The sequence below is a fragment of the Lactuca sativa genome, chromosome 3, assembly GCF_002870075.4.
Source record: "Lactuca sativa cultivar Salinas chromosome 3, Lsat_Salinas_v11, whole genome shotgun sequence".
Lineage (NCBI taxonomy): Eukaryota > Viridiplantae > Streptophyta > Magnoliopsida > Asterales > Asteraceae > Lactuca > Lactuca sativa.
Genome location: NC_056625.2, coordinates 314,483,834 through 314,555,922, shown reverse-complemented (window position 1 = coordinate 314,555,922; position 72,089 = coordinate 314,483,834). Strand labels below are relative to the sequence as shown.

Below are 72,089 nucleotides of genomic sequence, written 5' to 3'. Positions count from 1 at the left end.
GAATGCAAGCCGTTACGCTGGGCATAACCATAAACTACGCTGGGCGTAATTCGTGTTAAAGCATTACACTAAGCGTACTTAGCAATTACGTTGGGCGTAATTGGCTACTTCAACATTTTTTCTTTCTTTTAGCTTCTAAGCCCTAATTCCGCTCCAGTCTTTTCTTTTGCGCTCTATTGACAACTAATAGCTGCAAATCATAATTCAAAGTATTATAAGTACTTTTTAGTTCTAAAAGAGAATAATAAAGGCTAAAATATTAAGATATAATGTATATATATATATATATATATACACATATCAATGCACAAGCCCCAAATTAGGGTTTACACCTGGGCTCGCTACGCCCAGCGTACCCAGGCGAGTCTGCGTCCAAATTAAGCGCACGAGTACGCGCAGTGTACTCCTCAGTACGCCCAACGTACTCACAAGCCTAACATTTACTGAAGGGACTTAACTAGACTTAGTGTCAACCTTTCAAGGTTTATTTCAACAACTTTTATCTCTAATTATGAAGAGCATGGATACAAGGATGCATGTTAAACACCCCCAAAAACTTGGGAGGCTCCTTTTGTAAATTGTATTACTCATATAATGATTAAAATATTATTTATTTGCATGGGTTCTATGAGACCTCACGTTCACAGAGAGTTATATATACAAAAATGATAATATTTCAGCACACATATTAAACACACGTACACATGCAATCATTCAAGAATTCAGAACAAGAGGTGACTTGTACTCTCCCCCAAAATCAATAAAAACTAAGGAAAGAGGTGGGGTATGAAGCTCACCTTGGTTTAGTTTGATGGATATTTGAAGAGATGATGAGGAGCTTCCAAGTTTCCCAACACTTGAAAGGTTCTTGGGACTTCAGAATGATTCTAAGAATAAATTTTATGTGTAAGTATAGTGAAATCTTAGGAATGGTGAGGAAAAATCATTATTCAAGGAGAATGAACACTTACCAAAGATTCTGGAAATTTTTCTGGAAGATATGAGACTTGGAGCTTGAAGGAGTTGAGAGTGTTTCTTGAGAGTTTTCTGGAAGAGGAAGTGAGAAGTGGGATAAGGGAGGAAAAGAGATTCACGTATCTAAAGGGGAGGATAAGGGAGTGACTTGACACTTGCATAGAAAACCGGTGGGTAAAGCTTCTTTTCTTATGGATAATGTGTGTTTATTTGGGATTTGCATGGGAAATGGGGAATTAGCATCACATCATGAAGTCAAATCCCTTTATCTTCTTAGGATCCCCTTAAAATCTTGGGTTTTTTATTTTATATAAATATATTTACAATATTTAATTTTGGCATAAAATAGGAGTTTCAGGGGTTTAGGACATGAAAAATACGAGTTTGGTGTGATTTCCGGCGTCAAAATGCCTTAAAATGGTGAAAAACTCCGAAAATGATGAAAATCCGGAGTTTAGTGTTGTTCCTGCGAGGGTCCAAAGGGCTGAGGGAAGTTCCAGAGGCTCTCTTCAAGGTTTCGGAGTCAGGTTCACAATTCCAGAGCATATCCTCGGATGCAAAGTCAGGAGTGTCGCCAGTAGGTCCGGACCGAGGATTCCGAAGCAGGTATAGATGTTTCCGGAGCAGCCCTATGCGAGATTTTCCAGAGTCATGCGAGAAGGTCCGAAGCACACCTTAAGCCATCCGGAGCATGCGAGATCCGAGACTAGGGGAGATCCCAAACTTGCGAGTCCTCTTGGTTCCTTAGAAGGCATTCAGGACCAAGAGGGTTCCGGACTAAGAGGTTCAGGACCAAGAGGTTTCCGGGCCAAGAGGAGTCTGAACCAAGGGGGTCCTTTTGGGTTCTCTCCTCTGGTTTTTGGGTTGTTTTTGACTGAGGAAGGTACGTAGGGAGATTTGGGAGAGATTTCTCGTACTTGGAGAGATTTTGGAGAGATTTCACATACTTGGAGAGATTTCACATACTGGGAGAGATTTGGGAGAGATTTCACATACTGGGAGAGATTTCACATACTTGTAGAGGTTTGGGAGAGATTTCACATACTGGGAGAGATTTGGGAGAGATTCCATATTCTTGGAGAGATTTGGGAGAGATTTTATATTCTTGGAGAGAGTTGAGAAAAGACTTCATTTTCTTGGAGAGATTTAGGAGACAGAGAGATACAGTGGGAGAGATTGGGAGAGAGACTTTGTCGGAAGCCTTTATTAATGTTTTTCTTCGTAGTGCAAGGTCCTTAGACTTAGATACATTCTATTTTGAGTGTTATACACCCCTGAAAGGTACTCAATAGTGCTTTATAGAGCTGTTACTTCCCTAAATCAAATTAGGGTTTTAAATTTTGAACTTTTGAGACTTTCTAGTGTTACTTTTCATTAGGAATTATAGTTGAACATTAGGAAACATAAAGAATTTCCTAACATATAAGCACTAGTTGAGTTGACCAAATGGTCCGTTGGCCTTGACTTGACTTTGACTTTGACCAGAAGTTTGTCGGTTGTCACATTTTACCCCTTGGTCCAATTTTCCAAATTGGGCCCAACCATTCAAATGGGCCTTTTCATAATTTCTACTAAGTCTTTAGCCCAAAAAAATAATCCAAAATGGCCCAATATGGCCCAAGGGCCCAATGCTTCTAATTCCAGATTCCCAGGTCCAAAATTAAATTTATAGTGGGCTATGAGGCCCAAAAAACTAGGCCCAACCCTCTAAGGCCCAAAAGCCCAAAGGAATCCACTCTGTATGCGTACGTGCAACGTACCTGGCACGTACGCCTGGCGTACGCTGGCCTTGACCACTTACGAGAAGTTGACCCAGTACGCGCGGCATACCAGGGAATACACCCAGCGTACTGGCCAACTTCCTTTGGACTTTATCCATGACTCAATCCATTTAGCCTTTACGTCCAAAATGTAGATCCAGGTCCTTTGAGACCTCCTAAACCATAAAGTCATGAACTTTATGTGTTTTGATGCATGGTTTGGGGGTCAAACATGGTTTTGGGTCCTTTAACAAGCTTTAATACCCACTAACACTTGCATGGTTGTGGCTTAACCACCAAGTTCCGATTTTTATGACTCGTAGTGCCTCTAAGAGTCCAAAAGGACAGCTATTGCGGTCTGAAATCATTAAGATGCAAAAAGCCTCAACAATGGAGTCCAAAAGTAACCTTAGACACCCTAAAATCAAATCTAAGCATGCAATGATCAAGTTTGAAGCTTCATACCTCAAATAAGTCAGAAATGGTGCTAGTCTCCTGGATCTACAAGTTCCCCTTTGAATCCTTGCTCCTTCTTCAACCTCTTTTTCTTCTAAAACACCAAAATCACACAAGGAAGCTCTCAAATGGCAAAGATACACAAAAGTGGGGTAGGTTTTTCGAGATGGCTGCTTAAGGGTGTTAGGGAGGCTGGTCCAAGGCCATAATGTCCTTTATATTAGGATAAAACCCTAAAAGTTAGGATTTTTAGACCCTGCGTGCGTATGCTGCGTGTACCCTTTCGTACGCTGGGCGTACGTGCTTGGCTTTCGCGTTCTAGTTCCTAGAGTATGTTGGGCGTACATGGGAACGTACGCCCCGCGTATGTACCTCATCAACCCAAACACAAAGGCCCAAAGGCCCATGTCTAAACCTTATAAAGCTATCATCCTTAAATAAATACAAGATTAGTACCTTATAAATTTCGGGCGTTACAAATCACCCCCACTTGAATTAGACTTCTTCCTCGAAGTATGTTGCTATTGTTGGAAATAACTCGGAGTAGTGCTCCCTCATCTCGTCTTCTGGCTCCCACGTCCATTCTGAACCCTTGCGGTGCTGCCACTGCACCTTCACTAGAACTACTTCCTTGTTCCTCAACGCCTGTGTCTTCCTATCTAAAATGGTTATCGGTCGCTCGATGTAGTTCAGCCTGTCATCCACCTGAATATCCTCTAAAGGCACCACTACCGAGTCATCCACCAGGCATTTCTACAGCAGGGGGACGTGAAACATACTGTGAATCTGATTGAATTCGGCTGGCAGGTCCAACCTATATGCCACCTTGCCCACCCGGGCGACAACCCTGAAAGGTACAATGTACCTGGGCCCCAACTTTCCCCGCTTCCTGAATCGGATGATGCCTTTCCAAGGCGACACCTTCAAGAGGACTATATCGCCGACCTGGAACTCCAGGTCCGAGCAGCACTTGTCGGCATAACTTTTCTATCGACTCTGATCAGTCTGAAGCCTACTCCTAACTTGTTGAATCCTCTATGTCGTCTTGAGCACCACTTTGGTACTCCCATGACCCTTTGTCCGACTTCACCCCAACATATCGGGTCCTGCACTTCCTCCCATACAACATCTCAAAGGGAGGACGATTGATACTCGTGTGATAGCTGTTATTGTAGGAGAACTCAGCTAAATGGAAGATAGGTATCCCAACTGCCACTGAAGTCTGGGACACATGCCCGCAACATATCCTCCAAAGATTGGATGGTCCTCTCTCTCTGACCATCCGTCTGTGGGTGAAAGGCGGTGCTAATGTGTAGACGAGTACCCAACTCGTCATGGAATTTCCTCAAAAATCTGGAAGTGAACCGTACATCTCTGTTTGAAATCACGGAGACTGACACTCCGTTTCGAGCTACTACCTCTCGGATGTAGATATCGGCCAGCTTCTCGGCCGATATGCTCTCCTGGATCGGTATGAAATGGGCACTCTTGGTTAACCGATCTATAATGACCCAAATCGAGTCCACTCCCAGTGCGGTCTTGGGAAGCTTCATGATGAAATCCATAGTAATATCTTCCCATTTCCACATAGGTATATCCAACGGTTACGTCTTGCCGTGGGGCCTCTGGTGCTTGGCCTTGACCTTCCTGCAGGTCAGGCATCTCTCGACATACCAGGCTACGACCCGCTTCATGCAGGGCCACCAATAATCAGGACGAAGATCTCTGTACGTCTTTATTGCCCTAGGATGAATGGAAAATCCGGATTTGTGCGCCTCCTCCATCAGAACCTGGCGCACACCCCCGCTGTATGGAACCAACACTATGCGGTGTAGTGTCAATAACCCTCAGTTGTCGTAGTCGAAGGAGGAAACCTGGCCCATAATACGCTCGCTCTTTCGATGTTCCTCATCCATAGCCTCCTGCTGGGCCTCTCAGATCTGCCCCAACAGTGGACTCACTACTGTCATCCGCATACAGATGTCTTTGATTGGCAATGCCTTGCGGCTAAGCGCATCGGCCACAACATTGGCCTTCCCCGGGTGGTAAAGGATCTCACAATCATAATCCTTCACCACGTCTAACCACCGATGCTGCGTCATGTTCAGATTCGGCTGATCCATGAGGTGCCTCAAACTCTTGTGGTCTATGTAAATGGTATATCAGACCCTGTAGAGGTAGTGTCGCCAAATCTTGAGGGTAAAGACGACCGCCCCAACTCCAAATCATGCGTCAGGTAGTTCGCCTCGTGAGGCTTCAGCTGCCTCGAGGCGTAGGCGATGACATGCCCTCTCTGCATCAATACTGCGCCCAAAACCAAAATGAACGCATCACAATATACCACAAAATCCTCGACGCCCTTCGGCAGGGTGAGGATCAGCGCCTCACATAATATTTTTCTCAGTGTCGCAAATGTTGCCTGCTGCTCAGGCCCCCAGCAAAAGACAACGAGCTTCTTTGCCAGCCGGGTCAAGGGTACGACTATCTTGGAGAAGTCGTGAATGTACCTCCGATAATAGCCTGCTAACCCTAGGAAACTCCGAATTTCAAATGGAGACTTCGGACCCTCCCATCTCATCATGGCCTCCACTTTGTCCGGGTCGACCAGAATACCGTTCTGGTTGACAAGGTGCCCAAGAAACTGCACCTCGTGCAAGCATAACTCACACTTTGAGAACTTGGCGTACAAGCTCTCCCTCCTCAGAGTATCCAAAACCTCTCGTAGATACTCCTCATGCTGCTCCTGCGTCTTGGAGTGGACCAAGATATCATCAATGAAAACTATCACAGACCGATCCAACATCGGCCTGCACACGCGGTTCATTAGATCCATGAATGCGGCAGAAGCAATGATGAGCCCGAAGGGCATCACCACGAACTCGTAGTGGCCATAGTGAGTCCAGAAAGCAGTCTTCTGTATATCCTTATCCCTGACCCTCATCTAATGGTAGCCTGACCGCAAGTCTATCTTGGAAAACCAAGATGCTCCCTGAAGTTGGTCGAACAAGTCATCTTTCCTCGGGAGTGGGTAATAGTTCTTCACCGTTACCTTGTTTAACTCACGATAATCGATGCACATGCGATGTGACCCGTCCTTCTTCTTGAAAACAAGATCGAGGCTCTCCAAGGCGAACTAATCGGCCTAATAAATCCCTTGTCTAGCAGCTCCTGCAACTATGTAGAAAACTCATGCATCTCGGGAGGAGCCAATCGATATGGTGCCTTGGCTATCGGAGCCACACCAGGGACTAAGTCGATCCTGAACTCCACCTGTCGCTCCAGAGGTATCCCAAGCATCTCCTCTGGGAATACATCTGCATACTCTCACACCACTGGAACATCGCTCACCATCGCCTTACCCACCTCCCAGGTATCCATAACATAGGCAACATACCCAATGCAACCCTGCTGTAGGTAGCTCCTAGCCCTCGCTGCTGAGCATAAGGTTGGTCCATGGTGTGGCCTCTCGCCCTGAATCACCAGCTCTCCTCCACTCGGGGTCCTGATCCGAACCAGCTGCTGTGCGTAGTCGATCACTGTTCCATTGGGGCTTAACCAATCATGCCTATAATCACCTTGTTCCCACACAACGGAATGGGAACCAAGTCTACCAGGTAGTGCTCCTCGAATAGCCTCATAACACAATCTCTGAAAACCGCTGACGCTCACACTGATCGGTCATTGGTAATCTCTACCTCTAGAGGGCAATCCAACATGCCCGAAGGCTCAGGGAACCTCTTGCTAAGTGTAAGAGAAACAAATGATCGAGTGGCACCTGAATCGAACAACACCTGTACTGGGATACCGTTTACATGGAATGATCCTAAACAAACATACAACATGACATATCAATATCATAGACAACATATAATAAAAGATATGGAGAAGAAATCATACATGTCACCACATCAGGTGCGGCGCATGCCTCCTCGGTAGTCAACTGGAAGGCTCGGTTCCTCACCACTGGAGCCTCCGCCTTGCCCTTCCGACCATCAGTAATCTGCAGGGTTGCTAGAGCTGGCGTCACCACTGGCGCTGTTGCTGCTGTCAACTGAGGGCAATTGGCCTTTTTATGGGCTCGCTGGTTGCAGTGGAGACACAACAACTCCGATGTCTGAAAAGTGGGCGCAGGGTGGTACAATCCTTGCTAAAGTGCCCCGTCTTGCCGTACTTGTAGCAGCCCGATGATCCTATCCTACAAACCCCCTCATGAGTCTTGTCGCACTTTCCGCAACAACCCCAACCCTGCTGGCCCCTCGACCTAGAGTTGGATCCATTGGGCTTCTTTCCTGAAGCCCCAGACACATGCCCCTCCTCCGCCTTCCTCTTCTTGATGTGCTCTAAGTCAATCTCCCTCTCCCTCGCCCTGGAAATCATGGAATCCAGGGTCAGTCATGCTGAGAAACTGACATGCTCCTGGATGTCATCTCTCAACATGTCATAGTAGCGGGTCCTCCGTATCTCCTCTTCCCCCGCATACTGAGGCACCAACAATTCCCTCTCCCAAAATTTGGCGGTGATCTCCACCACCAACTCAGTCGTCTGCCTCATGTAGAGAAACTCCCTGGCCAGCTGCTGAAGCTCCACAGCCGGTGCAAACTCCGCCCTAAACCTGGTCACAAAGTCAGACCAGGTCATAGCCTCAATGGTTGTGGCTCCTAAGGAATCACAAACAGACTCCCACCAGTTTCTAGCTCTGTCCCTTAAACATCCCGCAGCATAACGAACCTTCGACCCCTCAGGGCTGAATCTCGTCAGCTGTGCAGACTCCATGTCTGCAATCCATCATCTGGCAGCAATGGGGTCCTTCGCCCCATGGAAATCCAGTGCACCACTGTCCCTGAAGTCCTTGAAGGACAGTGTGCGTGATCCTGACTGGCTGAGTGCCATGTCGCTCCTGAATGACCTGAGGCGATCCTCCACCAGCTCTATGATCCCTTCCTTGATCGACCTGAAAATCACCGGGGGTAACTCAAGGATGCCTCTCGTAATCTCGGACGCGATGAACTCGTGTAGTCCCTCATCCACATGCTCGGAACCTGCACCCGAACCTGATCCTGAACCAGATCCTGAACCTGAACCTCTCCCTCCATGACGTGTGATCATCATCATTCTGAAACAGAACACATAATCTTCAGAATCATACATAAATCTCGGGAAGTCTCATACACTTTACAGTTTCCTGATTCCATCTTAGCCCTCCTTGACTCAAGTACAGATCCTCTGCTTTTAGTAGTACGGGCCCATACTACCTTCCACATCTATCTATACTTTCGTCAAGGATTGCTTCGACTTCACCAAGTCCCTTTTACTACTGATGCACTCCTTGCTAATCTAGGCTTACCCTAGGGTAACTCTCCAACCCACCCTCCGCCATCAGTTGCACAAGAAGTCCCTGCTACCTTTACCTAACTAACTTGCAAATACCATCACATATAGCTAAGACCAGATAATTCTTCGAATGAGAGGTTCTTCCCTACAACGGTTGGACTCAAACAAGAGTTGCGAAATAGGGCTAAACCTAACCTTCTGAAACTATTTAATTCTCACAATATGTAATGTAATGTATTCATTTATTAGTTAGGTAAAGATAACTAGAACTCCTATTAGCACAAAGCAAGCAGCATTCGGGAGTTAAGTAATCCAATCAAACATACTCTATCCAAGCTATCATATATCTGGATAATCAGTATTATCTTGCAACTCAATAAACACATATAGTAGGCATACCAGACATCTTCCTAGATCCTTATCCCTAATCTAGCATATAGTCCTTATAATCATATCATATCATAACATAACATGTATGGGTATCTTGGGGAAAACTAACTTGAGCTCAGTCGGTCGCACACATCACACATCTTGTTCTTTTTCAAAGTTCTTTTCTCTTTTTAAGTTCCTTTTTATAAAAATGATTTTTCTTTTGAATTTTTTTACCAAGTCCTCAGTTTGAGTTCAGACATGCCCGAGAGTCTATCCGAATCCCTCAAACTAAGGCTCTGATACCAAATTGTAATATCCCAAAATTCAGGACCAAAAATTTCATTTTTGATATAAAAATTTGGAAAACATTTATAAGAAAACATCATTAAGTCCCATCATTTCATAAAACCATAATCTCATGTCTTAAGGTCATATTATAAAATAGTAGCAATGTCAGAGTACAATCCCAAGAAATCTCATAGTGCGGAATCCTACGTGTGTGTACAATCCCAACAAATCTCATATATGGGTGCTGACCTACCCCTTTGGTCCTCTCGACCGGTCTCGGGGGATTATCTCACCCCTTACTACTACCACATATTATCATATAATCATCATCCGTCTAGCATGGTTGGGTACTAAACTACCCCCTTCGGCCCTATCGGCCGGTAACTTGGGGACTATCTCCCTCTGCTGCTAGAATCACATAACATCATAACATGCTAACATATAAACATATCAAGTAACAACAAACACATACAATTATCACAAAGACAATTGTCTAACATACACTCCTACTAGTGTGCCGACATTGTGGCCATAGACCCACTGCTACTGAAAGGTAACTCACCTCGTGATATTGCGTGTCTAATCTCGTGGAAAGTAGTCTCTAACAGTTGCTCTAAAGATTCCCGACTATCATGGTCATATTAACACTAAATCAAAATCTATAACATTACTTGGGGTAAAATGACCATTTTACCCCTTGGTCCAATTTGAAAACATTCATAAGACCCCACTCTAGCGCATTAAATCCAACGCACCCATGACCCATCAAGACTCCCTAAAGGTCCACTAATGGCCCAATTTTCAAAATTGGGCCCAACCATTCAGTTGGGCCTTTTCACAATTTCTACTAAGTCTTTAGCCCAAAAAAATAATCCCAAATGGCCCAATATGGCCCAAGGGCCCAATGCTTCTAATTCCAGATTCCCAGGTCCAAAATTATGCTTTACAGTGGGCTATGAGGCCTAAAAGTCCAGGCCCAACCCTTTAAGGCCCAAAAGCCCAAATGAATCCACTCTGCATGCGTATGCGTGGCGTACCTGGCACGTACGCCCGACGGACGCTGGCCTTGACCACATACGAGAAGTTGACCCAGTACGCGCGGCATACCAGGGAGTACACCCAGCGTACTGGCCAACTTCCTTTGGACTTTATCCATGACTCAATCCATTAATCCTTTACGTCCAAAATATAGATCCAGGTCCTTTGAGACCTCCTAAACCATAAAGTCACGAACTTTATGTGTTTGGATGCATGGTTGGGGGGTCAAACATGGTTTTGGGTCCTTTAACAAGCTTTAATACCCACTAACACTTTCATGGTTGTGGCTTAACCACCAAGATCCGATTTTTATGACTCTTAGTGCCTCTAAGAGTCCAAAAGGATAGCTATTGCGGTTTGAAATCATTAAGATGAAAGAAGCCTCAACAATGGAGTCCAAAAGTAACCTTAAACACCCTGAAATCAAATCTAAGCATGCAATGATCAAGTTTGAAGCTTGATACCTCAAATGAGTCAGAAATGGTGCTAGTCTCCTGGATTTACAAGTTCCCCTTTGAATCCTTGCTCCTTCTTCAACCTTTTTTTTTTCTAAAACACCAAAATCACACAAGGAAGCTCTTAAATGGCAAAGATACACAAAAGTGGGCTTGGGTTTTCGAGATGGTTGCTTAAGGATGTTAGGGAGGCTAGTCCAAGGCCATAATGTCCTTTATATAGGGATAAACCCCTAAAAGTAAGGGTTTTTAGACCCTACGTGCGTACGATGCGCGTACCCTTTGGTACGCTGGGCGTACTTGCTTGGCTTCCGCGTTCTAGTTCCTTGAGCACGCTGGGCGTACATGGGAAGGTACCCCCCGTGTATGTACCTCATCAACCCAAACACCAAGGCCCAAGTCCAAACCGTATAAAGCTATCATCCTTAAATAAATATAAGATTAGTAACTTATAAATCTCGGGCGTTACATAGTATGTGATTCAAAAGGAAATTTTTGCTAAACGATGGCTAAACTCGACATTTGAAACCTTATAGGTACCAAAAATGTAAATATTTTTTATAAATAGGACTTATTGGGCTTCTCACTGTTTTGGGCCCAAAAATGGTAATTTTTGGTCTTTTGTGGGTTAAACTGTCATTTTCAAGAAAGTTGTGTCAAGAATGTAAATTTTTGATAAAAAGGGGCCAAGTTGCGAAATTATGAACATTTGGGCCAAAATATATGAAATTTTCTATAAATGGGCCGAAAATGTAAATTTTCACAAAATTGAATACAAAAATGATATTTTTGACAAAGATGAGTTAAAAATGTTATTTTTACAAAAACTAGCCTTAAAATACAAGTTTTGTCCAAAATGGGGCCAAAAATGTATTTTTACTAAAATTGGGCCTTAGTTGTAAAATTTTAGCTTAATAGGCCAAGAATGTCAATTTTAAAAAAAGTGGGCTTTTTATGTCATTTTGGAAAACACTCGAGCTAAAACAAACAATGTAACAACAAACGAACTAAATGCATCGATTACATGTTTATTGGGTCTAATACTTACATTTCATGTTTATTGGGCCTTAGTGGCCCATTTACATGCTTGATAGGTCTTGAATACTATTTATATGAGTATTGGGCCTCACTGACCCATTAACATACGCGACAGACCTTGGATACTATTTGCATACTAATTTGGGCCTATAAATACCTTACATGTGAAATGGGCCTTAGTTGTCATTTTTCATATTTTTTGGGCCCATGTTATATAATCCCGTTCCTTTTGGGCCAGAAAATGACTTACGTGTTCAGCGAGCCTTAGTGGCCGCTTACATGCTTCACTGAGCCCTGAATAAGTTTTATATGCTTCTCTTCGTGTAAAATTCGATTAAGGATCTAGTGAGACGTGTCGGTTGATACCTATTGTGTGTGCGATTGTAGCATGTAGTTATAACCAGAGTCTCTTGGAAGGAGAGCGAGGGTTTATGTATAGATCTATACGGGGATGACTCCCCACACCTGAGTTGTTTGCTACAGTTAGACTACATCAGTCTAGGGTGACCAAAATCCTTATTCTATTTTTCGTCGGTGTTCAACAACGCCAAGACATGCGAATTTGTCATTAATTAGCATGGTTATAACGACTCACTTAGAGGAATTAATGTTATGAAATTTATGGGAGACCATTCTCTTTTCTCTTGGATTACTCGGGAACATAATCACACTGGTACTCAACCTCGGGGGTTGGTACGACAACATTTTCTTTTATAGGCAACATAGGGTTGTCTGGGGCATTCTTTTTTACATTCTCTTGGGATACTGCTAAACAAAAACACACATGTATTAATACATGATCAGACACAAGCCCACTAAACTATTTTAAGAAAATACAGGATTTTCTTGTGATTACAAAATTGTACAAATCATTTTCTCAAAACATGCTTATGAATTCACCAACATTTTTATGTTGACCTTTTTAAATTAACTTGTATTCTCAGGAAACTGTTGAACCAAGTTGAGCTGAACAGTTAAATGGATATTTTGCTATATTTTGTTCTTCATACTCTAATTATTTTGCCATGTAATATTTAAAGACAATACTCGATGTAAACAATGCATGTTGTTATATTACATGTGTGATGATGATGATGTTATGTTTCAATTATATACTATGTGATGATACCATAAGGATGAAGTCATGCACAAGCCCCCGAACGTTTCTGCCACCTGGTTCGGGGGTGTGACAATTCAACAATTTATTTGATCATGTTATGTGTATTGCATGCATAAGACAACCTGTTATGATTGATTTGAGTTATGGTTTGATGGGAACGGAACAAATCTTAGGAAAGCCTAGGATTTGAATTATGTGGTAGTTTGTGAGATATGTTTTGTTCTGGGACGAATTAGAGTTATCAGGTAGAGCCTTGGGGAAGGTACAGGTAGGTGTGGAATGTAGTATTGGGCCCGTACTACTGAAAGCACATGACATGTACCCAAACTAAAGTTAGATTTGGGAGCTCTAAGGAGACCAGTGTGGAAGGATCCCCTTTTTAAATATCTTAATCATTATGTCTTATGGTATTTCAGATCAGAGTGGTGGTAACGTGTCATGGAGCAGGGGGATCAGGATCCGGATCTGGGTCGGGCTACGCTACGGAGCCCATTGACGAGAGGTTGTGCGAGCTTATCGCAGTCGAGGTTACGAGGGGGATTCTTGATGCTACCCTAGTGATTTTTAGGACCGTCAAGGAGGGGATGTTGAAGATCATGTAGGAGTGGCTTAGGTCTTTCCGAGCCTAGATTGATGTGCGCCAGGTCGGGACCCGAACTCCCTCATTCCTGGAGTTCAAGTCGTGTGGGGCACCTTAGTTCTTTGGGGTCAAGGACCATAGTTAGTCCATGTTGGGTGGCAGACATGGAGAATGCCCAGCGCACGAGCTCTCACTCCAAGGCGGCAAAAGTGGGGTTTTCTTCGTGTATGCTGAAGGATCGAGCCTGGGACTGGTGGGAGGAGGTGACCCACTAGGTGGGATCGGCCGGAGTGGATGAGATGTCATGGTAAGAGTTTTTCAGGTGCTTTGACTTGGAGTTTGCAGCATCCATTGAGGTGCAACGTTTAGTGAGGGAGTTTCGGGAGCTACAGCAGATCACCGAGACTGTGGCAGAGATGTCACACCCTAAAACCGGAACGGTGGAAACGCTATGGGGTGGAGGACGTCATGTTTAGTATCACAAGACATGTATCATAGTAAGCAAGTAATGAACAACCATTTCATTAGAAAGAAAGCGTTTACAAGGATGTCTTCACAAAACATAGAGTACATAAACAAATAACAAAACAAGACTTGAAGCTATACTGCTTCATCTTCTGAATTCGCAGCGCGAGTACCTGTCTACTAGTTTCCTGAGAATACAAGATATTTGAAAGAGTTTATCAGCAATTAAGCTGGTGAGTTCATAAGATTTTGGTGATGTAAGTAAGTTGTAGAAAGTTGTTGAAAAATGTAGTTAAAAGGTAGTAAGTTATACGTTCTGTTTTTAGAAAAGTTCGCATGTTCCTCTAGAAAATCCTATATTTCCTAATTTGATGAAAGATACATGAAAATGATTCTACAATCCTTTCTATGAGTACTAAATGGATACAAGTTATATAAAATCTCAGAGTAAACAAACAATTGATTGTGCACATCTGCCCTAAGTCCACAACCAAACAAGGAACAAGAGGTAAGGCGGATAGCACACATCCCATTGTTTGTTAGGTCCTCATTGTATATAACCTTGGTGTATTCACTTGTTACTCATGGAGTTAATTGTAATAGTTCCTTTATATTTAATGAAAAGATCCATTAAGAAAACCCTTATTTCTTATAATAAAATCATGACCACAGTGACTACTTCTATAATCACTTAGTTTATACTGGCTATATATAATCCAATATCGAATAGATAGTTAATTGGGTGAATCTGCCCTAAGCCCACAACCAAACAAGGAACAGGAAATAAGGCGGAAAGCACACATCCAACTACCTGTTGGGTATTAATGATATATAACCATGATGTATAAACTAAGGTATTATAGAGTCAATCACCTAAAGTCCTTTAAGTCTACACTGGTTTAATAAAATGGATTAAACCCTTTACTGGTGAGTTTCTAGCTTTGTGTACTAAAAGTTCTGTTTGAAAAGTATGTTTTGTACTATAAAACTATGCATTGAATTAGTGTCCTATGACTTGACCCATACCTGGTACCCCTTATGATGAATTAATGTATACGGAACATATATATAACTAAAATCGAATAGATAATAGGTTGGGTGAATCTGCTCTCCATAACCAAACAAGGAACAGGAAATGAAGCGGAAAGCACACATCTTATTACATGTTGGATCCTATATTTATATATATATATATATATATATATATATATATATATATATATATATATCTTGATGTATACATTAAGGAATCATAAGGTTAGCATTATGGCCCTTTTATACTGAATGTACTAGACCCGACTGTTCTGGTTGTTGTTTGAAAAATGTAAGTACTGTAGTATTGTATATAGTAACTACTGTTGTACTAATTGCCTTAAATAGATTATTAAGGTATAATGTGATGGCTAGATCCCAGACTAAACGCTCTCCCTGTCAAAAGATTCTGGGAACCAAACGCGACCTCTACAGACAATTGCAAGTCGTGAACATCCACATTAAAATTATATGATCATGTATACCCAATATAACTATCAACTTTTGTTTAAAATAATGTGTTAGTGATTCATTGGTATAGTTAGATCCTGTAAGTGTTCCATGCTATAGCATCTTAGTATGTTCGTTCTTTTTTAGTATCTTAGTATCTTCTCTCGTTATAGTATCTTAGTACTTTCTCTTGTTATAGTATCTTAGTATGTTCTTTCTATTATCGTGTATTGTATCTAGTATGAACTGAACCTCTAAACTATACCTATTGTAGTTTACTAGTATTCTACTTGAACTGTTATTGAAATGACTCATTTTACTACTAAGTTATGCTTGTACTTTAAAAACGGAGTTTTGTTAAACTATAAAGCAACATAACTATAAAATAGCTTTTGAAATGTTTTGACCACCTATAGAAGACATAAGCAACATTTTGAAAGATGTTTATAACAAATAATTACGCAATTATCATTGTGTTCAACTTGTATTCCCCCCCCCCCCCCCTAAAAGCATTTAAAACAGTTTAAAAGATTCGTTACGGGGTATGAACTCACCTGATGTGGGTGATTTAACCGGGTATGCGTGTAAGGATGAGAAGTTCCACGAATGAAGTCCCGAGACACAATAGGTCCTAAATGACATATAATGACACATTTTGGCATGAATATAGTGTTTATAAACAACTATATGAAAGGAAACACCTTCCGAGGCTAGGAAACACTTTGACCAAGTGTTGGAATCACATGTGATTCAACAAAGGAAGGTAGAATGGCACTCACATGAGTTTACTACCATGGGTTTACTGTTGGATTAGTATCTAAGTCCATAACTATTTTGATATGTACTTGACCCGATGATGCATGGTCCTTTTGGGTTGCCTTCACCAAAGCAACTTGATAGGATGAATTATGGAGAGAAAGGATTAATTATGATTTATTAATATATTATGAGAATAATATATTAAAGGAGAAATCATATTGTTTAATTAATATTAGTCAAGAATTAAGTTTGTGGCTAAAAGACATTAATTAAACTTAATGGACTAGAACTGTCAATTGTGTGATCGTTGAATATTGAGCTAATGGACTCCATATTAAGGGGGTGGACTAATTCTATCGGGAAACCCATTAGAAATCGTCCTAGGCCTTTAAGGAAGGAGTCCATGGGTTGCTTAGGGCCTAAGCATCCAAATTAGGGTTTCCTTGTTAGATAACCCTAATAGTCTCACTATTTAAAGAACCCTTAAGCCCCAAAAACGTGGTGAACTTGTTCTCTAGGGTTTCCACACATTTTGGGCAGCCTCCTCTCTCCTTATTCTTCATCCTCTTGCTCTTGGTGTTTGCGAGCCATTAGAGGAGTGACATTTGTGACTCTAAGCTTTCTAAAGTCATTACAAGGAGGATTTGAGATTGTTATTGCTACATAACAATCAAGGTAATATCTTAAACCCATTATTATGTTAATATTGATTATTATATGCTAGATTTAGGGTTTAAAGTCTTGGATGAATTGCATGTACAATAGAGAAACCTAGATCCAAGCATTAGGGTTTGTATGAGCACATAGGATGTTCTTATGTCTAAAACCCATCATTTACGTCCCAAGGGATTTTACGGCCGTAAACTCATGGTCACTCATGTATAATTGCAAGTTTGAAGGCTAGGGAAGCTTTAGGGGCTTTTGTTCTACACTAGTATGAGAAAGACCACCTCCATTAAGGCTTTTGATGAGTTTACAGCCAAAAGGAGTTTATGGCTGTAAACTCATGGTCATTGTGCACTTAAGAGTAGTTTATGGTCCTAATCTCATCCATGAAGGGTCCTAGGTCACTAGCTTTGCATCTAGGAGGGTTTATGGCCAAAATGGCAACCTTAAAGGGGTTTACGGCCTTGGGAGATGGCTTGGATGTAAACCCATTTTGTCCTTGTGTTCTTAATGTTTTCAAGTCTCTAAGCATGGATACTAACTAAATAAGAAGCATAGGGAAGAGTACTTACGATCTAAAAGCTTGAAATGGTTGATATTGGCCAAGAACACTAGTGTGTGTTCTTGGTGTAACTTGAAGATCTAAACAAACATGATTTCCATGGATGAAATCAATGTATGTAGCTAGCTAATAAGATGTATCAACTAATCAAGGGATAGAACACTTACTCTTTTGAAGATCTAAGGTGAAAGTTGGATGATAGTTGAGAGAGAATGAAGAAAACCAGCCAAGGAATGAGATAAATGGCTAGAAATGACCAAATGCCTTATATATGCACTTGAGTTTACGGCCACATGAGTTTGTGGCCGTAAACTCATGGCCTTGTGGCTGTGAACTCATTTAGATGGGGTTAAGGTTCGATTTGCTACACTATGGTTCTAGCAGGTACTTTCTAACACTTATTCCTTAAGTGTATTAGGCTCAAAACTCCTTAGAATGACCTTTAACCGGGCTAGAACTCCGTACTAATGAATTTAAAACTCAGTTGAGTTGATTGACTGTGTCTTCAAAGAAAAAAAAATTCGGGTTGTCACAAGAGATCACCGCCAAGTTTCGGGAATGAGCACTATTGATCTCGCAGTATGCTGCGGATGAGGATATGAGGAGGACGAGGTATCATTCCATGCTGAAGGATGATATCTGTGAGTTTGTGAGCTTTTCAGGGTGCAAAACCCTGAATGAGATGGTGGAGAAAGCCTGGGAGCGGGAGATGGAGTTGGAGTTCCGCACCAAGTGGAAAACAGAGCAGGCTCAGACAACTGTAGGTCAGGCTAAAAAGCCTAAGACCTCAGATTCTTTTGGTCGGGGCCAGCAGGGCCGTGGCTGGTGTGCCAAATGTGGGAGGTCGCACAGTGGAGTTTGCTGGGTGACGGGCCAGGTATGTTACACCTATGGTCAGCCAGGCCACGTGAGCAGGGACTGCCCCAAGAAGCGCTTGATTTGTTTCCACTGCAACTAAACCATTCATAAAAAGGCCGATTATCCGAGGTTGCAGGGAGGGGGAGGAGCGGTGGCAGCGCCTGCGCCCGCCACAATGAGGATCACTGATGGCCGCCCTGCTAAGGCGGATGCTCCTGCGGTGAAGAGCCACATATTTGAGTTGACCACAGAGGAGGCTCGAGTAGCACCAGACGTCGTGGCTGGTATGCAATCTATTTTTCCTGTTGATATTTATTTTTTATGCTTATATATATATATATATATATATATATATATATATATCTATATATATATATATATATATATATATATATATATATATATATATATATAGGGAAGAGTTATATGGAAAATGAATGATTAGGGCAACACATATTTGAACCAATGAAAACATGACAACACATCACTTCCACAATAACTTCCACAATACATTACTTGTGAAGAAAGAAATGGACACGTGTCATTTGATTATTAGTTCCGGTAGATGTTGCCCTAGTTATTTGTTTTCCATAGAACTCATTCCTATATATATATATATATATATATATATATATATATATATATATATATATATATATATATATATATATATATATATATATAGGGACCTTTCTAGTCAATGGTATGTCGACTCATGTTCTTTTCGACTCGGGAGCTACCCAATCGTTCGTATCTCTTGCGCTTAGCAAGAAGTTCCAAGATGCTCTGGGGACTTTGGATTCCCCATTGGAGGTCGAGATTATGGATGATCACATCCTGAGTGCTGGAGGGTATATCGGGACTGTGTCCTGAATGTGTTTGGGGAGAGGTTCCGTGTTGATTTGGTTTCGATACCATTGAGAAGGTTGAAGGTGATCGTCGAGATGGACTGGTTAGGGGCCAATGGGGCCATGATAGACTGTGAGCACCAGATGGTGAGAGTTTGAACCCCAAGTGGGGGAGAACTGGTTATTCATGGGGATAGGGCCACGTAAGGGCCAACCCTCTATTCAGCTGCGAGGGCTAAGAGACTTCTCCATTGGGGTTGTTCAGGATTTTTGGCATACATTTCGAATACGAGGGTTGAGACCACGACATATTTGGACAATGTACCGGTTGTACGGGATTTTCGGGATGACTTTCCTGAGGAGTTGCCCAGGGTGCCTCCGGAGAGGCAATTAGAGTTTCACATTGATTTGGTGTCGGGTGCTGCTCCGATAGCCACTACACCGTACCGGCTAGCTCCGCCAGAGATGCAGGAGCTGTCTACACAGCTTCATGAGCCGCTAGACTGAGGGTTTATTTGTCCTAGCAGTTCTCCGTGGGAAGCAACGATCCTGTTGTGAAGAAGAATGTGAGGCAAAAGATATTAGAGGAGGCACACAAATCCAAGTTCTCTATTCATCCGGGGGCCACAAAGATGTATAGGGATCTGAGGTTGAGTTACTGGTGGCCTTACATGAAGCGGGAGATCGCATGGTTCGTGGAGCGGTGCTGACCTACAGAAAGGTCAAGGCCGAACATCAAAGGCCTCACGACAAGGTTCAGACGATACCCATTCCCATGTAGAAATGGGAAGATATCACCGTGGACTTCATCATGAAGTTACCTAGGACAGTGACGGTTGTGGGTTCCATTTGGGTCATTGTGGACAGGTTGACGAAGAGTGCCCATTTTATTCTGATCCTTGAGAGTATTTCTGCTGAGAAATTAGTAGATATCTATGTGCGAGAGGCGGTGGTCAGGCACAAAGTGCCAGTATCGATGGTCTCGAACCGTGATGTTCGATTCACCTCCAGATTCTGGAGGAAGTTCCACGAGAAGTTGGGCACACAGTTGCACTTTAGCACTGCGTACCACCCCCAGACGGACAGCCAACGCGAGCAGACAATCCCGACGCTCGAGGATATGCTACGTGCATGTGTATTGGATTTCGGAGGGAGTTGGGATACATACCTCCCACTAACAAAGTTTTCATATAACAATAGTTATCATGCTAGTATCGACCGACCCCCGTTTGAGATGTTGTATGGTCGGAGGTGCAGGACTCCCGTATCTTGGGGGAGGTTGGGCAACGAGTCATGGGAAGCACCGAGGTGGTGCTCAGTACCACCGAATTGATTCAGCAGGTGTGCGACAGGTTGCGGGTCGCGCAGAGCTAACAAAAAAGCTATGCTGATCGGCGTCGCTCGGATCTCGAGTTTCAGGTAGGAGATTTTGTTTTGCTAAGAGTGTCACCATGGAAGGTTGTCATCAGATTTCGGAAGAGGGGCAAGCTAGGGCCCCAGTTTATTGGCCCATTTAGTATTTTTTCCCCGGGTGGGCAAGGTAGCCTATTGATTGGACCTACCAGATGAGCTGATTCAGATTCATAACACCTTCCATGTGTCCTAGCTTCGGAAGTGTGTCACTGACGTGGCTGCAGTTATCTCTTTGGACAACATTCAGGTAGATGAGAGCCTGAGCTACATTGAGAAACCCGTTGCGGTTTTGGATAGGAAGACTAAGGTTCTTCGTAACAAGGAGGTGAAGCTAGTGAAGGTGCATTGGCAGCACCGAAAAAGGCTCCGAATGGACATGGGAACCGAAGGAAGAGATGCAGGAGCATTACCCGAATCTGTTTGCGTCTACGGACTTCGAGGACGGGGTCTAATCCAAGTGGGGGAGAGTTGTAACACTCCAAATCAGGTAAACTGTTCTAACGCCTTGAAATGATTTAATTTGGCAAAAATGGTCCCTTTGGTACACTGGGCGTACCTAAGTGTACGCTTAGTGTACTATGGAGGAAGGATCACGAAGGAACATTGAGTATACGGGGCGTACATGTAGGTACGCGGGGTGTACGCGACAGAGGACCAAAATCCTAAAACCCAGACTTGAGACTTATTTATTCATCCTTAAGCCACTTTGACCAAACCCTAATCAACCTCTAGAGTCAGATCTATCCTATAAAGGTAGTCCAACACAAGCAATCGATACTACGCCTTCGACCTTGCCTCATGCGTATAAAATAACTAAGCAACTACTTTTAAGAATTAGCTGCGGATGCAGGTGCGTTCATCCCTTTACCTCAGTTTTCCTGTAAGAGTGTGATTTTGGAGCATAGAAGGGTGTTGGTGGCCATTTTGGAGCTTATTTAAGAAGAAGAAGTTGGTGAGCAAGCTTGGTGTGGCATTGGGCTTCAAGAACCTGCATCTAGTTCACCTTGAGGAGCTTCTGGAGGTATAAAGTCTTAATCTTGCCATCTTATTCATTACTTTGGGTTAGGGTTTTCTATATTGTCCCTTTTGTTGGTTCTTAGATATTCTCTTGAGAGTTGAGCAACTCCAAAGACTAAGATGGTTATATCTGAGCCTTGTGAGCATGCTAGATGCATAAAGGTGCTAGCTTGAGGGTTATCTAGACTCCATGCATGAGTTTGAAGCTTTATATGAAGTCCTAATGTGAAGAATGAAGTTTTGAAGTCCCTTATAGCATGAAAGGGCATAAAGTTGCCAAACTTATGCCCTGGGACGTCTTAATGAGCTCATATATGATATTGGACGTTAGAATATCAAGTATTAGGCACTTAATGGAAGTGATGCTTAATCTGCTTGTACGTTGGGCGTAATATAGCATACGCATTGCGTACAACCAAGGACTCAGTACGCTAAGCGTACTGAAGCTGTACGCTTGGCGTACACACCCCAGTTGGTTTTAGGCTTCATGTGGGCTTGTAAACTCTTTGGACCTTAATCAGTTTTGGGCTTACATACTTTGAGTTAGTGGTCCGATTAATCTGTTTTGGGCCATGGTTTTCTTGGTTGGGCCTTACTAGGCCATGTGGCCCATTAATAGTTTGGATATGAACTTTGGGCCCATTAGCAAGGGAAGACTCTTGGGCCATTACGAAAGGACTTGGACTTGGGTAATTGGGTTCTTTAATTAGATTATATTCAATCCTAATTTTTAGGTTAATGGTATTATCGTTCATCGCGGGTGGTTTTGGACTGTCAGGCGAGCAACTTTCGGGTTCAACAGACTAAGGTGAGTCTCCTCACCATACCAATGGGTCCTATTATGTGTTATGTGGAATGCTAGTTGATTACGTGATATGTGATATGCTAGTTGTCCTTGTGATACCCGCATAGAAGACCCCGGGGGGTTCCCGTGGCAGTGGACTAAGACCATGCGGGGGTTCCCATGGCATTCGGTGAAAGACCTTGGAGGGTTTCCATGGCATCCTAGTATGTATTCATGTTTAGTTTGTATGACATTTCTGTGGTTAGCTAGACCATGTAGGGGTCCCATTGCAGTTAGGGAAGACCATGTGGGGGTTCCCATGACAGGTAGTTAAGACCATGTGGCGGTTCCCATGGAAGTGGGTTAAGACCACGTGGGGGTTCCAGTAGCAGCCGGAGTAAGACCTTGGAGGGTTTCCATGACATCCTTATATGTTTATATGCATGACTTATGTAGTTTATATGGTTGATATGGTTTATGAGATTATGTGGATTGTGTGTGGTATGTTAGGGGAACTCGCTAAGCGTTAGCTTATAGATTATTGGTTGTTTCAGGTACTTCAAGATCTAAGGGCAAGAGCCCGACGTGATGGTGCGTCATGCACTCTCCAACAGTTTATTTGGGGACATTCTGATATTATGAATAAATTGTTTGATGTCATGGATTTTGAAAACAAATGTGATTGTAGTTTTATATTGTATGGAAATGATTTTGTTAGTTAAAAATGAAATTTTTTATTACAAATTTGGGTTGTTACACGGAGTATTAGTAGGTTCAAGAGGGGTTGTCCCCCCCCCCCCCCCCCCCCCCCCCCCCGCGCGCGCGCGCGGAAATTTGGGTTAGGACCAGCAAAAATTACTTCAAAATTGTAATTATAGGCCTGTTAGTTTCACAATTGGGTTGTGGCCCCTCCCGATTTCTCCATAGTCCAATTTCCAAACCAAAGATTAAAGCGACAAGAAGTGAAATCGACCTAGTTCCCGAGTTCCATCCAACCGTCCCCATCGACCATCGTCACTCGTGCCTCGTTGGAGTTTGGATGCTTGCTGTCTCGCCACTCGCTGTCTCCAACTCTTCGGTCCCGCCAATCGTCATTTACTGATTCACCGCAACAACCAACACTTACTGGAAATTAGGTATTCGTTCTTTCTTCTCCAGTTCTCTTGTTGTGATTTCTGATTTGGGAATCAAATATTGGGTTGGAATGCCCCCGGCCTATTGGCTTACTCACCGGAAATAAAGACTAGCATTAGGTAGGGACCATGAGCATGGTTATAAAAAGCTCATCATAGTGTGTCATGGCTCCAAGGCTTGTACTTTGACGCAACACTTTGAAAAAATGTCGCCTTAAGTCGTATATGTATATAAAAATGAATAATAGTAGAATATATATATATATATATATATATATATATATATACACACACACACACACACACAAAATTGTCGCCTTAATAAACGTCACGACTTGCCGCAACTCATAAAGTTTGAGGGTTGACATTGCCGCCCTGACACACCTCACGTTATATAGAAACTTGACGATGAGTATCACAAAACTTTGGAAACAAAACAATCTTGTTAACTAGACTTGCAAGATTTAAGGGAACCATAAGGCCATTTTTTTGATTTGCTCAAAAATCAATGTAAAAATAATATGAGAAATTATAAACATGTGAAAAACAATTATGTAGCCAAACACAACTGAGTAAATAATGTGTTAGAGCAATATTACTAACATGTTTTAAAATTATGCACATTCAAATAATAATATAATTTTTTAGAGAAACCATTTAGGATTATGCATTTATTTAAATATATTTTAGCTAACTTTCAACTTATGTTTATTTGGTATGTTTATCAATATTAATTTATATAATACAATCTAAATTTACTGTTTGTTGGAATATGTGGTGAACGAAGTGTATTGTTCTATAATCACATAATTGATCTTGGATTTCAAGTAAGATAGTATAAATCGCTTTCCAAATTTGACATTTCACCCTTATGCCTAGGTAATCACAAAATTCAAATTATGGTGATGATACCATAACTAACAACTTTGTAAACTAGGCACATAATCAAAGTCACGAGAACTAGATGATGATAAAAGAGAATTAAAATTCTTAAGCTCCACCAAATGTATCACTTATACTTACTACATCCATGATTTGAATATATAGAAGTTATATATCCAAGATTGACTTATTGGTGTTGTCAATACATGGTTAGAACCTTGTTAAGGTTGGACCCAACTAGGGGCGCTATCCCTAGTATCCTGCAAGGGTGCCCCGACATTTTGGTCGTATTAAAAATAAATTCGTCTTAGACAAATGTATTCATACTTCCCAACCTCTATAAAATTAATGTTTGAACGAATTGCATCGTGTAAATTCTATTACTAAAACAATTTGATTACATTAAATCATCAACAAATTCTATATTCATATGGGTTGTCATCATGTACCGTGACGATACCCATTTATATTGAACAATTATTTACTATATAAGGCTAAAAGGTGTTATAATTTTTTTGTGTATCAAAATCTGATGCCACATAAACATCATATAAGTATTTGACAATTTTGTTATGTTTTGCCTATGGGATTCTGACATTTATTATCTACCAATTAAAGAGGGTAAAAAGAAAAAGTGACAATAGACAGACAGAAACAATCAACAAACTCGTGTCCCCTTGAAGAATGCCACCGACAAAAAGATAGGTTGGTGGTTGTCGCTGAAGATTGCCGCGGACAAAAAGATAGGTTGGTGTTTGTCGCTGAAGATTGCCGCGGACAAAAAGATAGGTTGGTGTTTGTCGCTGACAATATCTGCCACGTCATGCGGACAACAAAAAGATGACACACCTTAAGTCTAATTCATTATGTATCATGTATAAGTAGATTAAGAAAAAAAAAACACAAACACATATATATGCACGTTGTCTCAACTCTCAAGTTTGAAAGATAGAATAACTAGTTTGACCTTGAATCACCAAATCTCAACCCAACAAAGCTGAGATCTAATTTTTAATACTAATTTTCGTTTTTATATGTTCGTACCCAACACTACGAAACACTCTTTGCAAAAATTGGGAGGCTCATTGGGTTTTTCCAAGACACAAATGTGGATTTTAAGAAGTGAAGCAAACAGATAACTACAGAAAGTCAAAATCAAACGCCCCCTTCATAAATAATCGCCATTAACATCTATGCTATCTTCGCACGCACGCCCCCTTCATAAATAATCACCATTAACGCACACTGACACACACAGTCACGCAAATCAAGAAGCACTCAGTAATAAATTACACATGGTTTGTCTAGGCATGGCGGTGGTGTCAATGGCGAAACCCTCGTTTCTACGAGCCGAACAACCTTCAGCTTCTGATATCTCCGCCGCAACCTCTCCTGGATCCTCCTCCTCTCGCCGCCGTGACATCGTGTTCATCGTCAATCCTCAAGGTTAGCATCTCAATCTTTAAATAAACTTTTTTTTTTTTTTACTTTTGTAGATCATGATCGTGTAAATTGTTGATGAAATTGATTTTTTTTAAGGTGCTAATGGTCGGACGGGGAGAGAATGGAAGAAGCTGCTGCCGTATCTTAGGTCTCGCCTTGGTAGCGATTGTAATGTGAGACTTTGATCAGCTTTTTATTGCTAATTTCTTCTAGCGTAAACTCATCATCTAATGGATTTACAAATTCTGCGTGTTGCTAGATTAAGCATTAGCTGTGATTTTAAGAAATTAAGTTTGTTTTGTCTGTGTGAGCTCGTTCATGAATGTCTTCAATGTAAACAAGGCCTTATAGATCATTGAAAGCTGAATTATGAAATTTAAAGGGAAAAGAAGTAGAATAAACAAAGGTTTACTTGTATCTCTAAGGGGTAATTAGAACTTAGAAGAATGATTCACTTGATTATTGGATGCTTTCAGGAGTTTTCTTACAGTTTTACTAAAATGAATGGATGAATATTAAGGCTGTGTTTAAGATAGCTTATTTTTTGAGATTATATTGCAATGTAGTATTTGGTGGCATCACTAAAATAGTTTATAAGCTAACTTCTTAAAAAGATATTTGAGATAGCTTATTGATATACCTGTATATGTCATTTTACATTTGTCATCTAACTTTTACCAAAAGCTATTACTTTATCAGCCAGCTTATCAGACAAAAGCTAGCTTTTTCAGCTAGTCTGTCAAACACAACCTAAGAGTCATGTTGTAGATTTCACACTTTACGCCCCATTTGTACTGTGTTGATGGGACAAAATTTGCAAATTTTTGTCTCACACAAAAGACATGAATGCCTTCTGTAATCGTTGAAAATAGTCCTAGAAAGCTTGTGATTGGTGTGCTTCGATGATTTCTTCTTGTAATATGTGTTGACTTTTTTCTATTTTTGGATAGATATGCGAATCTTTGACTTCGGGTCCATCTCATGCGATAGATATAACAAGGGAGGTAAGCATGTTTTGAATTTTGTGTCTTTATGTTTGCATTAAAAATTAAAATCATGTATGTAAGATTATTCAAAAATTTAAATGGACAAAATGTTGTCAGGCAATACGTGAGGGTGCTGATGCAGTTGTGGCAGTTGGAGGTGATGGGACTCTTCACGAGGTACAACTTCTCTTCAGAATAATTTATATTCTTTTTATCAAATATAAAATATAGAACAAGTATGATATGTAATAATACACTACAGGGGGTAAAATGGTAAAGTTGGTTGTGATCATAGACTTGTTCCAAGAATTATAAATTTATAACATGTTGAGGCTTTTGATTTTGTTAGGTTGTTAATGGATTCTTTTGGGGTGGAAAACCAGTTACTAAACATGATTCAAAAGCTCCACGTACAACATCTCTTGGAGTAAGTTATTGCATCGAACTTTAATTTATAAAAATCAAAATTATGATTTTCCAAATACTTTTATTAATGGCTTAATTGTTTTTCTTTGTTTATTATAAGCATCCTACTTTCAAGTCTTTCTATTACAACATTGCACTTTGATAAATCTACCCAGTTATAGCAATGTCAGTTTTCACTGCTATAATTGGGTAGATTTTTCAAAGTATAATGTCTTAAAAAGAAAAAAAAAACTTGAAAGTAGAATGCTATAATAGAATGAAATGAAAGTTTGTTGCTATTTCTTGTATTTAGCCCTTTATTCCTATGCATTTGTAGTTAATCCCCTTGGGAACTGGATCTGATTTTGCAAGAACATTTGGCTGGTTAGTACTTCTTCCATTGGTTTCTTCAAGGTATTTGATATTCACATCAATCACCATCTTAATATTTTGAACAAATTTTCAAATTGTTTAGGACAAATGATCCTGTTGATGCCATTGAACGCATAGTTAAAGGTCGTGATTCCTCTTTTGGGTGTGACTTTCTACTATTATATATATATATATATATATATATATATATATATATATATATATATATATATATATATATATATATATATTTCTGAATTTTTGAGTGGAAGTCAACTGCAGGGTCAAGATCAAGAATCGATGTAGGAGTAATCTCTAAAGAAGGTGGAGATTTGCATTACTTCATAAATGTTGCTGATATTCATTTGTAAGTGTATTAATTAGCCTATAAAATTATCAGAACAAACCTCATTATGTAAGCACATTGATGCTCTTATAAACTGAGAGGTATTTGGAAATAAAGAAAAGAGAATTTATTTTAGGACTAAAAGCAAGAAATAGCAATGGAGTTCCATTTATCAGAAGAAGAATTTTGGTTAAACAAAATTTCAAAACAAGCTATCATGCATTAAAAAAAGAAAAAGAAAATCAGGCATTTATCTTATGTAACCCATTTTATGTTATGTAAAATTTTAGGAGTGCAAAAGCAGGGTTTCATGCATCTAAATACAAAAGATTTGGGAGTTTGTGTTATGTAATTGGTGCATTGCAAGCCTTTTTTGGACATCAGAATCAAGACCTAAAGATCAAAGTTAGTATTTAGACAAACTTTCTAGGGCTATTTTTAAAATTTAATGATATGAGTAATTGAGTGGGACAAAAGTTGCCCAATCACATACCTCCATCTCCAATGGGAGGTTTTTTGAGAAGTCTTTATTTAGATCAAAACCCCATAAACTGTTTTTTTTTTTTTTTTTTTTTTTTTAATCATTGTAGAGGGTAAATAGTATCAACCACTTTTATTCTACTAAATGCTTTTTTTTTGGTACAATTAACCCCTTTTTACTCAATCATATTCCGTTTTACTCACTTAATTATATTTAACCTTCAAAGCCTTATTATTTCCTAACTACTTTGTTTTATCTCAAAAAAAGACCCAACATAGTTAACTATAGTTATGTTTTATTTAAACATTACATGTGCTTAAAAGTTAACAAATTAGATAAAAGGGGATTTACAAAACATTTCACAAAAATGAGGGTAAACTAGTTGATAAAAAAAAAAAATTCAAAAGTGGTCAATGATTGGAGAAATTTCAAGTTAATAGGGTTTTTGTTTGATAAAAGTTAGTAGAAAGCTGATGTGAGGATTCAAAAAGCTATAGATGAGATGAGATGAGGTTTATTTATTTCCTTTTTGAGGATTCAATCTAAGAACATGAACTGAATTATTTTAGGTGAATGATGGGGAGTGGGAAGTGTATCCAAAGGTAACGGCTCTATGCATCGGAAATGCACAATTCTTTGGTGGTGGAATGAGGATCACTCCCAATGCTCATCCTTCAAATGGAAAATTTGAGGTCCATTTCTGTTTCTTTTCAATCACTTTTAAACAAAAGGGTAAAATGGTCATTTACTTGTTTCATTAAATCCAAAAAATAAAAAAAAAACATGCCTCTAAGTGGTGTATGGATAAAAAAATATTTCTGAAAATGATGACACAATTGGGGAGATGGAAGACGAAAAAATAAACTAGGGCAAATTGATTTGTAAATAGTTATGAATTAATGGGAAACCATCTTTTCTTTGGCTTTATCTATTAAGTCGTGCTTTTTGCATTTAGTATAGGGCTTGTATGCAAGAAATTGAAATATATTTTCATTTACATTGTTATTTCTTTATCAGGTGGTGATACTTCAGGATTTCAAATGGTATGACTTTCTTATGAAGTTACATAAGCTATACAACGGGACACATTTATCAGTGAATAATGTCTTGTCAAGAAGGTAAATCTTCTTTTTTTACAAGTCAAAAAACATCATTTTTAATGAAAAAAAAAAGCAATTTATTTCTTTTTCCGTCGTAATTGGCAAAAAAAAAAGGACAAGTTTTTATTGCATTCCATATTTGTTAACAAAATCTAGAGAGATTATTTATGTGGTGTTTGGATTTGGTCCCTATGCTTTACTCAAAATCTCAAGTTTTGTCCAATTTTTTACATATCATTGTCAGAGGAACTAAATCCACAATGAAATGCAAACTTAAGGGATGACGTCTCAGGAAGATCTCAAAAATCTGACCAAACTTGTCATTTTGAGTTAAGCACAGGGACCATATTTGTAATTTACTCTACCTTGCGATAATAAGTTTAGCTACATCTAAATATGAAATTGATTATCCCACCCTTAAATAATCAGATTATACAAGCAAAAGTAGGTTACCCGTTATCCGAACACGAAACACCAGAAAACTAATTATTGTGAATTTTTCGTAAGTATAAAGTTGTTGGAATTTTCATGATATGGTTGGTTGGAGGGTAAAATTGTAATTTTGGATAAATATAGAATTATTTTGTTTCAATTGTAGTGCTTTTTCGATCGAAGTAGAGGAGGTTGTGGGAACAAACAGTATTTACGTGCAATCCGATGGGGAACATTTAGGATTTCTTCCACATAACTTTTCGATTCTGCCAGGTGTCATAAACATGATTTGTTGAGGATTATTACACAATTGTATCATTTTTGCCATAGGTGAGTTTGAAAATGTTGGAACCAAATGTAAACAATCAAATTTTATATATTAACAAATGATCCTCAAACATATAAAAATGACCCTCGGTTTTTAGTGGAAAATAGCAAAATTACTTGGTGTTAAAACATAACTGACTATTTTATATAAATGATTATTGATATAGTTGACCATAATTTAAACCTTAAAGTCTCCTTGTCTTCATCAAGCTTTCATTAAAAATCAAGAATCTATTTCTGCTCTTTTTTTTTTCTCTCCTCACGTGTCCAAAATCAAGGATCACAGGTGTTCAAGATGTTAAAAAAATGCATGTTGTGGTCATTGTAATTTTAATTTCCATTTTGGTGTTTGGAAAAGAGTGATGTTTTAGTGTCCTGATGTATTATAACCGGTTCGGTTTGATGTTTGGTTGGTTAGGTCTTTGTATTATAATAGCTTTAGTACATTTGTTATTGTAATATTTTCATGTATTATGGTATTATGATAGTTGATTTATAATTTTCAATGGTAAAATACAAGTCGTTTGACAGACAACACATACTAATGGTTTAATGTTTTATATTACTTGTAGAGTTAAAAACATGACATTTACAAACCACATCTACAAACAACACATAGTAAGTTGCTATAAATGATTCCAATAGCACAAACAAAACATGACATAAATACCATCACATACATAACATTCAAAAGGCAGTGTTTATGAGTAAACACTATACATAGTAAGTTGCTATAAATGATTCCAATCTGCCCCTACTCACACTACTCAATATCATTTGTGTTTTAAGTTTTTAACTGTAGATCCTGATTCATTTTTTTTTGAAAGAGGATCCTGATTCATTATTCATTGTCTTCAATTTGCATTTAGCAATTATCTTTGGCGTTGATTTCAACTTCTTGATTGCTTGAGTTTCATACACTGCATCAATATCTTCACCTTTAGTCACATCTAGAGGCACAATCTCTAAATTTGAATCAACTCCATTATCACCAGGTTCAACATTCACTTGTACATTCTCAACAGGTTCCACATCCACTTGGTCATGAACAATTCCAACTACTTCTCTATTAGCAGTCATGTCTACAAAGCTTCCAATATCCTCCACAATAGAGAAGTCATGTCTACAAAGCTTCCAATATCCTCCACCTCAGTATTATATTTTTTTGGCCACCAAAGTCTATAACCATTAGACATTGGATGGTTTTGTAAGCATTCTTTTAATTGATTTGAATGTTCAAATCTCATTCCTACAATTGATTTCATTAGCTTCCAATGTTTGTTAGGATCATGGACAAGAAAATAAGGCTTTTCAAAATTTACATGCTCACAAACTATATAGGATTCACCTACATCATCCTTGGCTCACCAATATGACAAAGTTCACTTAAAAATTTATCATTCATTGCGTTGTTAAAAGGTGGATTTACCCCATCTTATAGGACATACTCGAAGGGAATGTCTTCAACTGAAATGGAATATTCTGAAGTCATCATTTTCTTTAGACGATGTGGAATTTTCATCAACAACGAAATAACTAGGTTTTTCACCAATGATCCTTCAAATCACACACCATGTGAACACACTACCAAAACAAGGCTTAGTATGACTATTACAGAGAAATAAGAAGGGTTTTTTTTGGCCTAGGTATGACTGTAAAGTAGAAGGTACTATCATGTTTAGTCCTCATGCAAAACAACCCAAAACGGCATCGTTTAATCCCTTTCCGGTTGTTATATGGGTCTCACTTTCCATGCAGGACGCAATGCTGACCCACTTGGCAAGTTGCAACCGCGAAATCAGGTGAAACCTGCTTCAATAACAAAACGATGACAATTTTGTAACTTTTATGGTTTTAATTAACATGATTTGATATTCATCCACAAAATTAACACTATCAAATATATTGATAATCCTTATATAAAAGTCTATATAAAGCTATCAGCTATGGACAACATATTATTATATGTTATCACATCCAAAATGTCCACCTCATCATCTAGTTACATTTTTGGTGTTATAACACCCAATATGGAAATAGGCAACACCAAATAACATGTGATAACACCTACCATTTCTATTTCTTTTTTTATTTTTTATTTTTTATTTTTTATTTTGATGTTTTTAATTTCCATTTTTCTAATTTGTTTTATTTTTTTAATTTATGTAATAATATTTATAAAAAAAACATATAAATTAATAAAACATAATTCAATTAACTACTAAATTAAACATAGATTTTAAAACTAAAAACGACATTACAATAATAATTTTTTTTTTTACCAAAAGCATACGATAATCCTAATAATTTAAAAAACTTAAAACCAATACATTTTCTTCCGCATGTCATTGAGCCCGCCTCGCTTTGTCGCGCCCTATTGGTCGTCGAGGCGGGGATATCTCTTTGATGTCGTTGAGGTCGTCTGGTAGCTCATGCGTGTTGGCATTGGGGTCGATGTTCGTGCATGCGTCCGAAACGTCGATCGAACCCAAGCTACGAGATCTCTTGGATTGTTGTTCCAAAAATGTGTCTGTTTTAGTCCATTTTGAGCCATCCTTAACAATCTCCCAAATCTTTTCATGCTCGAAAACATGACCCGTCTCGACATGATATTGGTCCCTCGCAGCTCTAAAAACATCAAAACCGGTCGTACCACTTTGCTTGTGCGAGGAAAATTTGTTGTAGATGGAATTGAACTTGGTGCACTTCTTGCTTATTTGAGTTCACTTGCTACTCATCGTATCCTGATAGAGATAATTTTCATCCTTCTTCAAAATAGTCTGAAATTTACCGATCACAACTTCCCAAAAAGCGCATTTTCTCATATCGTTTCCCTTAATTGAGTTTTTTGATGTCCCGCACCATAATACTGCCAACGCGTATTCTTAGGGATGTCAACGGGGGCAAACGGGACGGGGATTGCATCCCCCGCCCCCGCCCCCAAAATTTTCCCGTTCCCCCGCCCCCGAACTCTCCATCCTTTCTGCCCCCGCCTCCGTCCTCGAATTCCCCTTCTGACCCCCGCCTCCGATTGATTTTGAGCTAACTTATTTGGGCTAAACTAAGTTTTTGTTTGGGTTAAAAGAAACTACTTTTTGGGTAACAAATAGATATTTATAACATATATTTACATAATACAAACAACTTTAAAACGTGTTTTTTTTTTTTGAATTTTTGTACGTAAAAATCATTTTATTGTTTATTATATTTATATAATTAATATATGTGAATTTATATAATTTATTAACGGGGCCCCTACGGGGGTTTCGGGACAGGACTATCAACCCCCGTTCCCGCTCCCGAAATTAAAACAGGGGTTAACCTTACCCCCGCCTCCGCCCCCGTCCTCGATTTTTTTCAACAAATGCCCCCATACGGGACGGGGCCCCCACGTGACTTTTTGATATCCCTACGTATTCTTCCTCCGCACTCCACCATGTTGGAGGTTCTTCTTCTGATTGCTCCACCGCGACCATTTTCCCTTTCTTTCTTGTTCTCTCAACCCCCCCCCCCCCCCTCACTAGTGTCTCCACAACCGTTTTTTGCGTGGGTAGTGGTTGTGTGGTATTTTGTTGCATGGAAGCAAATGTGTTGAAAATGTTTTGTGGAAGGGTTGTAGGGAATTGTGATGGAGGTGAGGCGGAATTGACAAAGTTGTTGGAAAATGGAAGTTGCGGTGAGCTTTACGAGTTGAGGGTATTCACATACGCCTCATTTTGTACAAAACCGAGAGGAGAGGATGTGTTTGTGTTTGGAGGAGAAATGGTTGATTTGTATGGAATAAGATGAGAGAAATAAGTTGAATGTGTAGGTAAAAATTTGAAGTTATATTGGAGTTAAAACGTAATTTTTTTTTTACTACGTGACCGTTTCGCAACGGTCGAAAAAGTGACCGTTCACTTGATGCAAGCCACCGTTTCTTCCCGTTGTCACCACAACGCCTCCTAACGTAACGGCCAAAAACGGGTATCGGGGGCGGTGTTTCCGACGTTATATTGCCGTCTTTTGGATGTCACCTCGGAATAACAGGATAGCCGTTGCCCATTCCTAGCTGGCTAAAACTATTACAAATAAAGTCAATGAAATGCTATATTATATCTTTTTGGTGATTTTGTAGTTTGGTGATTTTTTATTATCTTTTACCTATTTTAATGATTGTTTTGTATTATTAAGCAAAACAATAACCACCATAAAAACCGTCAACATGGATCCTTCCTTTCCTTCACTAAAATGGCGACCACTCTCTCGCCTACTACTTCCGTCACTTTTCACCGATTCTCCGGCCACCAGTCTCTCAGCGATTTCCGATCAAAAAGGTACCTGAATTTCACGAAACTCCAGTGCACTGGAGGAGGAGACAACACAACAAGTACGGATACATCCGCCACCGGTCAAGTCTCCGAGTCCGGAAACCTACTGCTCAAAACCGCTTGGTATGGCTCCGAGCTTCTCGGAATTGCTGCCTCGTTTTTCCGTTCACCTGAGAACATCGATGACGGAGCTAATAGAGGCATCGAGCTTGCTGGAGATAGAGTCGGAGTAATTGACCGATCAATTATCGTTGAAACTATCAAAGAGGATTATCAGAGGTCGTATTTCGTCACAGGTAAACATTAAATCGTACTCCGTTTAGTTTATACACCTCCAGTTTCCGAGAATTTCAAATTTGGTGATGAAAAGCAATTACTTGTAGACATGCTCAATTTTACTTCATTGAATTCAGTTTTAGGGTAGAAAATTCTTAGTTTTATCCATCAGGCTTTAATAATTGCAGTTTATGTTTGATTTTAGGTGCTCTTACACTAGACGCATATGAAGACGACTGTGAATTTGCAGATCCAGCAGGTTCGTTTAAAGGCCTACGTCGATTCAAAAGAAATTGCACAAATTTTGGGTCTCTTATTGAGAAATCAAACATGAAGCTCATGAAATGGGAGGATTTTGAGGTATTTCTCTGCAACTACATACATTCCTAGTAATTCAGTGTGTAATAAGAATGGATTTTGAATCATTTGTGTTGTAGGATAAAGGAATTGGGCATTGGCGTTTCAGTTGCACCATGTCATTTCCATGGAAACCTATTCTTTCAGGTATCTTCATCCATTTTGCATATTTAATAAATTAGATTAATTAGTAAAATAAACCTACAAATTTTACAATACCATTAAATGGGATAAAATGACAAAATGTTATTAAGATGAGGGTTGCTACCATGTCATTAATCTTTTGATATGAGTCCGAATAAATTTTGTAGTACTGTTTTTGATCATGATGATCATGAGAGCTTGAAACCAAGTTCATATTCCACTTTTTTGTATGATATAAAAATTTACAACTTATGTCCCGGTGAATTCAGAGTTCATACCCAATGCTTTCAACACCAATTGTATTGTGTTACCATTGCATGTCCAGAGTTGTCATATCAATTTTGTTTTGTCTTCTTGACAACCGCATTTCATTGCAGCTACAGGTTACACGGAGTATTACATTAGCAAAGAATCAGGAAAAGTATGCAGGTAATAAATATAACTAATGACAAGTTTTGCTCATATGATTCTTGTTTTATTTCCATTTTATATATATATATATATATATATATATATATATATATATATATATATTGAAAACCCAAATAAAAAAAATGAGACCCCTTGAAAGAATGTAAATTGCTTGGAAAAGCTGAGGTATTTATTTAGTGGTAAATTATTTTCAGGCATGTGGAGCATTGGAATGTGCCAAAGATGGCATTATTCAAACAACTTCTAAAGCCTAGTAGAGGATTTTGGGGCAACAACAAACTTGGCTAAACTTTGCCTATATTCATTCATCCTGTATATATAATTAATTATATATGATATAATTTTATTCTACATAACACAAAGAATTTGTGGATATATATTTGGGCATATTCGGTTTGCTATATAGGTCGAGCTTTAATTAGAAATTGTACTTAATTAATGTTATATAATCTCCTTTCATGCTTTTTTCTCTTTTGTTTAATATTGAGTTCATCTAACCAAAAGTTTAGACTCAATGATGTTAACTTGGTGTATATAACTTGTATAAGTTGGTTAACTTGGTGGCTTCCAAGTTATGGTTACAAACAAATCAGACCTGTTTTTGCCTTTACAATGTTTTTGGAACGAACGCTTGTGCAATGCAGACAATTGATGACAAGGACATAAAATATTATGCAAGTGTTGTTACTAAAATACCTCTAAATGTGGTAACATTGTTCGTTGTCCAAATTTGCACATATGGTTCATTCACAGTTGCTCAAACATCATGCATATAACATTGTAGTTTATGCAGTGACAGTTGTACATTGGTCAGGAATAGGAGAAAGAAAATAACCAACAAGTAATTGGCAGTCATCAAATATGAGAATTGAGAAGGTAAAGCAATGAGGAGGGTAAACTCTCGCTTCATAGACAACTGAATATTACAAGAAATCGATTCAGAAAGTTAAAAAGAAAAAGAAAAAAAAAACAAATGATGTAAAAAGTAAAAACCCCAATAAGCCCATTATGTTTTTATTATTGTGTATCTCGGTTGTTGTAATAAAGAAGATTATGGGAGGAGGAGGAGGAGGGATAATACAGAGTAATTCTAGCATATATAATTTGTTGTTGGTAAGGTAGGTGTACAAGAGAAGAGAAGAGAAGAGAAGAGATGAGATGAGATGAGATGATCTCAGTGATTTGGATGGTCAGGATTGAATTTGACAGACTCCCTCCAAATAAGCTCTTTGATGTGTTCTTCAGTGCATGAAGGCTGCTCAAAGTCGAAGCTAAAAGGATGAGGGCACACCGGCTCATCGTTGATTTCATGAAGAGGTGCCAAATACGGGTGACATAACGCCTCATCAACTGCAATATTTATATTTAAACATGTTAATTTAGTATATAAAAAAAATAAAAATAAATGGTAAAAATACCTGTAATACGCCTGTTTGGGTCAAATACAAGCATCTTTTCAAGCAGATCTAAAGCTCCAGGGGATTTATTTGGGAATCTGGCAGAGAATTGTTGTCTTGGATACTGAGGAAGCTGTCTCACATATCTTCTTGCATTATCGCTTCTTAGAAAGCCAAGACTTGCATCATCAGGTGAACCAATGAGCTAAAAAAAAAAAAAAAAAAAATCAAACCAAAATTACTTAATTGCCCTTTCATTTGTGTCGTGATAATAATTAATTAATTACCTCTGTGATAAGTCTGAGCTGATGAACATAATCTTTGCCTGGAAACAAGGGCTGTCGAGTGAGGATCTCACCAAGGATGCAGCCGACGGACCAGATGTCAATGGCGGCCGTGTACTCGGAACAATTTAAGAGCAATTCAGGGGCGCGATACCAACGAGTCACAACATATTCGGTCATGAAATCCGTTTCTGAAGTGGTTCTTGCAAGCCCAAAATCCCCAATTTTTAGGTCACAATTTGCATTCAGAAGTAAGTTGCTTGGTTTTAGATCACGATGCAACACGTGTGCCGAATGAACGTATTTCAGTCCTCTTAGAATTTGGTAAAGAAAATACTGCCATCATCAATTTATCAAAACATCACGTTTCAGTTTTGGACTAAACATAGTAAAAATCAGAAAGCATAGGGACCATTTTTGTAATTTAAGAATCATAACAACAAACACATAGTTACCCGACAATGATCATCAGCCAGAGGTTGATTAGAGCGTATTATTTGATGAAGATCCGTGTCCATCAACTCATAAACAATGTAAACATCATTGAAGTTTTCCTTCTGTGGAGGCCGTATGATGTCTTTGATTGCAATAACCTGTACACCTCAAATCACGTAAATACCCTTCAACCCAAATCAATACCATCAAATTAGAGTTTGTAAACTCACATTTTCATGTTCCATGTGACGAAGAAGCTTAATTTCTCTTAGAGTCCTTTTCGCATCTATTCTGTTGTCAAAAGCATTCCCAATTTTCTTTATGGCAACTTCTTCACGTGTCTCCGCATTCGTTGCAGCACTGGAAGAAAAAAAAAAAAGTCAACTTTATTCGAAACAATGAGAATTAATATCAGTAATCCCCTGTTTCTTTTTTTCTTTTTCCATTTTGTGATGTTTAAAATGTATCCAGGAAAATGGAAGGAAAAAATGACAGACATATTTGTAAAAACTTAGGACTTAATGGGGGAAAACTCCTTACTCTAAAGTAGCTGAATGGGTAATGATGTGTGTCTGTATATAAAGTGTTGAATACATAACGTATGTTACTTTCCTAGACTAAATGACCATTTTATCCTTACATTCCAAAAAAATTCACAACATTCATCAATTTCAACATGATAGTAAATAGGTAAAGAGTCGGTATCTTAATACATTAACCCATGGTTTTTGGCTGAACACATTAAGTCATTCTGTCCAGAAGTCAAAAAGAAACAACACGTAACTATTTTCCTATTTATAAACAATAAACAATAGTAAATGATTCTAAATCTGGATCGTGAGCTCAAGATTCTACTAAATTAAGAGAGTTTAAACCCTAATGATTATAAGCTCAAGTTACCCGTAAATCAGATAACAAGCACCATCAAAATGTAGTTGAATGAATTCAAATAGGATTATAAGATCAAGTTTCCTGCAAATCAATCGCTGATAAACCCTAATATGATCAACCACTACATCTAAGAGCCTTACGATGATGATCAAATACAAATCGCCATAACTACAGCACGTAATTCCACGATTCCCCAAACAAAATCGATCAACATCACAGAATAAAATCAAACATAATAACACCAAATCATGGTAAACGTTTCAAAAACTACCAACAGAATTCGAGTCTTACCAAACGATTCCATAAGCGCCTCTACCAACAGGTCTGATCGGAGGAACATACTTCCGGGAAACTTCGAAAAGATTACCGTACACATTATACTGAACGTAACGACCGCCATGTGTAAGAACCCCCTTAACGTTACTCTGATCCGCTGTAGTAGCAGAGCTTGACTCCACCACAGACATAGCTTCCTTCAGCGACTTTCTCTCTCTAGATCCAACCTAAATTTTGGGATTGAAGAAGAAGATATGGTCTTTGACATTTCTAAATTTAGAGTTGTTATGACTCATGACAATGAAGACCGAAGAGAGAGAGAGAGAGAAACTTTTGAACTGGAGCTGATATGTTGTTACCCGTGAAGAAATTTTACCTTTTTGTATAGTGCTTTTTGTGTTCGTCTTTTGTGTGGTTGAATTATAAATGTGTGTATGGTGTAAAACTTTTTTGATGGGTGATTCGATCACCATACACCTGTTACGGTTTTCATTATTTCACAAACTCCATCAAAGTTGAAATCATTTTCATGGTGGATCATTTTCTCGAAGAGCTTGTATTTTATGGTGGGGTGAATTGCTTTTTACAGAAACAATACCTTTGTGCTATTTATTAATTTCGGAAAAACTTTTCTTATAAAATTTTGACCAATTTATTTACATATAAATCAATTTGGATGGTAATTTACTTTGTAAACTATTATTTCATTCTATGATTCTTGTTATTATGGTTGTTAAAATCACGACGATCCTACGATCCTATTTATAAAAAACGAGTCGGACCGTAAACGAATCGTATTTAGGGTATGATCGCTGGTAGGATTAGGATCCGATTCAATCCAACATTCTCTTGATTTTTTTTTTAAATGATTTTTTGTTAAATGATTTTTTTACTACTTTATATCTTTTACCATTTAACAATTTATCGTTTATTATTTTGTATTTTGACTTATGATTAATATTTTGAAATTTTTATAACTTTTGAACAACAAATTGAAATTTTGAATTTTTTTTTATTTTTAAAATTATAAATTAAAATTATGTTTTATTTTATGGGATGATCCTGATCTTGGAAACCCAAAAACAATCATACATAGAATCTTGATCTTAACAACTTTATTTGTTATGTATCGTTTTAATTAATATAAAAGTTATTGGTTACTCAACTTGATCATATAACCTTATATAATTATCTACAAGGAAACTTGTTCATATGACTTTATATAATTATCTACTAAGAAATTAGATTCTTGTTATGATTTTTTTTTCTTAAAGAATAACTAAATAATTATTATGTTGTTTGCATATTCAATTAACAACATTAGCATTGTTCTATGAGTGCTCCTTCTAATTTATAATTTAATCATCATTTTAGTACTTATAATCCGATTTTAGTTACCAATTGGTTTTTAATGATGCTGTAAAAGAAGGTTATCTTTGTCTACGAGACTTGTTAGATTTCTTAACTATTTTAATCAAAAGTTTGTTTTATTATGATATGGTTTCTAATTATATGTCGTTTTAATAGCATATAAATTCCTAAGATTGTTTCAAACAAATACTATGGGCGTGTTTGACATGAAGCTTTTGGAAGCGTTTGGGAGCTTCTAGCTTCTAGCTTTTAATAAAACGCTCTAGTTTAAACAAAAAGCTTCGTTTGGCAGTAGGAGCGTTTAGCTTTTAGTTTTAACAAAACGCTCCAATTCTAAAAGCTAATTTATGTAACGTTTAACAAAACGCTCATGAGCTTTTGAAATCAATTTCCATAATTACCATTAAAAATATATTTATATATTTATTTATTTTTAATCAAATGTCCTTTTATGCAATTTTATATATTTCAAAAGCTTCCAGCTATTTTTGCCAAACATACATATAAAAAATAAAAGCTAAAGTTTCTCGCTACCAGCTACCTGCAACCCGCTACCTGCTTTCAGCTAACAGCTACTTTTGCCAAACACACCCTATATGAATAAGAAATTCATTTTATAAGGGCGTGGTAGTTAACTGATCGTTATAGTGTCTAATAAGGAGATGGTTTTGTTTTTGAATAGGCTTGATAATGATTTTTTTTATCTATATATCATCTATTAACTAGTTAATGGACAAATACATTGGTTTCTAATATAAAAACAACAAACCCAAAATCGCATTGATATATATATATATATATATATATATATATATATATATATATATATATATATATATATATATATATATATATATATATATATATATATATATATATATATATATATATATATATATATATATATATATATATATATATATAAAAGTTCAAATAAAAACAACAAAAAGTATATGCACGTAAAAACACTATGTTTATTTTATTATTCTGTAATGAATGTTGTATATGTATATTGTTGAAATAAATCTAATATGAATATTATCGTTTGATGATTCATATATTCATTAAAATGTTATTATTTTATTATAAATTTATATATGTATATTTTTGTAGTAATTTTAAATATGTGTAATATTCTAATTATTTAAAACAATAATTTTTACATATTTTACATTAAAATATTCCAAAACATATAATGTTAGAATATATTGCATATTCTCTTTTTACGAACAATAGAATATTAGAATATTTCACTAAAAATATTTAGTCTCACGATCTTACAAAATTATGTTTGTATCAAATAAACTCTTATATATATATATATATATATATATATATATATATATATATATATATATATATATATATATATATATATATATATATATATATATATATATATAGGTTCAGGTTCATTTGAGACCATTCTAATTTTGTGAGACCATGAGACCAAATCTAAAAATAATTTTAAAATGAAAACTAAATGGAAAAATCCAAAAATTCTTTTTTTAAATATTATTTTCGGAACTTGAATTAACTAAAAAAATTAAAAATAATAAAAAAATCCCGTTTTTTTTTTTTTTTTGAAAAATACGTGAAATATTCTAAATAGAATATTACACTGACATATTCTAAAAAATAATTTTAAAATGCAAAATAAATGGAAAAATCTAAAAATTCTTTTTTTAAATATTATTTTCGGAACTTGAATTAACTAAAAAAAATAAAAAAAAAATCCTATTTTTTTTGAAAAATACGTGAAATGTTCTAAATAGAATATTACACTGTACATATTCTAAAAATAATTTTAAAATGCAAAATAAATGGAAAAATCAAAAAAAATCTTTTTTTAAATATTATTTTCGGAACTTGAATTAACTAAAAAAATTAAAAAAAATTTAAAAAAATAAAAAAAATAAAAAATGCGTCTCACGGTCTCACAAAATTAGGCCGTCTCACATGAACATAACCCTATATATATATATATATATATATATATATATATATATATATATATATATATATATATATATATATATATATATATATATATATATATATATAGTAACATCCCAAAAACTACGATAAAATTTTTCATTTTTAAAATAAAAGAAACCATTGTTTTCAATCCCAAAACCATATCAAGTCAAGTGTCAAATATAAATATCCCCCAAGATTCGAACATCATAAAATCTCCCAAACTGTATCTTCGAAGGATATGTACGATCACGTCTTCGTCTTGCCACAGTCATCTAAAATACTTGAAACAATAAACTGAAACTGTAAGCCAAAGCTTAGTGAGTTCCTCCAAAGTACCACCAAACAACATAGCATATACAACTTTACATGCTAGGTCTAATCAGTCATTAGACTAGCATACCCCCGGACCAATCAGTCATCGAACTGGAATACCAAATATACAACGGGTCCGCTCAGTCATCAGACAGGAATACCATCGGTTCAGCTTAGTCATCGGACTGGAATACCCCCAGTCTATTAGCTCACACACAAAGCAGTAAAGCCTCAACCCCAAACCATAACATGTCTACATATACATGACAGATAACATATAACCAGTTAACAGACAAACATACAGGTCTACAGATTACTACAGCATAACAATATCCTATATACCAGGACTCAATACTAACATCTCAATATGTTACAACCCGTAATTTGTATCTTGTAAAAGTCAAACTTGGTCAACTAAAGTCAAACTTATCAAATAAAAGTCAAACTTGGTCAACTAAAGTCAAACTTATCCAATAAAAGTCAAACTTGTGCTTTGATGTAATCTTAAGGTTAGATTAATAACATTTACATGTTAAACACTTAGTTAAAAGGGGCTGTGGAAATTTGAAATTTAAACACTCAAAATCCGAGGAGCCTCACAGGAACCGAAAACCCCCTTCGCAACCGTAAACGTCTCGCAACTGAGAACCTCGTTCTCGGCTGTGAACTCGCTTCTGACCGTAAACGGTTTCAGCCGTAAACTACCATATATATATATATATATATATATATATATATATATATATATATATATATATATATATATATATATATATATATATATATATATATATATGTCTGACTGAAATAATCCTCGCTTCTACACTTCTAGCCGAAAACTCAAGCTTTTTCTCTCAAGATCTTCAATCAAAAACCCCTAGTTTTCTCTCAACTATCATCCGAGGATCATTTGATTCACCTTCGGATCTTGATAAGAACATCTAATGTTCTTTTTCTCATCGATCAATCACCCTTCATTCCTGGGTTTACAGCCGCAAACCCTTGGATCTCCTTGGTTTCACCAAGAACACCAAGAACATACACTTGAGTTTACAGCCGAAAACACTTGAATCTTCAAGTGGCCGTGAACTGTTTGCGGCCATAGAAACCGAATCCCAACCAGAGTCTCCTGGAGGGAGAGCGTGAGTTTGTGTATAGATCTATACGAGATTGACCATCCCACTCCTTGCTACTAGCTACAGTGGGACCTGTAGGTCCACGGGTGACAAATGTCTTACCTTTTTCGACGCCTGAAGAACGTCGTGTTTTATACTAGTCAATCAAGCATGGTTATAACCTAATCACATTTAAACCTTAATTAACCAGTTTGGTTACAAGGCAGTTAATGCATCAGTAGTGTATTTTACACAATTCTACTGTAAACCTTCATTTTCCATTACATTCATATAGTGATATTCTCACATGAGAAATGCATACTATTTTTCTAGTAAAAATGGTTTACAAATATGGAAAACATACATTTTATACTATTTCGAGTACAAACATACATTTTATACTATTTCAAGTACAAACATACATTTTATACTATTTCAAGTAAAAACATACATTTTACACTATTACCAGAGAACAAACATACAAAACAGTCGGGTCTTGAGTAAAAGACTACTTTTCATTTTTAGAAGAAAATATAGGATTTTCTAGGAAGTATACAAACATTTTCACTAAACAAATACAAACATTTTCATGATACTGTAATTAAGTAAATTTTCAAACAATTTTGCATTTTTAAAACATAGTAAAACTCATATAATATTCTCAAAATCTCATGTATCAATATCATCACAATAAAACATATCCCAGAATCTCAAATACATAATCTTCTGTCAGTGTGTACAAATCATGTCGGCGCCTTCCCGCGATCCTCGCTAGTACCTGAAACACAGATCACATAACACGGTAAACATAAATGCTTAGTGAGTTCCCCAAAATACCATATACAGCATATACACCACTCAAGGCTATACTCGGTACGACCCTCCGGTCGATGTGTCTCAGCGGGACCCTCCAGTATCGTAGCTCTTTGGACCCTCCAGTCCGGTCTAGCTCTTTGGACCCTTCGGTCCGGTCTAAATCGTTGGACCCTCCGGTCCGGTCTATATAACACATAGCATACACGTAACATAATGCACATAATCTCAATCATACACGTAACACATAAGACTCTCCGGTCTGCACATAAATACCACTTTAGGTAATGTATAGTGAGAAGACTCACCTCGGGTAATCTCGGAAAGTCTCGAACTCGAAATACTGATGTAGCCTCCGCCTAATCACATAAAATAATTTACCTCTAATTAACAATGATTCTCAAAGGCTAGAATAATCCCTTCCTATAATCTCTCAGAAGGGGAAAAGACCATTTTACCCCTCCAATGGTCCAAATGTCTAATTGTTGACCAAACCCTAAAAGTCAATGAAAGTCAACAGAGGGCAGTACATGGGGTGTACCTACTCTGTACGCGGGGCGTACCCTGGCTACCCAGAATCGGGGGTCTCAACCCTTACGTTGCGCGTACTGAGATTTATGCCCAACGTAAGTCTCAGTTTCATGCTCTTAATGTTTTTGGTCTAAATCGCTTAAGAATCAAGCTTATATTCCAGATCTAGTCCTTCTAATGCCTCTTAACCCATAAAGTCGAAACCTTTAAGCCTTTGCATGGCTGTAAAGGTTACCAATCACTCCAAACTCTTATCCTCTTTCCCCATTAAGCCCTTATCTTATGCATGACTCAATATTAACGATCAAGATTGGATTTTTATGGATCTACAACACATTTCATACTGGAATGGGGCAGATCAAGGCTTATGGAGACCATTTACTCATAAAGTCTCCATCTTTGGGACAAAAACCCTAAAAATGGTCCATAAAGCACAAATCCAAAAAGGTTAAGAAAGCTTTGAGCTTTTTACCTCCAGATGATACTCCAACCTCTATAAAGCTTAGATCCAAGGCTTGCACTTCAACTCTAGCTTCTATAATGACCCTTTTTCTCTTCAAAATCTCACAAGAACACTTTATCAAGCTCAAATACACACACACAAGTTAGAACGAAGGTTTAGCTCTTTTAGGGTTTCACTCTCTGGAAATGGTGGCTGGGATGGAGGCCATAACATTCCTTTTATAGTGCTCATGTCTCATTTAGGGTTTTAAGTCTGGGCCCATTACGCCCAGCGTAACTAAGGTACGCCCGGCGTACGTTGTAACGCCCGCAAATCCGGACTAGTCAAATTAGAGGCAATAGGGGTCGAAAACGACTTTTCGACAAAAGATTATTTAGAATAAATAATCTTAACCAAGATGTAGGATATGTCGCCAGGTTTCCGTACATATAAAGAACGCCGAAATCCGAGTTATAACGAAGAAGTTATGACCCGTCGAAGTTTCGCGACGGAACCGACACGACACCGGGAAGCGTAAATAGTGAATTTACGATAGAGCGAGATTTAGCCTTAGCAATCTAAAAGAAGGTCGTAGAATATGTTAAACTAAGAACATCGATAAAAAGAACGCCCAAATCTGACTTCGTATGAAGAAGTTAATATTTTTCGAAGTTTCGGACTAGCAGTGTACAACCCGAAATTCGAATATTAGATCGAACAGTTTTTAGCCGACACGACGTAAACGAGAATCAAAGATCTCGTTAAAAGTAGCGTAACGAGAAAAATATGGGCAAAAACGGATGTCGGATGAAGAAGTTATGAGGATTTAACGGACCAATCATGTCCCGGCCCGTTAATAATATAAAGTTTAAAATCGAGCCAAAATTAGCCGACAGAGTCTAAACGAAAGTTGTAGAGTACGTTCCCGCCTTCGCGTGGATATAAAGAACGTCGAAAACGGAGCTCCTACGCTAAAGTTACGAATTTTTAAAGTTTATGATCGTATTTGCGAAGGCTGATGAGGATTGATGACGTGGCATGTTGTGGGCCGTCCGATGATGGTCTTAGATCTCGCTTCGGATCATGCCACGAAGCCTCGCCCTACGCCCCGCGTACGAGATCCGGAACGCCCCGCGTAAACCTCGGTCTGATCCATCCGACGAGTGGAAGACAGCTGGGTCCGAGCTGGAGTTCTTATCCGAGGAGTACGCCCAGCGTAATGTCCGAAGCCTGACCCTATAAATTGATGTGCAAGGCTGCCATTTCTCTTCACCCCAAAACCTCTTCTTTCTCTCACTACTTTCTCTCTCTAGCACCTCTAAACACCCCTAAGCCCTAGATAAAACCCCTAGCTCCTGAGGGAAGCCCCGAGGCTCCCGGAGTCCCGAGAAAAAGGAGTTTTTCGGTTTCGAAACACTGCTCCAATTAAGTTCCGGTTTTCGATAAAATTCGCTGTAAGTGTGCTACGCTTACGCAATTTTTAATAAAGCTTTCAAATAATTATAGAAATGTTATTAGGTCCTTAAAATAATTATTTGGGCTATTATTATGAGTTATATTAAGTGTTATTAACGCTTAATAATAGTCAGACTAATTAATTTGTCGCGGTTATCGTTAGACTAAACCCTAGTGGTATTGGTACTAGGTTTTATCGAAGGAATATCGTTTTGAGAGTATTGAAGCGCTGTCCGAGTGCTGAGTCACCACCTTTCAAGTGAGTGCATAGTCCCTTTCATCTTAAACACAGATATGAAGTATTTTATATAAACTACGTGCCATGTGTACATATTATCTGAATACTTGCTGTCTATGCTGGATGAACGTTTTATACATTCTTTAAGGGATTTAAATTGTATATGTATTTTATATATATGAATATGTTGGGTATGAGATGGGTAGATGAATGATGAAGATGATGTGAGTATACATTGGCAGCTATAGACTTAGTGCCTATGGGACGAACACCGGTAGCTATGGACTTAGTACCTGTTAGACGTTGGTAGCTATGGATTTAGTACCTGTTAGGAATCGGTAGCTATGGACTTAGTACCTATTAGTTAGATGCTGGTAGCTATGGACTTAGTACCTGTTAGGAATTGGTAGCTATGGACTTAGTACCTATTAGATGAACATTGGTAGCTATGGATTTAGTACCCGATGAGTAGACTATAGCAGCTATGGAATTAGTGCTTTACGAACGAACATTAGCAGCTATGGATTTAGTGCCAGTCCTATAACCCTGGAAGTAAGGGACTTTGGAATAAATGAATGCATGATATATGACTCTTAGGTTAAATCCTTAAGAGTAAAGAAGATAATGGGGATGGGTAATTGGGTGGATTGTTTGATTGTTTAACATAATAATTATATTATTGTGGGTTGAAAACCCTATGTACTCACCAGGTTTCCCAACCTGACCCACTCAGTTTATTTATATCACAGGTGACGATATGAAGTGACATTACACTGAGAGATTTAAAGAGAGGTAGATCACTAGTGTAAATAACTGTAAGTTCTGTTTATGCTTATATTTCTGTATTAACGATGACATCCCAAACGTTTTAAAATGAAATAAATACGTTTCTTCGAAAATGTTTTAATAACGTATTTACCATGTTTTTCTGGGAACAAATTCCGCAACATTTTTATGAAAAGAAGTACTCTGATTTTTACAAAGCATAAACAAAATCGGTCTTTTCTGGCTGTGAAAATGGGGATGTCACAGTTGGTATCAGAGCATTAGTTTAAGCGAACTAGGAATATGGATTTATTTCTAGACTTAAACTTAGAATGCTAAGCGATGATTGTGAGGTGTGAGCACTAGCTTATTTTAGGAATGATGCCTAAATTTCTTTTATGTGCTAAATGCTTTGTGCATGATATATTGTTATTTGTTGGGATTTATGGTCTGTTGCCGACCGGATCTGGAAACCTTATGTGTTAATGATTCTAAACGTACGACTACGATATTAGAACTAGCATGTAAACGTTTCGAGGTGATAAGAATGATTTAAGACGCAATCCTAAATTAAGATCTAGATTCACCTTATTCGGTGTATAGATCAAAATGGCAAGAATCTGTAGTGGAGCTGGGAATGCAAATGGGAATAGGAATCAACCCCCAGTGATTCAGCAAATACCTGTTGTAGAAGAAGTTGTGCCTGAGCCAGTCACCATGGCTGGAGTTCAAGCCATGATTCGGGCTATGTTGGCTGAACAAAGGGAAGAAATGAGACAAATGTTTAATAGGGACGAACCTACCGTACATGTTGAACCGACGGAGCTAGTTCCCGAGCAATCTGAGGAAGGGAACTACAGCCGCCAAGTGAGTCAAGTAGGGACTCAAGGTGAGCAAAGGGATGGCCCAGAAGGGAGAAACAACAAGGATGGGCGGATGTACAAGAATTTCTTGGGTGCGAAACCACCAAGTCTCTCAGGAAGCCCAAAGCCTGTTGAGATTATGGATTGGATCTCCGAGATGGAAATGGTGTTTGAGAGCTGCGACTGTAGCGAGAAACAGAAGACCGTCTTCGCTGTAAGACAACTGAAAACTAGAGTCTTGAGCTGGTGGAAGCTATTGGCAGATACGATGCCACGAGGAGAAGCCATAAGGATGTCATGGGAGGAGTTATTGGAACAATTGAAAATGCAGTACTGCTCGGAGATAGATCTGATAGACCTAAACAACGAGTTTCAGAACCTGAAGAAAAGGGAAGATGAGTGTTGATGAGTATGCCACCGCATTCACTGAGAGGATGAAGCTATTCCCTTACTTGGTGCCTAATGAAATCTCCAAGATTGATAGGTTTGCTAACGGACTGCCCACTGACTTTGGCCCAATGATCAAAATGGCAACTACCTTGAAAGCAGCTGTTAGGGCAGCTAAGAATGTAGAGGCCCAGATAAGAGAAAATGGTCTAGAAAAAGATAAGGCAGGAGAGAAGCGGAAGTTTGAAGGATCTTCGAGGTCGAACAAGGAAAGCAAATTCTCAAAGCTTGGGGGAGGAGATGGAGGTGAAGCAAGATGGTGTGATAAATGTAAGAAGAAGCATGGTGGGAAGTGCAACAAAGAAGTGACTTGTTACAAGTGTGGGAGGACTGGTCACTATTCCAAAGACTGCACACATGATGAAAAAGTATGCTACGGATGTGGAGGCAAGGGGCACATGTCCAAAGACTGCCCAAGGAAAAATAAAGCAGCACGACCTGAAACACCACCAAGGCCAAGGGCATTTCACATGATCCTCAACGAAGCAGAAAACCATGCGAGGAATCAAGGATGAGGACTTCATATCGGAAGATCAAGTTATGTAGTAGCCATAGTATTTTATGATGTAGCCTATTAGAGGCATAGTCTAGGGTGAACTTGAACACCTATGTAATAGTTTCAAGAAATAATAAAATCTTCGTTTTGTTATCTGGTGTGTTAAATTGTTGTGTGATTTGCTGCATGGTGACTTGGGAAACTACGGGACAATACTTGGGACGAGTATGAGTAGGTGTGAATGGTAGTAGAGGCCTATACTACCGGAAGCACAGGACTCACACTTGGATCAGGGAAAGTCACAAGGTCACCGAGAAGCTAGTAATTGATTTCGTTTTATTCAAGTGTGTTGTTACCATCATTTCGGTAATGACTAAGAAGATTGTTGATATTCCGACCCTAGTGGTCATATTCCATTGAGTCCGACTACGATGAGTAGGTTACGTGGTTCAGAGAACCAAGTTTGATGAAGCGTCCGACTTAAACCAAACGATTGGAATCAAAGCGATCAATAGAAATATCACGCTCGTTGTTAAAGAAGTTGATAGCTAGAAATGCCTAATGTTAAAGTGTGATTATATCACATTATAACATGAAGGAAGGCATAGTCTGTTTTAGAGTTTAACTCTAAGAGACCTAAGTCTAAGAGTTGCAACGTACGATGATAGGTCATTAGAATATGACACATCGATCCATAGTAGTAGTAAAAGAAATTATCTCAAGTTCGTATCCAAGGAGGATCGAGATTGTGACTTGAAGGTCATAATTGGGAGTCTAGCCTGAGGTAGAGAGCAGGTGCACGATTGAGTACTGCTTGCAGTCAATGAGTCTAAGAGATAGACTTGAAGGAATGTAGAAGTTATAATTATTACCTAGGATGAAGAGATGACGTATGGAGTCATTATACGACCCTGTTTCGTTGATAATTCCGGGACGTAATCATCCTAAGGGGGAGATAATTGTAACGCCCGCAAATCCGGGCTAGTCAAATTAGAGGCAATAGGGGTCGAAAACGACTTTTCGACAAAAGATTATTTAGAATAAATAATCTTAACCAAGATGTAGGATATGTCGCCAGGTTTCCGTACATATAAAGAACGCCGAAATCCGAGTTATAACGAAGAAGTTATGACCCGTCGAAGTTTCGTGACGGAACTGGCACGACACCGGGAAGCGTAAATAGTGAATTTACGATAGAGCGAGATTTAGCCTTAGCAATCTAAACAAAGGTCGTAGAATATGTTAAACTAAGAACATCAATAAAAAGAACGCTCAAATCTGACTTCGTATGAAGAAGTTATGATTTTTCGAAGTTTCGGACTAGCAGTGTACAGCCCGAAATTCGAATATTAGATCGAGCGGTTTTAGCAGACACGCCCTAAATGAGAATCGAAGATCTCGTTAAAAGTAGCGTAACGAGAAAAAGATGGGCGGATACGGATGTCGGATGAAGAAGTTATGAGGATTTAACGGACCAATCATGTCCCGGCCCGTTAATAATATAAAATTTAAAATCGAGCCAAAATTAGCCGACGGAGTCTAAACGAAAGTTGTAGAGTACGTTCCCGCCTTCACGTGGATATAAAGAACGTCGAAAACAGAGCTCGTACGCTAAAGTTACGAATTTTTAAAGTTTATGATCATATTTGCGAAGGCTGATGAGGATTGATGACGTGGCATGTTGTGGGCCGTCCGATGATGGTCTTAGATCTCGCTTCGGATCATGCCACGAAGCCTCGCCCTACGCCCCGCGTACGAGATCCGGAACGCCCCGCGTAAACCTCGGTCTGATCCATCCGACGAGTGGAAGACAGCTGGGTCCGAGCTGGAGTTCTTATCCGAGGAGTACGCCCAGCGTAATGTCCGAAGCCTGACCCTATAAATTGATGTGCGAGGCTGCCATTTCTCTTCACCCCAAAACCTCTTCTTTCTCTCACTACTTTCTCTCTCTAGCACCTCTAAACACCCCTAAGCCCTAGATAAAACCCCTAGCTCCCGAGGGAAGCCCCGAGGCTCCCGGAGTCCCGAGAAAAAGGAGTTTTTCGGTTTCGAAACACTGCTCCAGTTAAGTTCCGATTTTCGATAAAATTCGCTGTAAGTGTGCTACGCTTACGCAATTTTTAATAAAGCTTTCAAATAATTATAGAAATGTTATTAGGTCCTTAAAATAATTATTTGGGCTATTATTATGAGTTATATTAAGTGTTATTAACGCTTAATAATAGTCAGACTAATTAATTTGTCGCGGTTATCGTTAGACTAAACCCTAGTGGTATTGGTACTAGGTTTTATCGAAGGAATATCGTTTTGAGAGTATTGAAGCGCTGTCCGAGTGCTGAGTCACCACCTTTCAAGTGAGTGCATAGTCCCTTTCATCGTACACATAGATATGAAGTATTTTATATAAACTACGTGCTATGTGTACATATTATCTGAATACTTGCTGTCTATGCTGGATGAACGTTTTATATATTTTTTAAGGGATTTAAACTGTATACGTATTTTATATATACAAATATGTTGGGTATGAGATGGGTAGATGAATGATGAAGATGATGTGAGTATACATTGGCAGCTATAGACTTAGTGCCTATGGGACGAACACCGGTAGCTATGGACTTAGTACCTGTTAGACGTTGGTAGCTATGGATTTAGTACCTGTTAGGAATCGGTAGCTATGGACTTAGTACCTATTAGTTAGATGCTGGTAGCTATGGACTTAGTACCTGTTAGGAATTGGTAGCTATGGACTTAGTACCTATTAGATGAACACTAGTAGCTATGGATTTAGTACCCGATGAGTAGACTATAGCAGCTATGGAATTAGTGCTTTACGAACGAACATTAGCAGCTATGGATTTAGTGCCAGTCCTATAACCCTGGAAGTAAGGGACTTTGGAATAAATGAATGCAGGATATATGACTCTTAGGTTAAATCCTTAAGAGTAAAGAAGATAATGGGGATGGGTAATTGGGTGGATTGTTTGATTGTTTAACATAATAATTATATTATTGTGGGTTGAAAACCCTATGTACTCACCAGGTTTCCCAACCTGACCCACTCAGTTTATTTATATCACAGGTGACGATATGAAGTGACATTACACTGAGAGATTTAAAGAGATGTAGATCACTAGTGTAAATAATTGTAAGTTCTGTTTATGCTTATGTTTCTGTATTAACGATGGCATCCCAAACGTTTTAAAATGAAATAAATACGTTTCTTCGAAAATGTTTTAATAACGTATTTACCATGTTTTTCTGGGAACAAATTCCGCAACATTTTTATGAAAAGAAGTATTTTGATTTTTACAAAACATAAACAAAATCGGTCTTTTCTGGCCGTGAAAATGGGGATGTCACATACGTGGGTGGAGTATGCGTAATCAACACGACCATGGGTAAGCGTAGCGTACTCTTTAGTACGCCCAGTGTACCCACTTGTCACCATTTCCTATCTAGGGCTAATTTCGACAACTTGGACAAAAAGAAAGGTTCTGAATTTCGGGGTGTTACAATTCTCCCCCACTAGAATCAGACTTTGTCTTTGAAGTCTCCTGCCATAAATAACTCTGGATGCTGCTCCCGCATCTCCGACTCTGTCTCCCAGGTCAGCTTGGACCCTCTCCGGTGTTGCCATTGGATCTAAACCAGGGGTACCTCCTTGTTCCTCAGAACCTTGATCTTTCGATCCAAGATCGCGATCGACCTCTCAATGTAATTCAGGCTCGCGTCAACCTGGATATCCTCTAACGGCACTACCGCCGTCTCATCGGCTATACACTTCCTTAACTAGGATATGTGGAAGGTATCATGGATCCGACTCAACTCCTCAGGTAGCTCTAAACGGTATGCTACCTTGCCCACTCTAACGATCACCCTGAAAGGGCCAATGTATCGGGGCCCCAGTTTGCCCCTCTTCCTGAACCGAATCACTCCTTTCCAAGGAGATACCTTCAGGAGAACAAATTCTCCAACATGGAACTCGAGCACGAATCATCGCCTATCTGCGTAACTCTTCTGGTGACTCTGGGCTGTTAGTAATCTCTGTCTGACCTACTGAATCTGCTCAGTCGTCTTAAGCATTATCTCGGTGCTACCTAGGGATGAGCAAAAGGACCGAATCGGCTGGAACCGACCCGAACCGGACCCGACCCGGGAACCGGCTTCGGCCAAAATCAAGAACCGAACCGGCCCGACGGTTCTACCAGTTTCGGTTCTACCGATTCCCGGTTCCTACCGGTTCTTGTCGTGTATTCAAATGTTGGAACCGGTCCTCGAAAAATAGCATCATACGGTTCCGGTTTTTGTCGGTTCTACCGGTTTCGGTTATATCTGTTCCGGTTCCTACCGGTTCCCGGTTCCAAAATCCACAAAAATAATGTCCCGGTCCTGGCCCGACCGGTTCCATCGGGTTCCGATTCCGATTCCAATGCCGGTTTTGTTGGAATAGTGTCTAAGGCTGCAACTATATTAGGCAAGTATTTGACCCGATTGTGCATGGTCCTTTTGGGTTGCCTTCACCATAGCAACTTGACAGGATGATTTATAATGAGAGAAGAAATATTATTAATATTTTATGAGAATAATATAAGGAATAGTAATATTGTTATTTGATTAATATGAGTCATAAATTAATTAGGAATTAATTTGGTGACTTAAGGAGATTAATTAAATAAAAGGGCATAAACTGTCAATTGTATGATAGTTGTACTTTGGGCTATAATCCCTTAAGGATAAGGGGTGGACGGTTTTAGGGGCTTTGGATAGACCTAGAAATCATTCAAGGCTTATCATAAGGAGATTGGATTGCTTAGGGCCTAAGTTATCCAATTAGGGTTTAAAGGTGAAACCCTAGGAGCCTTACAAGTATAAATAGACCCATGGGGTCAAGGAAATCGACACTCTTGCCTTTGGAAGAACCTTGGCCGATTTCTTGCCCCTCCCCTCTCTCTCCAATCATCCTCTTGCTAAGTTGGTGTTTGTAAGCCATTAGAGGAGTGACAATTATGACTCTAAGCTCCAAGGACAAGAAGATTCAAGCAAGCAACTTAAGGTAATCTTTTAGATCTTTTTTCTTATATTATTACCTAGATCTATTGTTCAAAAGTCTTGGATACAATGCATGTTCAATTAGAGAAACCTAGATCCAAGCATTAGGGTTTGTATGTGCACATAGGAATGTTCATATGGCTAAAACCCATCAGTGGTATCAGAGCCTTGATTGGTTTCTATTGAATTGATGCATTGGTTGCTTGATTGTTGATTGCAAAATTCGATTTTTTGTCTTCTGCCTGATGAACTCGGCGAGTTCCATAGTGGACTCGGCGAGTCCATTGTGGTACTCGTCGAGTTCGAGCGTCAGAAAGAGCTAGTTTTGGGATTTCTTGCTGTTTATCTTATGGAAACTTGCCTTTATCTTAATGGGTCAATATAAATCCGATTTTAATATATATTTGAGTATATCCTTGACCTAATTAAAGATATTTATCAATTAATTGAATAATAATTTCCTTATGTGATAATTGATTAATTATTTTAATTAAATTGGTAAATTGTTTTGAAAGAAACACTTAAATAAATCAAATAAAGATAATTATGAGATTAAATGGTTAATTTGAATTATTTGTTATTTGATCCCCTATGTTTTGAAAAGTTTAAAACTTGCCCTCAAGTTTTGAAATTTATGTTTTGTGATTAAAAGTTTAATTTAGACAATTTAAATTTCAAACCCTAGAATTTTACAAGTTTAAAATTCAACCCTATACTAATATAATATTACAAGATTAATATATATATATATATATATATATATATATATATATATATATATATATATATGTATAACTAAAATGCTAGTCTTACCGTTAGTAGGCCTCATTCACGAAGCCGGTCTATAAGGTGGGTATAAGGTTGCGGCCTATAAAATGGCACTTAATGGTTGTACACTCACACCCACCGCTTGCTTGATCGGTGGAGGGTCGTTAGCCGAACGGGTAGGATAGGGCAACCTCATCTCCTCATTAAAAGTATAATATGAAATACAAAGTAACTACATGTTTTTCAAAAAATTCCCAATCCTAGGTACTTTAGGAAAAGTGAATTGATGCAATCCCATAAAATTACACTTTGCACCCTTTCTAAGAAGTTAGTGGAGCGTGTGTGGTTTACTGGCACACTAATTGGTTCTAAGCAAAGGTGGCAAAGGGTGATTCATTGTTTATCGTAGTTCGATGGAGCGTGTGTGGTTTACCGGCACATCGAATAAGTGATTGTTACAATGAAGGCACCGTGTAGATTTGCATGGTAATTCACACCCACTTTGTGATCCTCGGTATCCCAGTCACAAACGAGAGGGGCATATCGAGATTTAAACATGCCATTGAAAAGTTTAATGAATCTCATCCAAACCTAGGCATTTTCAATACATTTAGAACTTAAAGTTATGTTTTCATGGTGGAGAATTAGGGAATCGTCATTCACTTACCTTCAAATTGTTTGCATGTTAGATTACGGCATCCTTTTTCTAATATGTAAATATTGTTGTTGGATCCTAGCCCTAATTTTTCTTATTGGGTGATAATTAGGGATTCAAATTCTAATCTATCTTTTTCCTTTCTATTTGTAGATGTCGAACGCGAACAACGCTGCTGCTAGTTCATTCACATTGATGAGCCTTTGCCAAAAGGTGACTTTCGATGGAACGAACTTTAGCGAATGGATAAGATACATTCGCACGATTTCTCGCTACGAGGACAAGGAGTATGTCCTCGATGAGAAGCTCGAGAAGATCAATCTAGAAATCGCTACTCCGGCTGAAATGACTGCTTTTGAGACTCATGAACGTGATGCGACGAAGGTTCATTGCATCATGATAGCCACAATGAACGCCGAATTCCAAAAGTCCTACGAGGACATGTATCCGTATGAAATGCACCAAGACTTATTGGAGAGATACCATCAAAACGCGAGGCAGGAACGTTACGAGATCTTCACTAACGTGATCTCCGCTAAAATGGGTCATGGAGAATCTCTAACCGTGCACCTGCAAAAGATGCAAAGGTATGTCGATCGTCTTCGCAAGTTGAATGTCGACTTTGGGGAAGATTTGGCTATCGACATGGTGCTTCATTCCTTGCCTCCGTGTTACAATCAATTTAGGACGACCTACCACATGAACAAGGAAGAGGTCATCCTAAGTAAGCTCCAAGGTCTACTACGGGTTGCTGAGAGCAACCTCAAGGACAAGTCTGTTGCACCAACTCCCAATCCACCCGCTGCTCCTGTTTTGGACATTGGGCAAGGAAGAGGTAAGAATAGGAAGGCTCCGTCTAAGAGCCACCGCAAGGGAAAGTCCTGAGATGGTTCCTCTTCTAGTGGGACCAAAGTTGATCCTGCTAAGCCTAACCCTAACCCAAAGGAGGCAGAGTGCCACCATTGCCACAAAATAGGGCATTGGAAGAGAAGTTGCCCAGAATAACTGCAAGCTATCAAGGAAGGAAAGATCAAGACGTCTTTCGCAGGTATTTACACAATTAAATCTAATGATTCATATCATGTTCTTTCTTGGGTCCTAGATACCGGGTGTGGTTACCACATTTGTTCTGAATTGCAGGGACTAAGAAGAAATAGGGATGTGGAGCGTGGAAGAATAAATCTAATCATGGGGAACAGAAGATCGTCACCTGTGACCAAGATTGGAGTGTATTCTCTAGCGCTTAGTAATGGATTATGTTTAGATTTGAATAATTGTTGCTACTCGCCAGAAATGGCAAGAAACATCATTTCGTTTCATGGTTTGTTTAGACAAGGATTTAGATTTTCTTTTAATAATGAGAATGGTTCAATTTATGCTTATCTAAATGGTGTCTTATATTTTGAAGCAATGTCATGTAATGGAATTTATGAAACTCTTATGGTTGTAGATAACCTAGGAAATGATGTTTTGTGCACGGATTCTTCCAATAGTATGGATAGAGCATCCTTGTGGCATTGTCATCTTGGACATGTCAACAAGAAGCGCATAGCCCAACTCCAAAAGGATGGAGTGTTGGAGTCATTCGACCTTAGGGAAGATGACACATGCGAATCTTGTTTACTTGGAAAGATGACCAAGTCACCCTTCACTAGCACATGTGAAAGGGGTGAGGGTTTATTGGACCGCTTACATACCGATGTATATGGACCTTTTAGATCAACCACGAAGGATGGGAACCGCTTCTATGTGACTTTTACCGATGACTATAGTAGATATGGGTATATTTACTTAATCAAGCAAAAGTCAGAAACGTTTGAAAAGTTCAAAGAATTCAAAAATGAAGTGGAGAATCAATTGGGCAGGAAAATCAAGATGCTTCGATCCAATCGAGGAGGAGAGTACTTAAGTCTTGAATTCTACGACTATCTCATGGAATGCGGAATAGTTTCGCAATTAACGCCACCTAGGACACCGCAGTTCAATGGTGTGGCAGAAAGGCGTAATCGAACCTTGTTAGACATGGTTCGTTATATGATGAGTCGTGCTTCACTACCTATCTCATTCTGGGGGTATGCCTTGAAGACTGCCGCCCATATCCTTAACCGAGTCCCTACTAAGAAGGTTGCCAAAACACCTCACGAGATTTGGACAGGGAAGGCTCCCTCGTTAGCACATATCAAGGTTTGGGGTTGCGAGGCTTTCGTAAGACGAGATACTCACAAAAAGCTCGAACCTCGTAGTGAGCGATGTATTTTCATCGGCTACCCGCAGAAATCCATTGGATATCTCTTCTATAGACCGAATGACAATGTTGTCTTCGTTACGAGGAGAGGGGTTTTCCGAGAGCGAGAACTCATAAGCCATGGAGACAGTGGGAGGCAAATCGAGCTTGAAGAGATTCAAGAATCGATTGATGAAGGAACCTCTACCGCTAGCGCTCAATCCGAGGAGGAAACTCCGGTTGAACCAATTGACGAGTCCTAACCTCTTAGACGTTCCGAAAGAGTTAGAGTTCAACCCCAGTTTTATGGTTTTCATATTACTACCGAAGGGGATACGTATATTAGTGATGGTACACTAATAAATCTAGATGAACCTAATAGCTATAAGGAAGCCATGGCAGGCCCGGAGTCTGCGAAATGGAAAAAGGCAATGGACAGCGAGATCCAGTCCATGTATGACAACCAAGTTTGGAATTTGGTTGATAATGTGCCCGGACGTAAGACCGTTGGGTGCAAATGGATCTTCAAGAAGAAGACCGACGTGGATGGAAACGTACACACATATAAGGCGTGATTGGTTGCAAAGGGCATTACTCAAACTCCCGGAGTTGACTATGATGAGACCTTCTCACCAGTTGCGAAGATAAAGTCTATTAGAGTGATGCTAGCTATTGCCGCATTTCATGATTATGAGATTTGGCAAATGGATGTGAAAACCACTTTCCTTCATGGGAAGTTTTTCTGAGGATGTTTACATGGCTCAGCCAGAGGGTTTTGTCGATTCGAAGCATCCAGATAGAGTGTGTAAGCTTGAGAAGTCCATTTATGGACTTAAGAAAGCGTCTCGCAGATGGAATATTTGCTTCGATGAGAAAGTCAAAGAGTTTGGATTTTTACGAAGCGAAGATTAATCATGTGTATATGTCAAATCCAGTGGGAGTATAGTAAGCTTCCTCGTTCTATATGTCGATGACATAGTACTCATAGGAAACGACATCCCGACTCTGCAGGAGGTTAAGTCTTGGCTCGGGAAGTGTTTCGCTATGAAGGACCTCGGAGAGGCTTCCTATATTTTGGGAATAAGGATAGTGAGAGAACGTAGTAAGAGACTAATAGGACTTAGTCAGAACACTTACTTAGATAAAGTACTGAAACATTTTAGTATGGAAAACTCGAAGAAGGGAGAATTACCGATACAAAGTAATGCCAAGTTGAGTAAGACTCAAAGTCCGAGTATCGAAGCTGAAATAGCAGAAATGAGCCGAGTCCCATACGCTTCCGCAGTTGGCTCAATCATGTATGCTATGACTTGTACTCGCCCTGATGTGGCCTTTGCTTTGAGCATGGTTAGTAGTATCAAGGGAACCCTGGCAGAGCCCATTGGATTGCGGTCAAGAATATCATTAAGTACCTTCGGAGGACGAAGGAATGGTTTTTAGTCCTCGGAGGGAGTGATGACTTGAAGGTGCGAGGGTATAGTGACACCCGCTTTCAGATCGACAGGGACAACTACCGTTCGCAGTCGGGCTGGGTCTTTACCCTGAATGGAGGAGCAGTGACTTGGAAAAGTTCCAAACAGGAAACCGTAGCTGATTCAACGTGCGAATCAGAGTACATTGTAGCGAGCGAAGCATCGAAGGAGGCAATATGGTTGAAGAACTTCATCGGTGATCTTGGAGTTGTACCTGCCATAAAAGAGCCCATGGAAATTTTTTGTGATAATGAAGGAGCGATTGTCTTGACCAAGGAACCGAGGGATCATGATAGATCTCGACATATTGACAAAAAATATCACTTTATTAGACATCGAGTAGAAGAAGGACAACTCGTGGTTAAGAGGATATCATCAGAAGATAACCTAGCAGATCCGCTTACGAAGGGACTGAGCAGGGTTAAACACTTGCAGCATGCTAGGAGTATTGGGCTAAAAAATGATATTAGCATAGATTAGATCGTATTAGAAACGTGTAATAGAGAAATGTAATTAACATTTGATGATTAAATAAAGGAGTATTATTTATGAGTAATGTTACTGTCTTATGTTAATTGTTTAGCTATTGTTTCACTTTGCATGTTTTGACTTCCAGAGTAATTGAATTTATTAAGAATAATCGAATTATTCAAACAATCCACAATCATTCATATGTTGGAAGTAGGTATGAATGAAGATTGTCATGAATTGGTGTGTAGATTGTCTAAATGGTATTAGACATAGCAAAAGTTTGCTGCAACGTTCATGAGTGCTTATGAACTAGTTTTGAGCATTGGAACAAACCCGCGCATGCTGGAATCACCTTATGGAATATGATAAAAAGGGTGATCGCAAGACAATAATATCATATGGTCTTAAAACCTAAATATATGGTTTGTTATTTTTTAATTGGTTGTACATTGATAATGCGAAACCGCATCAGTAACTTGATGTTATAAAACACATTGTTGTGTATAGTTGATTAATGAATAAGTAAATGCATATAAGTCGAAGTTTATCTGTTACTTTTATCCTAAGAGGGTAAAAGCGATATCTCGGCCGCTCGATGATTTGATTTGACTTATGTGCCGGGCCCGGTCAGAACTGAATTGATGTGTTCGATTAAGTTCTATGTCGAATAAATCTGAGATCGAGAAACCAATTGCTGGACAATAGATTCCATAGAATTGTTCGCATGATATTTAAATAGAGGATTGTACGATCCCTTATCTAAAGGACAGGACTGATTAGATCAGAGTTTGACAGCGTCTTTGAGAGCTACGATTGCAAACCGAATTGTACTTGTGCATATAGTTACTAGACTTATCCAAGTGGGAGACTGTTGGAATAGTGTCTAAGGCTGCAACTATATTAGGCAAGTATTTGACCCGATTGTGCATGGTCCTTTTGGGTTGCCTTCACCATAGCAACTTGACATGATGATTTATAATGAGAGAAGAAATATTATTAATATTTTATGAGAATAATATAAGGAATAATAATATTGTTATTTGATTAATATGAGTCATAAATTAATTAGGAATTAAATTGGTGACTTAAAGAGATTAATTAAATAAAAGGGCATAAACTGTCAATTGTATGATAGTTGTACTTTGGGCTATAACCCCTTAAGGATAAGGGGTGGACAGTTTTAGGGGATTTCGATAGACCTAGAAATCGTCCAAGGCTTATCATAAGGAGATTGGATGGCTTAGGGCCTAAGTTATCCAATTAGGGTTTAAGGGTGAAACTTTAGGAGCCTCACAAGTATAAATAGACCCATGGGGTCAAGGAAATCGGCACTCTTGCCTTTGGAAGAACCCTGGCCGACTTCTTGCCCCTCCCCTCTCTCTCTAATCATCCTCTTGCTAAGTTGGTGTTTGTAAGCCATTAGAGGAGTGACAATTGTGACTCTAAGCTCCAAGGACAAGAAGATTCAAGCAAGCAACTTAAGGTAATCTTCTAGATCTGTTTTTCTTATGTTATTACCTAGATCTATTGTTCAAAAGTCTTGGATACAATGCATGTTCAATTAGAGAAACCTAGATCCAAGCATTAGGGTTTGTATGTGCATATAGGAATGTTCATATGGCTAAAATCCATCAGGTTCCGGCCGATTCTCCGGTCCATATGCTCATCCCTAGTGCTACCTATCACTCGCTGTCCTACCTATCCCCAACAGATGGGGGTCCTACACCTCCTCCCATATAGCAGCTCAAAGGGAGGCATACCAATACTCGAATGGTGACTGTTGTTGTAGGAAAACTCAGTCAAAGGTAGGTATGTGTCCCAACTTCCATCGAAGTCCATAACACATGCTCTAAGCATGTCCTCGAGCGTATGTATCATCCGCTCGCTCTGTCCATCCGTCTGTGGGTGGTAGGCAGTACTGAAGTGCATCCTCGTACCCAACTTATCATGGAACTTCTTCCAGAACCTGGAAGTGAAACATACATCTCAGTTTGACACAATCGAGATCGACACTCCATGCCGCGACACCACCTCTGTCACATATATCTCTGCCAGCCTCTCTGTAGAAGAACTCTCACTGATAGCAAGAAAGTGAGCACTCTTTGTCAGCCGATCCACAATCACCCAAATTCCATCAACACCTCTCGCGGTCCTCGACAATTTGGTGATAAAATCCATAGAAATATGTTCCCACTTACACTGGGGAACCTTTAATGGCTGCAACTTGCCATGCGGACGCTGGTGCTCGGCCTTAACCCGACGACAGGTCAAACACCTCTTGACGACCCATGCAACATCCCTCTTCATACAAGGCCACCAATAATCTATCTTCAGGTCCAAATACATCTTAGTGGCCCCGGGATGGATCGAAAATATCGATCTATGCGCCTCCTCCATCAGGGTGCTACGTGCCCCGCCCGTATACGACACCCAAATCCGACCATGAAAGGTCATAAGCCCTCGGCTATCCATCACAAACTCGGATACCTGTCCAATCACCCGCTCCCTCTTGCGGTTCTCCGGTCTCACAGCCTCTGCATGGGCCTCTCGAATGTTATCAAATACCGGAGTCATCACCGTCATCCTCATACATATATCCCAAATCGGGGCACTCTCCGCCTTGCGACTCAGAGCATCGGCTACCATGTTAGCCTTGCCCGGGTGATACATGATCTCACAGTTGTAATCCTTTACCACATCCAACCATCTCCTCCGGCGCATATTCAGGTTGGGCCGATCCATCAGGTACTTTAGACTCTTGTGGTCCGTGTATATGGTACACCGAACCCCATACAAATAATGGCGCCATATCTTGAGGGTGAAAACTACTTCCCCCAAATCCAAATGATGGGTGGGATACCTCGTCTCATGAGGCTTCAACTGCCTCGATGCATATGCTATCACATGCCCTCTTTGCATGAGCACCGCTCCTAACCCGGCTAAGATGCGTCACAGTATACCACAAAATCCTCCATTCCCTCGGGAAGGGCTAACACCGGGGCTTCGCATAGTCTTTGGCGAAGAGTCTCAAACGAGGTCTGCTGCTCGGGACGCCAAACAAAAGCAACTCCCTTCCGGGTCAATCTGGTGAGGGGAACGACTATCTTGGAGAAATATCTGATAAACCTCCTATAGTAGCCGGCCAACCCTAGAAAACTCTTGATCTTGGTGGGGGATCTCGGCACCTCCCAACTCATAACCGCCTCGATCTTGACCGGATCGACCAATATTCCATTCTGATTAACGAGGTGTCCTAAGAACTGGACCTCCCGTAACCAGAAATCACACTTGGAGAATTTGGCATAAAGCCTCTCTGATCTCAACACCCCAAGGATCTCTCTCAGATGCTCCTCATGTTGCTCTCTAGATCTAGAATACACTAGAATGTCGTCGATGAACACAATCACCATAACGATCCAACATCAACCTGCACACCCGGTTCATGAGATCCATGAACGCTGTGGGTGCATTGGTGAGCCCAAAAGGCATCACCACGAACTCATAATGCCCATAACGAGTCCTGAACGCCGTCTTCAGGATATCCTCATCCCGCACCCTCATCTGATGATAACCTGACCTCAAGTCAGTCTTGGAGAACCAAGATGCACCCTGCAACTGATCGAACAGATCGCCGATCCTCGGTAGTGGATAACGGTTCTTGACCATCAACTTGTTCAACTCCCGGTAATCAATACACATCCGGTGTGTACCATCCTTCTTCTTGACAAAAAGGATCGGCGCTCCCCACGGTGAGCTACTCAGTCGAATGAATCCCTTCCCCAGCAACTCCTGAAGCTGCGAGGATAACTCCTGTATCTCTGGTGGCGCAAGGCGATAGGGTGCCTTGGCAATAGGCGCTGCTCCCGGAACCAAATCAATGTGAAACTCCACCTGCCTCTCCGGAGGCACCACTGACAACTCCTTGGGGAAAACATCTGAGAACCCACGCACTAACGGGACCTCATCGAATGAACTTGGCCTTTCGGCGGCAACTCGTGTATCCATGACGTAGGCTACAAACCCTCTGCAGCCCTGCTATAGACTCTGCCTCGCTCTAGCAGCCATGCAAAACGCTAACCCAGATCGGGTACCCTCGCCATACACCGTAAGTACTCCCCCACTAGTGTGACAACCCGAAATTTCCATTCTGAACAAACCATATCAAGCCAATAGAAGTTAGAACAGTTACAGTGAAAATCCAGACTTTTGAGTATTTCAGGATTTACACTTAAGGAGATATCAGGAGAGTGGATGCACTAGGGTTTTGTGCAACACTGTTATTCCAAAACTCTATGATATTAGAGTTCATTCCGGGAATAGAATATTTTATGCCAAAAATCTCAGGACTATATATAGAAATCTGAACCATATTTATTCATTAGTTACATTTCCAACTAGAGAAAAGCCGAATTCTCTCTCACGAATCTTCGGGTTTTTATCCCAAATCGTGAGTACCTCTATCTAGTTGTATTTTATAGCTTAGATTGTGTTTTATAACATCAAAATAGGATCAAAACCCCAAGATTTGGGAGTTTACCGCCCAAGAACACTTGGAGAGTAAACTCCTTTTTAAGGGCCAAAAGTGTCCCAAGGTCCCTAAAAGCCTTGGAAATGAACCTAGAAGCTACCATTACATGTGTAGACCACAAAACAATTAAGAATCAAGGCTAGAAGTGAGTTCATGGCCAAGGAAGTTCTTGGACCATGAACTCCATTTTTATGTGCCAAAATGACCTAAAAGCCTTCCTTAAACCAAGAGACTAATTTAGACATGTACCCTAATGAGTTTAGGACTAGCAAACACCCTTAGAACACCAAGAGTAAGGTGTTCACGGCCCAAGAAGTTCTAGGGCTGTGAACTCCATAAAATAGTGCCAAATGGTGCTATAAACTCTTCTAAAGCCTTGTACAATAGCCTAGTTTAGTTCCTAGTTAATTTAAGGACTTGAAAACACCACAAACACCCTCCCAAGGGAGATTAAAACCGTAATCTCCATGGGATTTGGTCCATGGGCCGTAAACTCCTCAAAGGAGTTAAAAAGAAGCCCAAACACTTGTTTAAGCCTAGAAGCACTTCATCACTTGAGTTGTAATAACTTTAAGCTTCATTTAGTGACCCTATAGAGAGTTTACGGCCAGGAGTTTACTCCCCTGGGCCGTAAACTCCAACACGCATGGTCTTTAGACCATAAACTTCCATATGAGGTCTTACATTCCTTTGTTGCAACCCATTAGCCTCCTAGCACTTGACCAAAGTGTTTTCCTTGCATTAGGATGTTTATACATGTTTAATTAGTGTTATAATCACAAATTGTTTATATACATATGTCTTTATATGTAATTAGGACCATTGTGTGTGTCTAAAGTCTTCACTTGACACCTAGCAGTCCTATCTCTTCAGTTCATCCATATCACCCACAATAGGTGAGTTCATACCCCTTAATCAATGTTTTAACTGTTTTTAAATGTTTTATGGGGGGGGGGGATACAAGTAGAATCATGCTAGTTATTATATCAATCACTTGTGATTAATAAACAACATTCAAATGATTGGCTACTCATTAGCCATTTTACCAAAAAGTTTCCTCAAAATGTTTTTCATAAACATTTATATGTTTAAAACTCCTTATTAAACTGTTCATTTTACTCTGTATGTTACATTTCAAACTTATTTACAATTGTGTTTCAAACAAATGTTTCTTTATACTAAACTGTTTTATCAAACCCATGCCTTCAAACCGTTTTATAGATTGACATCAAGTCGATCTTTTCTTAGATAATAATTATGTTCAAAGGTTTTACAAAACTTATTTTATGCTTTTATATTATCAATTGCATGCCTATATATGTATAGTTATATAAGAAATGTTTAAAATACTTAGGAAGGCTATCCACCCTATTTCCTTTTCCTCGATTTGGATGTGGTCTGGTGGGATATCGGGTACCCGTCCGAAGGTCGTTTAAATATTAGTTATATATCATGTGTACATATATAGTCATAAAGGTCCTTCTAGTTCATCCAATGCCCTTGGGTAGTAAGGGTATACATCCATGTCCATACGTACCAATTAGATTACTAGTAAACTACCATATGGGTAGTCTAGGAAGATACTAGAACTATTACTAGAACGCGATATCATACAATGAGTCAGTTCATTCATGAGTCAATACTTTCTAGAACTTTACAGTACATTACTATACTTGCTAGATAGAGAGAGCATACATTACAGCTAGAACATTACAGTACATTGCTATACTTGCTAGATAGAGAGAGCATACATTACAGCTAGAACATTACAGTACATTACTATACTTACTAGATAGAGAGAACATACATTACAGCTAGACATTACAGTACATTACTATACTTGCTAGATAGAGAGAGAACACACATTACAGCTAGCACACTTAGAACATTTCAGTACATTACATATACATAAATACGTTGACATAATTGTGATCCACTATATCGGAGCATGCCTTCAATGTCATGGCCCGAGTTGTAGCTAGAGTCTCTTGGAGGGAGAGCGTGAGTTTGCGTATAGATCTATACTGGGTTGACTATCCTACACCTTGCTACTAGCTACAGCCGGACCTGCAGGTCTGCGGGTGCCAAACGTCATTTCGTTTTACGACTTACCTTTGTCGTTGTTATCCAGTCGATAGTATGGTACAATTAATCACATGATGCCTTAATATAAATCCGGTTTAAGGTAGTTAGTACAGCAGTAGTTCTTATAGCACTACACTACAGTACTACATTAATTTTCCCTTTACATATATTTAGTGATCTTTTCACTTAAACATTAAATGTAAAAACTATATTTTGTTAATGATAGTTACACTTGGAAAATTACATCAAGAAACGAACATTCAGAGCAGTTAGGTCTTGGTAGAAGACTACATTCAGAGCAGTTAGGTCTTGGTAGAAGACACCCTTATATAATAGTAGGAATCATAGGGATTTTTAGGGTTTTTCAAACATTTACAGTTGATTTACAAAACATTGTTATACTTACAGTTCATATACATTCTCAATACTTACAGTTCATATACATACAAATTCTTACATACAAATTAAGACACTAAAATACTTATGATCTCACCAACTTTAAAGCTGATACTCTCTTTCAAAATAACTTCTATCCTCAGGTCAAACATAGACAGGTACCGATGCAAGGTTTAGAGAAGATGGAGTTCGTTCAAGACTCATCTTTCATTTTGATTTATGCTTTAGTATTTATCAAAATTTGACAGAACACACTTGTATAATAATTATATTATTAATGCAATGGATGATGTTGTTGCTTGTTTACTACTTTTCATTGTTGTGATACTGTACATGACGTCCTCTGCCCAGAACGTTTCCGCCGTTCTTGGTTTTGGGGTGTGACAACTAGGGTCTCGTATGGTCACCAACTGACACTCGCATTCGATAACGTCTCCGAATCGACTCAACCAGTCCATGCCCACGATGACACAGACATCCCCCATCACAATCGGTACCAAATCTATCAGCAACTCAACACCACAAATCTCGAGTACACATCCTCGAATCACATCGGCAACAATAACCGCTCGCTCGTCAGTTACAAAAACTCATAGAGGTCGACTCAACGCCTCTCGCCGGATACTGATGTGCTGACTAAATGCTAATGACACAAAAGATCGACTCGCACCCGAGTCAAACAACACCAAAGCAGGTACAAAATTTACACGAAAAGTACCTAAGCATAACACAAAATAAGCACAAAATCTCAACTCAGCAATAGAAGATAAAAGGATACATACCAGCCACGACATCGGGCACTGCGCGGACCTCTTCCACTGTCAACTGGAAGGCTCTCTAGCGAGCCTTCGGTGCCTCGGCCTTCGCTGGCTGGACCTTGGTAGCTCTAGCAGCATGTGCGGCTCCCTGTGATGATCCATGAAGTAACTGCGGGCACTCGACCTTCCGATGACCGGTCTGGTTTCAGTGAAAGCAAACTACAAACCCCTTGGGGCAATCCCTCGCGGAATGCCCCTCCTTGCCACACTTGTAGGACACCCTTACTCTGCATACTCCCTCATGGATCTTGTCGCACTTCCCACACGTGCGGCCCTTTTGAACCCCATATCTCGAATCTGCGGGCTTTACCCGCTTGGCTACCGGCTGTGACTGCACCGGTCGCCTGGCCTTCCCCTGAGACTCGGCCTCCTCCCTGGCCTGAGTCTCTAGCTCAATCTCCCTCTTCCGGGCAGTTTCTTGGAGCTTGGCAAATGTTTGGTATGTCGAGTTCTCTACGAGCTCACGAATGTCCCTCCTCAGGATGCTCAGATATCATCTCATGCGTGCGTGTTCGGTAGACACGTGCTCAGGGAAAAACAACGCCCTCTCATGAAACATCCATGTAATTACAGTCACGGACTCCGTCCCCTGCTTAAGGGACAAGAACTCCTGGGCTAAACGTTCCCTCTCCAAAGGGGAACATACTCATCTCGGAACATGGTGGTGAACGTCTCCCAGGTCACCGCTGTAATCTCAACAGTAGTGAAGTCAGCCATCATAAACTTGTTGGAATAGTGTCTAAGGCTGCAACTATATTAGGCAAGTATTTGACCCGGTTGTGCATGGTCCTTTTGGGTTGCCTTCACCATAGCAACTTGATAGGATGATTTATTAAGAGAGAGTAAATATTATTAGTAAATTATGAGAATAATATAAAGAATAATATTTTGTTATTTGATTAATATAAGTCATAAATTAATTGGAATTAATTTGGTGACTTAAAGAGATTAATTAAATAAGAGGGTATAAACTGTCAATTGTTTGATAGTTAAACTTTAGACTGTAAATCCATATAGATATGCATTGGACGGATTCTAGAAGCTAAGGATAGCTTCAAATAGTCCAAGGGGTTATCTAAGGAATGGATTTGGATAGCCTTAAGAGAAGATTATCCAATTAGGTTTTAGGTTGTAACCCTTAAGGAGTCTACAAGTATAAATAGACCCTATGGCAAAGGGAAATCGGCACTTCATCTAAAGTAAGAAAACCCTGGCCAATTTCCTCCCCTCTCCTCTCTCCCAAATCATCCTCCTTGCTATTTGGTGTTTGTAAGCCATTAGAGGAGTGGCAATTGTGACTCTAGAAGCTCCAAGACAACAAGATCAACAAGGAATTCAAAGGTATGATTCTAGATCTGTTTTAATATTGTTCTTATTCCTAAATAGTCATTAGAAGTCTTGGATTCAAAGCATGTTTAATTAGAAAGCCTAGATCCAAGCATTAGGGTTTTGCATGCGCACAGAGGAAAGTTCTTATGGCTAAAACCCATCAGTGGTATTAGAGCCTAGCTTGGTTTTCATTAAATTGTTGCTTAATTGTCTGAAACTATACTGCAAAATTCGATTTTTGTGTTTCTGAGTCATGGACTCGGCGAGTTCCATAGTGGACTCGTCGAGTTGGCCTGACTCGGCGAGTCACTTGGTGCACTCGGCGAGTCCAAGCGTCAGGAATGACCAGATTCGGGATTTCTTCATGATTATCTTATGGAAACTTACCTTAATCATATTAGATCAACCCTAATCCGATTTTTTGATATATATATATGACTATTATCTTGATCTAATTAAAAATATTTATCAACTAATAAAATATTTAATTTCCTTATCTGATAATTAATTAATTATTTTGATTATTTTGGTAATTATCTTGCAAGAAATCTTGAATAAATCAAATATATATAATTAGGAAATTAATTGTTAATTGAAATTATTTGTTATTTGATCCTCCATGTTTTAAATGTTTAAAACTTGTCCTCAAGTTTTGAAATTTATATTTTGTGATTAAAAGTTTTTAATTTGGACAATTTAAATTTCAAACCCTAGATTTTAAAAGGTTTAAAATACAACCCTATACTAATATGATATTACAAGATTAATATATATATATATATATATATATATATATATATATATATATATATATATATATATATATATATATATGTATAACTAAAATGCTAGTCTTACCGTTAGTAGGCCTCATTCACGAAGCCGATCTATAAGGTGGGTATAAGGTTGCGGCCTATAAAATGGCGCTTAATGGGTGTACACTCACACCCACCGCTTGCTTGATCGGTGGAGGGTCGTTAGCCGAACGGGTAGGATAGGGCAACCTCATACTCTCATTAAAAGTATAATAGGAAATACAAAGTAACTACACATATTTTAAAATTTCCCAATCTTAGTTACTTTAGGAAAAGTGAATTGATGCAATCCCATGAAATTACACTTTGCACCCTTGCTAAGAAGTTAGTGGAGCGTGTGTGGTTTATCGGCACACTAATTGGTTCTAAGCAAAGGTGGCAAAGGGTGATTCATTTTTTATCATAGTTCGATGGAGCGTTGTGTGGTTTATCGGCACATCGAATAGGTGATCGTTACAATGAAGGCACCATGTGAATTTGCATGGTAATTCACACCCGCTTTGTGATCCTCAGTATCCCAGTCACAAACAAGAGGGGCATATCGAGATTTAAACATGCCATTGAATAGTTTCAATGAATCTCATCCGAACCTAGGAATTCTCAATATATTTAGGACTTAAAGTAATTTTTTTTATGGTGGAGAATTAGTGAATCGTCATTCACTTACCTTCATATTATTTGCATGTTAGATTACGGCATCCCTTTTCTAATATGTAAATATTGTTGTTGGATCCTAGCCCTAATTTTTCTTATTGGGTGATAATTAGGGATTCATATTCTAATCTATCTTTGTCCTTTCTATTTGTAGATGTCGAACGCAAACAACGCTGCTGCTAGTTCTTTCACATTGATGAGCCTTTGTCAAAAGGTCACTTTCGGTGGGACGAACTTTAGCGAATGGATAAGATACATTCGCACCATTGCTCGCTATGAGGATAAGGAGTATGTCCTCGATGAGAAGCTCGAGAAGATTAACCCCGAAATCGCTACTTCGGCTAAAATTACTGCTTTTGAAACTCATGAGCGAGATGCAACGAAGGTACATTGCATCATGATAGCCACCATGAACTCCGAATTCCAAAAGTCCTACGAGGACATGTACCCGTACGAGATGCATCAAGACTTATTAGAGAGATACCACCAAAACGCGAGACAAGAGCGTTATGAGATTTTCACTAACATGATTTCCGCTAAGATGGGTCATGGAGAGTCTCTTACCATGCACCTACAAAAGATGCAAAGGTATGTCGACCGCCTTCGCAAGTTAAATGTTGACTTTGGGGAAGACTTGGCGATCGACATGGTGCTTCACTCTTTGCCTCCGATGTACAATCAATTTAGGATGACCTACCACATGAACAAAGAGGAGGTCACCCTAAGCAAACTCCAAGGTCTCTTGAGGGTCGCTGAGAGCAACTTCAAAGACAAGTCTGTTGCACCAACTCCCAATCCACCCGCTGCTCCTGTCTTGGCTATTGGTCAAGGAAAGGGAAAGAAGAGGAAGGCTTCGTCTAAGAACTATCACAAGGTAAAAGCCCGAGATGGTGCCTCTTCTAGTGGGACCAAAGTTGATCCTACTAAGCCCTGCCCTAACCCGAAGGAGGCAGAGTGCCACCATTGCCACAAGATAGGACATTGGAAGAGAAGCTGCCCGGAATACCGGCAAGCCATC

General features: G+C 39.1%; 3 protein-coding genes across 6 annotated transcripts; 2 read left to right on the top strand and 1 right to left on the bottom strand.

The window, feature by feature from the left end:
* Positions 1-25,335: 25,335 nt before the first annotated feature.
* LOC111907209 (sphingoid long-chain bases kinase 2, mitochondrial) lies at positions 25,336-31,448 on the top strand. 3 transcript variants are annotated; one of them, XM_023902999.3, is made up of 12 exons: positions 25,336-25,728; positions 25,822-25,898; positions 26,676-26,729; positions 26,829-26,888; positions 27,061-27,138; positions 27,454-27,500; positions 27,592-27,632; positions 27,771-27,855; positions 28,125-28,239; positions 28,885-29,007; positions 29,333-29,433; positions 31,200-31,448. In XM_023902999.3, the coding sequence occupies exons 1-12, from the start codon at positions 25,578-25,580 to the stop codon at positions 31,357-31,359; spliced, it is 1,092 nt and encodes a 363-aa protein (XP_023758767.1). In that variant the 5' UTR covers positions 25,336-25,577; the 3' UTR covers positions 31,360-31,448. The 3 variants fall into 3 exon arrangements, with proteins under 3 accessions (XP_023758767.1, XP_023758769.1, XP_023758768.1); XM_023903001.3 differs by lacking the exon at positions 31,200-31,448 and adding an exon at positions 29,660-29,947 and having other exon boundaries at positions 25,338-25,728; XM_023903000.3 differs by lacking the exon at positions 31,200-31,448 and adding an exon at positions 30,014-30,255 and having other exon boundaries at positions 25,339-25,728.
* A 2,918-nt stretch (positions 31,449-34,366) lies between these two features.
* LOC111907208 (uncharacterized) lies at positions 34,367-36,162 on the top strand. Of its 2 annotated transcripts, none has more exons than XM_023902998.3 (5): positions 34,367-34,780; positions 34,966-35,120; positions 35,198-35,264; positions 35,645-35,690; positions 35,888-36,162. In XM_023902998.3, the coding sequence occupies exons 1-5, from the start codon at positions 34,405-34,407 to the stop codon at positions 35,979-35,981; spliced, it is 738 nt and encodes a 245-aa protein (XP_023758766.1). In that variant the 5' UTR covers positions 34,367-34,404; the 3' UTR covers positions 35,982-36,162. The 2 variants fall into 2 exon arrangements, with proteins under 2 accessions (XP_023758766.1, XP_023758765.1); XM_023902997.3 differs by having other exon boundaries at positions 35,639-35,690.
* Positions 36,163-36,672: 510 nt separating this feature from the next.
* On the bottom strand, positions 36,673-39,333 carry LOC111907207 (mitogen-activated protein kinase homolog MMK2). Its single transcript, XM_023902996.3, has 6 exons — positions 38,992-39,333; positions 38,040-38,169; positions 37,830-37,967; positions 37,378-37,710; positions 37,112-37,295; positions 36,673-37,043 (listed from the first exon to the last, which is right to left on the bottom strand). Exons 1-6 carry the CDS (start codon positions 39,165-39,167, stop codon positions 36,868-36,870), a joined length of 1,137 nt encoding a protein of 378 aa, XP_023758764.1. The 5' UTR covers positions 39,168-39,333; the 3' UTR covers positions 36,673-36,867.
* Between the last annotated feature and the right edge of the window lie 32,756 nt (positions 39,334-72,089).

Coding starts and splice junctions, on each gene's coding strand:
- LOC111907209 (XM_023902999.3), top strand. CDS start 25,578: ATGGTTTGTCTAGGCATGGCGGTGGTGTCAATGGCGAAACCCTCGTTT. Junction 25,729..25,821: donor GTTCATCGTCAATCCTCAAG/GTTAGCATCTCA, acceptor ATTTTTTTTAAG/GTGCTAATGGTCGGACGGGG. Junction 25,899..26,675: donor GCCTTGGTAGCGATTGTAAT/GTGAGACTTTGA, acceptor ATTTTTGGATAG/ATATGCGAATCTTTGACTTC.
- LOC111907208 (XM_023902997.3), top strand. CDS start 34,405: ATGGCGACCACTCTCTCGCCTACTACTTCCGTCACTTTTCACCGATTC. Junction 34,781..34,965: donor GAGGTCGTATTTCGTCACAG/GTAAACATTAAA, acceptor GTTTGATTTTAG/GTGCTCTTACACTAGACGCA. Junction 35,121..35,197: donor TGAAATGGGAGGATTTTGAG/GTATTTCTCTGC, acceptor TTTGTGTTGTAG/GATAAAGGAATTGGGCATTG.
- LOC111907207 (XM_023902996.3), bottom strand. CDS start 39,167: ATGTCTGTGGTGGAGTCAAGCTCTGCTACTACAGCGGATCAGAGTAAC. Junction 38,170..38,991: donor GGCGCTTATGGAATCGTTTG/GTAAGACTCGAA, acceptor TTTTTCTTCCAG/TGCTGCAACGAATGCGGAGA. Junction 37,296..37,377: donor AGCTCAGACTTATCACAGAG/GTAATTAATTAA, acceptor TTTTTTTTTTAG/CTCATTGGTTCACCTGATGA.